Here is a 60,764-nt window from a genome sequence, read left to right as displayed (position 1 = left end):
GCACATCATCTAAACTTTCACCCTTTTCTACATTAGTAATTTTCCGTTTCTTAGCATTCCAAATACTATTCTCTGATTCTAAAAATTCATAATTATTATTGTCATGTACAAATGTACCACCATCTGTTCGTATTAAAGTCTGTTGTAAAGTGGGCACATCATCTAAACTTTCACCCTTTTCTACATTAGTAATTTTCCGTTTCTTAGCATTCCAATTTTTATTTTTAGATTCTAAAAACTCATATTTAGTTTTACCTTGTAAGAAGACATCACCTTTTCTAGTTAATGTCTGTCCCAAAGTTGATACATCATCTACAAACTCCCCATCTTTAACATTACCAATTTTACGGTTTAAACCATTCCAACTATCGTCTTGTAAATTTAAAGTAGGTTCACTACTAGCCCTGGGTTCTGCAGGCTTATTATATGGATTATATAAACGATAAAATTTATCTATAAACATATTTTTATTTAATAAATAATTCCACTTTCTCTCAATTCCTCAATAATGGAATCTATTTCATTATCCACTCCTGAGTTACCGGCTTGGTGACTTAGCCAAAGAAGTCTTAACCTATCTACAAGCTCATTAGGATCATCCCAATAAATATAGTCTATTTTATTACCAGTCACTTGTCTCAAACCTTCACCAACAGATTTAAATAGAGGTTTAATTATATTAAGATATTTAGTATGTCTATTACTTGAAATTGGTGCACCATCTTTGTAACTCTTTAAATGTCCATTTGTAGCTTCTAAAATCTCTTTATAATTTTGCAAATCAGCCGGAGTATAATCCTCAGGTTCTTTTAAAGTTAACAATTGCCACAAACCTTTTGTCCCCTTGTAGGTTTTATTTGCAATTGTAACATCATCATTGGCAATATTAACTTCCTTATTTTCAATAAAAAATTTATTTGCTTCTCGTCTAATACCATATGTAGTGTCTGTCATACTACTTTTACTGAGGTAATTTCCTAAATAGTCTGATGCTAAAAGACCAAAATCTAATTTCTGTGGGGTGGATTGCTGTAATGGTTGCAATCTTGGTATCACTGGTATTCTAGATGGAGTCATTGGGAGAATCTCCATTCGAGGCCTCTCTGTTTTGGCGATTTTTTTAATTCTTGTAATGGCTCTATTAAAGGTTGGAATGTTTGAAACCTCTCTTCAGCCTCTAGAAACTTGCCACGTTTTAAAGCTCTATATTTCTCTCGTATTTGATTTGCAGAGTCAACCAATTCTTGTTGAATATTTTTAATCTTTTATTTACATTTTATTTATCTCATTTGACAAAGGATTGTACTCAAACAATTTATCATGTATTATCAAATAATATGCAGATGTATTTGCTGGTACATTTTCTGCAGTTTCAATCTCTAATTTAATATCAACAATTCCTTCCTTCACTGTTTCGTTCTGTCTAGAACAGTCTATTACAATTAGTGGATATTTCTTCATAAACTCAGCCCTACTAATCATAGGATCTGGGATAGTATTATAGTAAGTCTCTCTAAACCTCATAAACATCTCATAAGCTTTAGAGACATCTCCATTTTCAAAGTCGAGATTTAAATCACTATAAGGATAATATTCAGAGTTTAGAAATACTTTGAGATTTTTTAACTTACAGTGATCAAATTCATCAGTTCTTTTTCGTGCACTATTATCCCTAGCTGTTTGGAAACCAAATATAATATACCTAGGCTTCTCCAAACTTGAAGAAGTCTTTACTGACCATGTATGTCTTGTAGTATTGGGATATGATGGAAGTTCATGCAGCTCTAAACTTCTAAATGCAATTTGCAAATTTTTATTTTGCAATAACATCTTTTGTAATTGTAACTTCTCCCCATCTGATGGTATCACATGTGGCATCACCCATTGAATTGAGTTAAGTGTAATTTTAGGAATCACATCAGCAGTGCCACTGGCTGGAGCACTAGTGGTTGTTAATATACAATTCAAATCATTTTTGGATCTTTTCATCACCAATTCTTGTTTGACATTTACTAATACCTTATTAAAGTCCTCGAATACACCCATTAACAGCTCTAATGGCAAACATGTACTAAACTTGCCACCTTTATGGAACTCTTTTAAATTTGTGTCAGAATCAAATGCTACATTTGACAATTTAGTAGTTTTATTGTAAGAGCTCAATATTTTCATAAGACTAGAAATTCCTGGGTTTCTTACAATGTCTATTTCTTTACCTGCAACTTCGTATCTAATTTCATCAAATAAGAACGCAAATGCATTATTTATAAAATGACCTTTATCATGATTTTCAATTTCTCCCTTAATATACAGATAACTCCTACATGGGAGAGTTAGCAAATCTTGATTATTAATACATATTCGAATTTCATCAGAATTATTTATTGCCAAAGTGTTGTGGGGAACATAGGAGTGATTTGTAATTTTAACCACACTATCGTCGAATTGGGATTTCCCTGTAACGTCTAGAAAATCTTCCATTTTTATTAATAGAAAATTTTAACTTTAGTCCTATTGATCGTAGGAACCTAGCATTTTGTACACTTATAGATAGCTGCCCACTCTTATAAATTCTCATATCTTTTTTATATGACAAGTAATTGTAGTTTCTTCTCCGTTAAAGTCAATTGCCTTATCGTGCTGATCGGCAAATGTAATACTGACAACATCTAAGCTTCTCTTATTTACAGGAAAATATATAGTATTTCTTGGAACTTCAATAATTTTGTAGCCAGGAGGAGCTTCTGGATAAAAGCTATGTATGGTGTGTGATTTGTTTCCATTTAAATAGGACCCGTTTGCAATATTACATTTTACTCTAATCACATTTACATTATTAATGTTTATTTTATTTGTAGATTCAAACTGAACACCAGGAGTAGAAACACCTTTAAATCCCAATAAAAAAGACCCTAAACATGGTTTTGTAAAATCAAACACGTGGCTAGAAAGTAATGTCGCTTTCATAGTTTTATTATTAGCTGTAAGGAAAAAGTTTGGAATTTGCTTTTGAATTTCCTTTGCAAGCTCAACCACCTCATATGTTCCTTCAGAAATTTCTATTGTAACTGGAGCATTGTGGTCATAATAGAAAACATCATCACCTTCTCCAATGGTTAATTTGTTGCCTTTAAGTTGATTTAATTTTGGAATAAGCCCTTTAAATAAAAGTTTGGATTTAGTATTAATTAATGCTTCTCCATTTTTATCTATTATAACTTTAAGTTTACCATTTAATAATTGGTTTAAATCATCAACTAAGATCTCTCCCTTTGGTAATGTTATTTTCTCTACTTTGTAATATGTTAAAGTATTTAGTGGTTTTTTAACATTAAATATAGAATTATAACTTTGAAAATCTACTAATCCAATTACATAATCATCATTTAATTCAATGGGAGGAAAGAACACTGACTTTAGCTCTGGCTCTGTACCCGAAAATGCTATAGTAAATGAATCCATTTTTATAAACAAAAATTTTTTATGAATGATAAACATAAAATTCCACAAATGGAACTATTTAAATCTTGTATTTGATCAGTAGTATAGAAGATTTTATGTCCCTCAAAATTTTTAATTGCTTCTTTTGGAGGTTGGATTCCAAATGGGTCAAAATAAATTACAATATCTTTATTTTTACGATATGCTGTCCAATGTGTGCCAGATGAACTGTCTAAATTAACTATTCCGCACTCTTTTACTCTTGGTGTTAGATTTTTTAGCTCGTTTTTTAGATACACCCCCCGGAAGTGAGGCACGTCTTTTGCGGCCTCTAACAGCTGGTAGTTGTCCATATTTTTTATTAAATTTTAATCCCATTCCCATCTTTGCTTTTGCCTTCATCAAATTTGTCACGGCATAAGCAGCTGCTCTTTCAGCAAGATTTGCATCCTTGGCCGTTACTCTAGTCCAAGCTAAGTCTGCTAATCTCATGTCTGCTTTGTTCCGAGCAGCGGTATCGGGATTATTCATGTAGAATATGTCATGCTCTTTACAATAAGAGTCTAGTTTATTTTTTGGAGGTACATTTTTAGCTAAATTCTCATGTATATTCGTTCCAGGTCCACAGTACCGATATGATGGTATGTGAAGTGGAAATGGAAGGTTATTTATAAGAGTATTCAATAACCCTCGACCCCTGTAAGGCTTTAGGAATAAACCTTTGCCTTTTTTACATGTTTTCTTATGATTTTTTACCATTTTTTTATATAAAAAATGTCTTTTATTCAACAAAAACACAAATTTAAAATAGTACATACTAAGGAAAATATACCAAAGAAGTTGGGCCTATTTCCTACCAATATTCGATGTGTTATTTGTGGTCCAAGTGGAAGTGGGAAGACGGTTGTAATTTACAATTTAATTGTAAAAAAGGAAGGATTAAAATTTAGAAACTTGTATTTAATATCTAAATCTTTAGAACAAGAAAAATATAAAAAAATAATTGAAATATTTAGTTTGTGTGATGAAGTGAAATTACACACGTTTACTGACTGTGAAATCACACCAAATGATGTCGAATCACAGTCAGTTGTTGTATTTGATTACATAAATAGTCCAAATATTACACAATTTTTCTCAATGGGTCGACATAAAAATATTAACTGTTTTTACTTGTGTCAATCTTACAGCAAAGTACACAAACATTTACGTGATAATGTAAATTTCCTAATATTATTCAAACAAGACGATTTAAATTTAAAACATGTATATCACAATCATGTTGGAAATGACTTTTCATTTGACCAATTTAAAAATCTCTGTCATCAATGTTGGGATAAAACTAAATATGGCTTTTTTGTAATAGACAAAGAAAGGTCAAAGAATAATGGCAAATATAGATTTATGTTTGATCAATTTTATAATGACCAAGCGCAAGAGTATTGATGCCATCTTCCAGAATAAACCTCTTGTCATCGTCAAACGATAGTACTTTCTTATTCATAGTTAAGGTTTGAAGATGATGATTTGTAGATTTAATTCTTGTCACATTCTCATAGTAATCTTGCCCAGTTGCAAGACAGTTTAAATAATGTTGATGTCTGAGGAGATGTTTAACTGTAGCACCATCAGCTCCTTTAGCTTTCTTCACCTCTAAAGCTTGCTTGTCTTCTTCATATAACCATTTTAGAGGAATATAAGAATATAACTTTGGTCTTAAACCACAATATTCATACATAATATGACCATCTAATTCGTCTTTAAACTTTCCAGTAACATTTTTATTTTTATCAGAGTATAAGAAATGGTCTCTACTATATCCAGAGGTATCAAAATAGTGCAAGTCACATTCTATTTCCTTGTAAAAGTCCTCTGTAACTATAGAATACATTAAAGAATCAGTGTCTGTCATTAGAAATCTTTTATTCTTAAATTTTGACATATAATTATAGTAGAAATCATACATTATTACTTTACTAATATCTAAAATGGTCATTCCCAAATATATCGGTTTATTAAACTTTACAACTAATTTATTTAAATGTATAGCATGTAAATTGTAATCAAACTTTTTACTACAATCAAACCTTGGATTAGTAACATATTTAGTTAATAGTGACTCATCCTTGAGATATATATCACGAAACTTGCGTTGGTTCATAATTGTTCGACCAAAGAGACTATTATTTAACAATTTGTAAAAGTCTTTTTCGAAATCATTTTTAGCACATTTGCGTTTTTCAATATTAAAATTAATATAGGGTGCAAGCCATTTGGACTGTCTAAATTTTAAAATTCTATGGTATTTTATAACAACCAAACCCAATTCCTCATATTTTTGTAATGCTTTATAATGTAAAATATATTTAGTTTTGTCATTTAAATTAGGTATTAATTTGCCATTCATTTTCTCAGGTGCTAATGGATAATCATTATGTAAATCATTTAAGCTTTTATCATATTTTAAATCAACTTCTAAAATATATCCAAACTCATAATTTTGATTGTTTTTGTATATTTTGTAGTCTATCTCATTCGTCCAACGAAATCCATCCACGGGTAGTGTCTCACACATAGCTGTGGAGTATAGCGAGTTACAATCTAAATATATTAAATACACACTTTCTTGATAGGGATCATAATGTTCGCCCATATATCTATTATTGGCTTTAGCGTAACGTGTGGAAATCATACTGACTCCTCCTCTGATTGCACTTTCTATGAACAAATGCATGTCAATATCTTGAAATAATTGTAATTTTATGCCAGTCATTCTAAGACAGGCCTCCCATGTTAATCCAGGAAGTGAATACATATGTACGGGGTCAAGTTTGTAATCTTTTAAACACAGGTCTCTAAATGTCTCAAACACATCAGCCAGTAGCAATACATCTGTTTTAAGATATAAATCATGATATTCTTGTAAATTGTTGATATTAAAATGGGTCCAGACATTTTTAGCATGTTCATATTCGATGGGAGAAATATGTTCTTTAGTGAGACTCTGCAAACTTATCTGGTCCTGTCATATATTCATAGGGAAATACGCCTTTGCGTTGTAGTAGTGGATTGTCTATGAATCTAAATGTATTTAAATTGGAAGCTAATTTGTATAATGGAAGGGACAGAAAGTTATAGGAATCAAAAAATACTAAATCATCAACAGAGAATGAAATGTACTTTTCCATATCTTTGGCTATGCAATTTAATTTACGATTAAACTTTCCCAAGTGTTGCATTATTAAATGTCCATCGTAATTTTTCAAGTTATGGAAGAATACTGGTATTTTCTTTGTTACTTTATAGTTTAAATTACAATCATTGTGGGCAGCTCCACGGTATTGGCCATTTGAATGACAATGTTCTCGTACCCTATCAAAATATAGAGGCTTTTCACAAATATGACAATGTGTTGAGTTTTGGAAAGATGCCTCTTGCTCAGGAGTCATTACAAGGGGAATATATATTGCCATTTGACTTTTAATGAAGTCATAAGTCTCAAACAACCTTTCAAAAAACACATCCATAACATTTGTGCCACTATATAACACTTCAGAAATAATCTTAGACTCTTTCACTACAACGAATGCAAATCCCGATGGAATATGTATATTGGAGTTTATAAAGCACTCAAAATCAGCATAAATCACAAATGGGGCTTTAAGTTGATATTTATAATTTTTAAATTGTAATGTATCTTGTTTAGACATTTCCACTCGTTGGGCATCAAAGTTTTTACAATATGTTGCATGACGTTCTAATATATCATTAGTGTAAAAATGTTGCAAACACAACTTGCAAAAATGCTTTTTACGGTTATCTTTTGTAGACCGCAGCATTAACCTATTAAAATCACGAATTAAACAGTAATGTGATTTACGACCTTGTTGTAATAATAATAGATCTATATGAGTATTACTATTCAGTTTGGTTCTTCTTAATGGATATATAAATTTTCGGTCTTCAACTCCAAATACATTAACACTTATATTATTTTGTCTTTCAAATTTATCTATATCAGATATTTTAACAGGATACTTTATGTTTGTCATATTTAACTGATTTTCATAGGGTGCATATTTCGATACCCTTTCAGCATGTTCATTGGAGTTCCTTGGATGTAAAGCTGCTAAAATTGACCAAAGAAAGCATTTATTATCAGCATTCTTTATATTTAAAACTGCTTTTGTCAATTTAATACTTTTTGGTGTGGGGATATATGACTTTGGAGTTAGGGGCTTATACTTGTAAACGTGCAACTGCCAATATTTAGTATAGTCATATATCCATCCACTACCTTCGGCTTGGTATTTGTGCATGGAAGTGTCAATCTTTAAAAGAGCATTTTCAATTTGATGCTTTAAATCTCTCTTCTCAATGGTTAGGATAGTAAGGCTTCTAAAATCTGCAATACATTCTTTCTCATTAACTAATTTTCCGTTTTGATCCATTGAATATTTTATAAATTTGATTCTCCTTACTAAAGTCCATTTTATCGGTAGAGGACAAGACTGAAGAGTACTTTTAAGTTCAGTTTTAATCGATTCGCCGACAAATTTAATCATTGTATATGGACATTTGTTACAAGAATTGATGTGTCTTCTAAAATGTCCAACAACATTTCTTTTACAGAAATTACAAGTCTTATGAGTTTGTAATATATGAGATTTTAGAGCTATGTTACTATCACAGATTAAATCACATAGTTTACATACCTTCATTTGATGTATCAATTTGTAATGGCGAATAAGGTTGCTTTTTTTGGAGAGCGATGCAAAACAATGTTGACATGTGGTCTTCATTTTTATATATGAAATTAAAAAATAGGTTGGCATCTTCTATATAGTAGAAATTACATTTTTACAATTTAAATTAATGAGAAGTAATAATTCAAATCATAATTCTAAATTTTAATATTCAAAACAATTTTATACAATAACTAGCTGACCCGGCGAACTTCGTATCGCCTAAGTTATAGGTTTCCCCTAAGACAGACCGATGGAAAGAAAGTACCGTTACGTTTAATTTTCAAGATGATCTCGTTCGTATCGCTCAATCACGTCCTGGTTGAAGTTCGTTCGCTACGCTCACTCACCTTTGGGTTGGAGCTCGTTCGCTGCGCTCACTTGCCTTTAGGTTGGAGCTCGTTCGCTACGCTAACTCGCCTCCAGGTTAGCTCGTTCGCTACGCTCACTCGCCTCCAGGTTGAAGTTCGTTCGCTACGCTCACTCACCTTTTGGTTGCAAATTAGCTGTTGTCATAAATGTAAAAGAAATAATAGTGCTGCACCCTGTTGGTAATCCTTGTAACTTTAATGCTATTGAACATCATAGAACAGAACCAACTTGTTTAATTGAAACAGCTGGTAAGGATCATTAATTACATTTCTCATAAGGTTAACATGGGAAACTCCAGAGCCACTGGGGCGGAGCCCTTTTAAGAATTTCGAAACGGGAAATAGTTTACGTCCGATTCGCATACCTACAGAATTTACACACCAAATTTCATTACGATGGGTGAAGTCGTTCCGGAGGAGTTTGCAGACAAACACTGTGACACGAGAATTTTATATATTAGAAGATATTTGGCAATTAAAATTTTCTAAATCAAAACTAAATTCTAAATCTTAAATAAAAACTCTTTTTAGCAGAATGCTGAGTCTACATTTATACAGAGTTAGTGTTAGTTATATAGAGAAGACTACCTATGAAAAAATTATATAGAGATTGAGATTCGGCTAAGTTTAAAAAAAATAACTTGTATATATTTTTGACTCAAAGTCCCCAGTGATTGAGATTCGGCTAAGTTTTAAAAAAAATAACTTGTACACACTTTTGACTCAAAGTCCCCAGTGATTGGTATTCGGCTAAGTTTTAAAAAAATAACTTGTACACACTTTTGACTCAAAGTCCCCAGTGAATGAGATTCGGCTAAGTTTTAAAAAAATAACTTGTACATATTTTTGACTCAAAGTCCCCAGTGATTGAGATTCGGCTAAGTTTTAAAAAAATAACTTGTACACACTTTTGACTCAAAGTCCCCAGTGATTGAGATTCGGCTAAGTTTTAAAAAAATAACTTGTACACACTTTTGACTCAAAGTCCCCAGTGATTGGGATTCGGCTAAGTTTTAAAAAAATAACTTGTACACACTTTTAACTCAAAGTCCCCAGTGATTGAGATTCGGCTAAGTTTTAAAAAAATAACTTGTACACACTTTTGACTCGCTTAAAAATAGTAATAACAAAATAAGGTTACATTTTGGATAGAGAAGCAGCAAACAATTGACATATAACTAAAAAACTAGGTTGACATCTTCTATATATAGTAGAAATTACATTTTAAAAACTTCATTTAATAAGAATAATAATTTTGAATATTAATTTTATATTTTTAATATTCAAAATTATTTCACACAATTAGATTTGGCAATTATAATTTTCTAAATCAAAACTAAATTCAACTAAAAGAACTAAAAGAAACTAAGCTTCAAACTAAAAGAAATACAGAGTATGAATACAAGCATCAATTGGTCACAACCAATTGATCCCATGACCCGACACGCGACAATATATTAGGCCTACACTAGTCTAGCTTACATGTTAAAACAAGAAGATTCAGGTGATGATCAAAGTGGTCCAGGCGGGCGAGGTAGTCCAGGCGGGCGAGGTAGTCCAGGCGGGTGAGGTGGTCCAGGCGGGCGAGGTGGTCCAGGCGGGCGAGGTGGTCCAGGCGGGTGAGGTAGTCCAGGCGGGCGAGGTAGTCCAGGCGGGTGAGGTGGTCCAGGCGGGCGAGGTGGTCCAGGCGGGTGAGGTGGTCCAGGCGGGTGAGGTGGTCCAGGCGGGCGAGGTGGTCCAGGCGGGCGAGGTGGTCCAGGCGGGTGAGGTAGTCCAGGCGGGCGAGGTAGTCCAGGCGGGCGAGGTAGTCCAGGCGGGTGAGGTGGTCCAGGCGAGCGAGGTGGTCCAGGCGGGCGAGGTGGTCCAGGCGGACGAGATAGTCCAGGCGGGCGAGGTAGTCCAGGCGGGTGAGGTGGTCCAGGCGGGTGAGGTAGTCCAGGCGGGCGAGGTAGTCCAGGCGGGCGAGGTAGTCCAGGCGGGTGAGGTGGTCCAGGCGGGCGAGGTAGTCCAGGCGAGCGAGGTGGTCCAGGCGGGTGAGGTGGTCCAGGCGGGCGAGGTGGTCCAGGCGGGCGAGGTGGTCCAGGCGGGCGAGGTAGTCCAGGCGAGCGAGGTGGTCCAGGCGGGCGAGGTAGTCCAGGTGGGCGAGGTGGTCCAGGCGGGCGAGGTGGTCCAGGCGGGCGAGGTGGTCCAGGCGGGTGAGGTAGTCCAGGCGGGCGAGGTAGTCCAGGCGGGTGAGGTGGTCCAGGCGGGCGAGGTAGTCCAGGCGAGCGAGGTGGTCCAGGCGGGCGAGGTAGTCCAGGTGGGCGAGGTGGTCCAAGTGAGTGAGGATACGATAGAATCTCCCCCTTTTATACCCAAAAATTGTCAAAAAAACCTGCCCCAGACAGACTGGCGCCAGACAGGCAGAGACAATTAACAATTAGTTTTGATTTGGGTCATTGGGTTACACTCAGTCATTCATTAGAGTCAGGAGCGGGAGCATGGGGCAGGAGCCCGACCATAGCATGGAGCACGCCATGGGTCAAGAGCATGCCAAGAGCACGCCCGCGACCGGGAGCACGCCATGGGTCGAGAGCATGCCTAGAGCACACCTGCGACCAGGAGCGCGCCCGAGTTCGCGTGCCGAGAGCCGGGTCTTTAAAAAAGTGGCCAAAAAAATGAGCCATATTCCAGACGTGTTTTTCAGTATTAAAAAAGTATAATATTTATATAGAGGTGTATAGGTCGAGAGCTGGGTCTTTAAAAAAGTGGCCAAAAAATGAGCCACTCATTTTTCTCATTTTTCCCCTATAAAAAGTGCCGTAAAAGTGCCTCTAAAACGCCGAAAGTGGGGTCATATTCTGGGTACACCACTACTTCGCTAAAATTAGAGTTTTGTCTGTACATGGCTTAGAATGATAAATGTTTCGGTTAGTTTCATCGTATGGAACGAGTCATACGATAGGAAAGCAGAAACGCGTGCTTACTCAATTTCTGCCTGTCTGTCTGTGACGCACAAGATGTTATTTTACGCTCTCTTCGACGGGAAAACGAACAAACAGATCACGATGAAACTATTTTGATGTATTCTCTACAAGCTTGAGAAGGCTTTTAATTACTTGAAACGTGCCTATGTCCATTGGAAATCAAAAATACGAACACTCAAAACCCCAGTTTTGCGCGTAAGCCTATTTTGTTCTAGGTGAAACCATTGACTAACCAACCACTAGTAGACTTATTATCCCATTTAAATTTTGAAGCTCGTCTTTCGTGTCTAGTTCATGTTCGGCGACACTGCGTGCGTTAGTGTCGACGGATTTTTTTATTATTTTAGGGTTAATTTAAGGATTTGTGCTTTACTGTTTGGTTATGCACCGGCTTCAGCTGTTCCATACGGGATGAGAAATCTACTAGGGGAGTATGTTTGATCTATGGCTTTACTTTAATCAAGTCAAGTGATCTATAAATTAAATAATACTAGTGGTCGTCCGGTGGTCGAAAACTCGACCAAAACATGTAATGTACACCGTATTCACTATTGGGTACTGAAGGAAACATCCCATCTATATGGACCAGCTGTCGCCATTTTTTAACTAAAAAAACATGTAGATGTGTGAGCCAATCACCGAATGTTTGTCTTAAATTCTATTTTCTACCTTATTTTTGGTTGGATTCCACAGCGTTTTAGAGTTTCATGATTTGTCTAACCCTTCTAAAATGTTAACATTTAAAATTTTGACGGCCACGGGGAGTAACCAGAGGTGAATAGGCCTACATGTTACTGTAATTGGGTTATTATAAATCTACTAGGTGAAACCCGTCGAAATCTACGGTTACTTTCTTCAAGGCTTACCTTAATTCATCTAACTGCAATAAATTGGGTGAAATATACACATTTTGAGCATTTAGCATTGTTTTAAGAGTAATAAGTGTAACAACAATAATGATATTAATTGCGTTAGTTGCCAAATTTTGTTGATGAATAACATATTCCCCATACCGTACGTCATCGGTGTTATTATTAGTATGTTATATTGTATCTCTTTCTTAGGAAGAACTTTTAAACAGTATTAAAATCGTATTGGTGGATCTTTTGTAGTTAAACACTTCCGTGATTTGTAACATGGTTTTATTTCAAAAGAAAATAATGTTTGGGAAGGCATATTCTAACTTCAAAGGGGTATATCCGTTACAGTGTAAGTTTCATTTTTCCTTCGTCACGTCGCGTCAGTTCATATCGTACTTCTGTGCTAATGAATGAACCCTCTAGCATATTTTTGAGAAATTGATTGTGGTTTACTGCTGGAATTCCTTGACATGGGGGATGTCAGTTAGTTGTCTCAGCCTTATCCATAAAGTTGTCAATATATTCTCTCTACGGAATGTTAGGTGTAGTGGAATACTTGAAGTGAAGTTGGCTTTTATTCTTGAACTGTTAGGGGCCTTCTAGTTCATATGGTCATGCGGTTACATTGACAACAAATAATGCAAATGACATAGCAATGGGACATTTCCAAAAAGCAAAAATACTGTAAATTGGCTGTTACGTATATATTGACGTTTACATATTGTTAATCAACGTATCTTATAAAGGATTATGTGATCTAGTTTAAAAGGAATATGGCCTTTTTGTCATGAGAGTAGCTGCTTAAATAGTATTTTCTCTTTGTGCCATATTTTACAGCCAAAACGTCGTGTTATGTTCAATAATGTTACCAAACCAGTGTGCCAAAGTCCGTAACAAAGGCAGGTGCAAATATTTTTTTCAAGATGGGTACCATTTTAGGCAAGGTTTCTATGTTTGGATTTTATTAGACACGATAAGAGCAGATATTTCCACATAAATATTTGATATGTGTAGAATAATATGATAAAATGTAATGTAGGCAAAAATGGTGAAAAAGCAGACACCTACCCGTACAATAGATATAAGATAGTTCAATAAGAAATAATTTAAGAATTGCTGTGATAAAAGGATTTTCCACTGATTTCGTAATGGAACGTTGCAAAACATGACATGATAAAGAAGAAAATCAATTTTTCCTACAGTCACCCGACAAAGTTGGCTTCCTTGTACTGTTTATAGTACAGAAAGCTGCTAATTGCTGCATATTTATACTTTGCCGTACGGTTTATACTTTGCCGTACGGTTTATACTTTGCCGCACATCAGGATTCCAACGAAACAACACAAAACAGCGTGGTTCTATTATGCACGTAATCCGTGTAAGCTTGGAAATAGGTTGGCAACACTTAAAGATAATAATACTATGAGCAGCTGATTGACTATTATAACTACGATTTAACCTGTCATTTCGTGTTTATAGTTTCGGTATTTCTGAACTTTCTGGACTTTTCTTTTAAACGTTTTTAAAACGTTCCTACGATCTTAATAAACAAGAAAATACCTTTAAAGCATTTTTTTAGGCGCGGAAACCACTTCAAATTACAAAAACATACGGAACTATATTCTCAAAACGTGGAGCACATTTCTTGCCGAGGAAAAATAGCGGAGTGATACGGACCGCGGGTACTACATTCTCTAGGGCACCATTTGTGTTGCCAGCTGAACCTAAAAACGTGTTGTATAGTGTTTGAAAGACTAATTATTTATATGCTTTATAGTGACTGTAGGAAAAATATAATGTGTAACACGAGTGAAAAAGGCCTTTGCTGCACTCGAGATCATTCCGCACTCGCCTGCAGCTCGTGCGTAAACATTGCTCTCGTGTGCAGCAAAGTGCCACTTTCACCACTAGTTACACAAATAACTATTTGTTTAATCAGAAAATAACATTGCAAATAATTATTTGGTAGAATTCAGTAACTCCCAATAAATGTGTGTTGTTTGAAATACAATTTAAAAATGAACAGCTGTTTCATTAAAAAGTATTATTCACATGGCCAAAATGTAAACAGCTCTGTGGAGGGATCTTTAAAGGCTTCTGGGGCAGAGTCCTAAGGGAGTTTGCTTAGTTTTTCTTTTGATAACTCATCTACAGACCAAGACCTTTCTTTGGACACCTCTACCAAGTTTCTACGCCGAGCCGTTCTCTCAAATTAGTGGGGACAAAGTTTCCAATTAAATATTTAGATTCACCCATGTTAATCTTATGGGAGAAACTCCAACATTGATGGCCTGTGGGGAAAAGCCAGGGGACTTTTATTACAGGTATTGGTGAACGGGGTGTCTACACAAAAAATACTTTATTTTGACACGTCGTTTGTAAAAATCCGTCCATTATTAACGGAGGAGTAGTGTTTCGTAGAAATTGCCTTCACGTATTATACATACAAGGATATATACTATTATATAGATGAGGTGGTGTCTGTGTGTTTGTATGAGATAATCTCAAAAACTACTGAACCGACTGGGCTCAAATTGCACACAACTGTAGCTACAGCTCCGAGGATACATATAGAACTATTCCCGCTTCGATATTGTCCTAGGGCTCTGCCCCGTGGGCTTTCAAAAATTTGAGGTGAGAGATTTAAAAGTAAATATTGATTGATGGTATCCACGGTAACAAAGAACAAACCTACAAAGCTCAAAAATGTAAACAAGCAGAACTAACAAACTGTCAAATGAATTTTGATTTCACAATGCCACACAGCTGGTTCAAACAAATTAAATACTGCACGAATGTTAGAACAGAGAGGGTAAGGATTATAAATTTAAAATAATGATGTCACTAGCCCTATTGTAAACATTATTTAACATTACTTAAATGGAGCTGTCAAACCATAATATGTTAATGTGATTTCATAAGTATATGATTCTTTCAGTTACTTCATTTGTTTATGTTTATGATCTATTATGAGTCTGTTCTAATATTTGTGAAATGCTGTAATAATGTTTTACTGGGAAAAATTTGTTGTAAAAAAATCATTTAGATACCGGTATAGGAACTAATTAATATTCTATAATCATTGCCGTATCAACCTAGGCCCTTATCGTGAGTTTTATGAGGTTAATTTCTTTGAATTATTTTTGTGTAAACCAGTAATATATAATCCCCTGCCGCAGCAAATCTATAGGCTGAGCGAATTTCCATTTGCCTGATTATAATTTCACAAAAATATGTTAGAAAATTACCCATAATTTTCCATATTTATTTATATTTTCCCTTTTTTCTATTTTTTGGTTTCTTTTATTATACCTTTAAATCCATCATTGGTTTTGTATCGTAGGTAGGCCGAGCCTAAATAAGTATTAACAGTATGAGTTAACAAAAACGTACTATTATCAAGTTAAGTAATACAGTTAAATTTTGTTTCTAAATTAAATGGTAGGAGTGAAACCATTTGGCATTTTCAAAGAACCTATGTGTATCTTTTGCATACTGACCCCGTTGCAAGGCACGGGTATAGCTGCTAGCAAATACGAATAGTAGCGCTGATTTGCAGTAGTAGTTCAGTAAAATAACAAGCGACCGGCTGACCGGCACAACTAATTGTGACCAACGGGATTGATTTATTTAGTATCTTATATGCATTAGAAATCATGTACTACCACAAAGTCTTCTTTCTACATAAATTACAATTCCATAATACCCCCACCGCAGCAAACCTTCAGCCAAAGCAAATTTCCATTTGTGTGGCTTTATTTTCAATTCAATCTAATTCAATAACGTTAGGTTTAACGAGTACCTAGGTTTGCTGCCTACAGGGAGGGTAACGAAGTGTGATTTTTAGAAAAATATTATTAGCTTAGTATGAAATAAATAAATTTGCCAAGTTTAAAGAAAATCTATTCATAAACGAGCAATATTACAAAAGTTTACTTATCCGACTAAATATTATAAGTAAGAAAGTTTGGATGTATATGGATGTATGGATGGATGGATGTTTGTGACAAGTAAACGCGAAGAATACTAAACCGACAAGGTTGAAATTTGGTATGACGATAGCTGACATTCCCGATTAACATATAGACATATTCTTACCTCAAAAATCCTTTCAGGCTCCGCCCCAATGGCTCTGGCCATGGAGTGTCTCATGTTAACCTTATGAGTATTCATATTTAAAGAAATTAAAGAATTTTGTCAGCCTTTTCAACTGCACAAGTTGGTTCTTTGATATTAAATAGCATTAAAAAGTTATAAGGCTTGCCAATAGGGTACAGCACTATTATGCTTTTTGCATTTATGACCACAGCTAATTTGAACCAACTAGCAACAAAAAGTTGTGGTACACAATGAGAACTTTACTTTTTTCCATGGTTTAGGTGCAGTGGTAGAACATTATGGCTATGGTAGATGTGTGTTACACTATAGGATACAGTATAAATTAAAAGACCAAATTGTCTCAAACCGCGTCTTCTCCCATAACTGCAATAAACATTTATACTTATATGCAAACCCCGTACGAAGGACGGGTACTCTGCTAGTTATAGATAAAACTTAGTCTCTTAGCTATTAACCTACAAAATCAGAGCTATATTGCTTCGGTAGTTTAGGTGTGGTTGAAAGAACTGGGCGCTAGGAGGCAAAACGCGATAATTCCTCGGACGATTCGGTAACGGGGATATTCCCCGCGAGCCGGGTAGATGCAGGGAGACGTCCGTTCAATTACCCACCCGAACCAGTTTTGTCCGGCTCACGCACTGTCCGCCTCACGCACGTCCGGGGGAAACACGGCACCAAGAACATGTACTTTACCCCACTTTGCTTGAAATTTACTCAAGGAGAAGATGAATCGTTGCAGCATCTATTTTGGGGCTGCCCAAATTATAATTATTTCAGAGAAAAACTCCTAAAGAAACATTTAGAAAGTATGGAAACAACCTACAATAAGCCCTAAAATCTGGAAATGATAACATTTACAAGGAAATAAACAATTATTTGAAGGAAATAGGAAAAGCGATTTAAAAGAACAATGAAACACAAACACACAGAATCACATTTATGCTGTCCACTCTTGGGTTTCTTAATCCGTGGCCCTCCTCCCCTCTTTCTGGGTGGTTAGGTATGCCTGATGGGCCCCTCGCAAAGAAGATCACCTATCTCTGCCATCCTTAAGAATCCCTTGAACCTTTTAGATCATCCTATCTTTAATAACATAATTAGGTACATTAACAAAAACAATGACAAAATATCAACATAAATCATTCATTGATTGTGCACATTCATGTTCAATAACAATTTGTAAACTAACAAATAACCTAAATTTGCAGGATGACTATTGGAAGCAACCACAACTCAGTGTACATCGACGCTGTCTGGTCTCCCTGTCTGGTCTAGTTTGCCTGCTAAGCAAACTAGAAAAAAAAAACAAAAAAAACATGAGTCGTTGTGACGTCACGTCGTGGTCACGTGGTCGTTGATGTGAATGTCAAATAAATGTTATTGTTAACCTAAAACAAACACTTTATACTATACTTGTTTTAATTTTACCAACCAAAGAATTCGCTTTTTCATTTACAAAAATGTATTGTTAATTTACTTAAGATCATATCTGGTCCACTGTAATAATGTATTAGGGTCTAATTCATTTTAGTTGGGTTTGAAAGAGGAACTCTTAACTTAGGCATACAAGCAAAGCAAAATGTATCTTACCAACTTTTTACTTACCACAAGGCCTATGATTAATTATCAGTTTTTGGGTAAGTGTGTTGTCTCTTCTTTGAAATCTGTCTCCAAATTTACTTACTTTGTTTTGGAACTAGGCCTAACTTAAGTTAGGCCTAAGATGGAATCTTCAGTTTTCCAGTATAAAAGGAAGGCAAGAATAAGTTACCTATTTCAAATCCAATCACACTAGAATGTATACTGATAAGTTATACCGTTCACATTGAACATTTTCGGCAGCCTATTGCTCGCGGACGTATTTTTCCGCAATACAGCCAGCAATAGATTTTATCGGGCGCGCGCTCAACTTATTGTTGGTTTTACCCCCCTTAAATTACTCCCCAGGTACATGATGTTGATACTGTCGTGTCCGTTAAAGTGTCCTCTATCTGTTTGCATCATCGTTAATATTGCTCGCGGACATATTTTTCCGCAATACGGCCGGCAATAGATTTTATCGGGCGCGCGCACTACTTATTGCTGAGTTTACCCCCCCTAACTTACTCCCCAGGTACATAATGTTGAAACTGTCGTGTCCGTTAAAGTGTCCTCTATCTGTTGGCATCATCGTTAATATTGCTCGCGGACGTATTTTTCCGCAATACGGCCGGCAATAGATTTTATCGGGCGCGCGCACTACTTATTGCTGAGTTTACCCCCCCTAACTTACTCCCCAGGTAACGGATACTGTCGTGTCCGTTAAAGTGTCCTCTATCTGTTGACATTATCGGTAATAAGTTTTGTGGCCGTATTTTTCCGCAAAACGGCCAGCAATAGATTTTACCGGGCGCGTGCACTAGTTATTGCCAGGTTCACACAAGTGGCCTAACTTAAGTTACATGGTTATTGAACTAATTTGTTTTACCCAGGAAACATTTTTTCCATACTAGCCTATTAAAATGCACAACATGCACATGGGTCTCCTTGTTGATATTAATTGTAGGCTAAGATTATTTCAGTCCTTAAGTAGGCTATAGCCCAAATGCCTAGTGAGGTGAGTGGTGAGTCATCATTAAATCCTTTGCTGTTAGGCCAAAACTTAAGTTAAGTTATACTTATTGTCCGCGAGAGTAAAGAAGTCTCTTGAGCCAGAGCGATACGCAGCTATCGCGAACTATTTGCAGGCGCTAAGCATCTGGGCGCCTCGCCTCGATGTCTGTCTGTAAACAACTGTTGTAAACATAATTACTCATATCTTTGTTTTGGTAAGTGGATTATCATCATGCGGTCACGTCATTTGATTCAGTGCAGTCTCGTATGTTTGCGTATTGGAGTTCTGTTTTGTTTTGGACAGTCCTTGCAGCTATGGATTTAACAAAATGTGGTGCTACTATATATACGAGAGTGGAGAGAGGGATTTAATTAGACGGGTGATCGAGTGTTGTGACAATGAATGTAAAGACAAAAAGTGATCAGTGCCGATAGAAAAGGCAACAGAACGTGCCGCAAACTATTGTATAATGTCAGAAAAAACTATTAAACGAATTAGAAAAACCTGCAAACAAACTCAGAATGAAAAACTCTGTACACTCGGGAAAAAACGCAAGAAGGCTGATCATTATTTATAGACCCACTTTCACTCGTGTTTTGAACGTTACTTTTCAGAAAATTTAAACAGTTGATAAAGCAATACCAAATATTTGTTTACGTCGGCAAAATCTAAAAAAGATAGTTAACATTCTTGTGCCATAGTAAATAATGTAATGATGGATTTTCGCAGGTGATAAACATGGAACGAAAACAGGTTATTTCACAGTAGTGTAGCGAAAAAAACTATTATCTGTTCTGAGAGAAAGGATTAATTTTAAATGGATCGAATGGGCACTTCGGCGTCTTTTCAAAGACATGGGGTTAAAGTGGAAGAAATGCAATTCCAAAAGAAAATGTTTGATTGAAAGGCCTGACATTATTTGGAGGTTTAAGTATTTGCAATAGATGAGGAAGCTAAGGGAACAAAATAAGAAAATTTTCTATCTGGACGAAACTTGGATGGGCAATAATTTAACGTTCCAGAAATGTTGGCAAAGTGTAGACGTCGATGGTGTGTTACCTGATATGAACGCGTCATACCGCGTGAAGAGTGAAGACGGCTCTAATTGTCGCGCAAAACGTTCAAGCGTAACACCTTCAAACTACGAATAGGCAGGAGCTCAGGGGACTTCTTTACTCTCGCGGACAATAATGTTGTCACTGGTAAGTTACGCAGACGCAACATAACTTAACTTATGTTAGGTAATTTCTCACCTTAAGTAAGTAGGCTATTATGGGTAGAATGAGCCTCGTATTGTCAGCACACAAATCTTTGACATGTAGGTTCAAAGAGGGCACAGGGGTACACTTTCATATCTGTTAGCACAAACAACCGAATGAGAAATATTGATTATTCGATTGTTTAATTCGATATATTGTTTGGTTGGTTAGGTTAGGTTAACCTTACCTAACTAACCAAACGATATATAGAACAATCGATATATCGATCAATATTTTCATTCGGTTGTTTGTGCCAACAGATATGGAAGTGTACCCGGGCATAGTCAGCTGTCCAACAGACTTGGGTGATATTTATGGTAAAACTCAATCTCCCCACACACAAGCAGACATTTGCATTTGACATTAGGTTCTGCCAGCTTTCAGGGCCGATTCACTGAATACGTGCCTAGGGCGCGAGGCAATTGGCTTTTTTAGTTTTTTGGGGGCGCCAAAAAATTGGAAACTAAAAAAAGAATGGTGATTGTATTTGCATGTGATTGCGGTAAACTTCTGATAACCCCTTGAGGCTGTGTAGACATCATTATCATCGTCCTCGCAGCCTTGTAGACATTGTAAACGTCTCCCGCAATAGCGGCAAAATTCAGACTGTTTCCCGCGGTCGTGTAGACATAATTATTGTCTTCCATGATCGCGTCAATATATGAATATATCTTGCGGTCGAGAGGAGATTATCGTCGTCTACTGCGAATGAAACAAAATTCTGATCTTTTCCTTCTGTCGTGTGCAAGATTGTGGTAAAATTCTGATCATCCCTATCAGCCGTGTAGACATCATAGGCTAATTACTTGTATCTGTCGCAGTTCTGAAGACATCGTAATAATCTCCCGAAGTCGTGAAGACATCGTAATCGTCTCCCGTGATTACGGAAAAATGTTAATCATATTCCACAGTCGTGTGTAGATCATCATCGTCTTCCACAATCGCTGCAAAATTCTGCCTGTTTCCTGAGGTTGTGTGGACATTATCATCGTCTTCCAGGATTGCGGCAAAATTCTGATCATCCCTCGCGGCTGTGTGTAGACATAAATTATCATCTCTCGTGATTACTGTGGTTATATGCGATCGTCGTTAATTGAAAATTCCAGGTAGGGATACAAAATTCACGCATAATTTCCGGCTTTCCCGGTTGGTGGACACCCTGTTTTATATACCGTATTGCAAAGGGGCGCTACTATTAGTTGTGCCTAGGGCGCTGACAGGGTCAAAGACAGGCCTGCCAGCTTCTCATTTAAGAAGGGTATGCTTGAAAAACGTTACTAGGCCTATAGCCTACCCTAAACTACAAAATATAGGTTCAAATAGGTCTTAGAACTTAATAAATTATTTTTGTGTAACCTCTTTTCTCTTTGTGATTCTTGTATTTTCTCTTTCAGTTAAACAATCTTCAGTCCTTATACAAATTGCAGGGTTGAAAAATTTCCGTCCTCCTCCAGATTTTTCTCGTAAGTATGGAATACCAAATTATGTTATTGATGATATTTTTAAAGGCCTTGGCCTATATAACACAAATGAGTTTGAAACAGTTCCATAGGCTATAGCATTAATTAATACCATAGGCATAACTTACATTGATAATTTTATTGTAGCAAGGCAGATTTAGGCTTTGGGTTTTAAGGTTTCATCTTAGCGTCTTAAGTGCAGGCAATCTCATAACAAATTTTTGTCAACCATCTCCTTTGAAATATACCGATTCAACGCTTTTGAGTTATAAAACGTACTTTTTAACTTTAAAGTTACTTGGCTAGAGAATAAAACAAGCCACCCAACAAACCCCTCTCAATTGCTGAGATAACTTTACTTACCGGTAACAAAATTAATAGTAAATTTTGATAGGTGTAAGCCTAACTATAAACAATTACCTATGAAACTTCACTAGAACTTCAACTAAAATAGATTTTAATCACATAGGCTACATCTATGTTGCATTAAAATTTTGTATTAAGTTGTGAATCGTTGTTTTGGTTCATAAGACCACTTTTGGTCTATAAGAATGGTTGAACTGTACAAAATTCAAAATCACTTAGTCACATAGAAAACAACAAAAATTAGGGTTTTTTTCATTCCAATCTTAATAAAATATAATACAAATCAAATGTTTACCTACCTTTATACGCCTAAACGTAGGATAAGTTAAAGTAAGGACAATCTTTTGCAAGTTGTTATTTCCTGTGTTACATGGTTTGTTTTATGTGAAGCTTTTAACTCGAGTAGGATATAATTTTATTCTCCAACATTCGGCCGGGTCCCCATGGGTTGCACACTAGACATTATCAATACAGGATTTTGGAACTCTTAATCTAAGGTGATATCTCCTGGCCAAGAAAATTATGTATTAAACTGTTCGGCCAGTACTGTAACTAGGGACATATTTCCGAATAGGCGGACTAGGCGCCCGCCTAGGGCGGCAAAAGTTTAGGGGTTGAAAAATAAAAAGGAGGTTTTAATCTAAAAAAAAGTTTAGCAAATAATTTTGGGAACGGCTTTAAGAAACAGCCATTTGAAATATTTTGATTAAGTGTAAAATTATTTCAGAACGCATTAAAGTCAAACAAAAGTCAATAGCTTATTACACAGCTGTGCTGAGTTTTCCGTGCTGTTCTATTGGTCTGACGTTGCAAAGTGGCGAACAAAGAAAACACTTCCCCCTGTTTACTTCATACGCCACTACGCGGCAGCGCTAGCTGAAAGGTAGAAAGACTTGACCAGAGACTGAACCTCATTTTTTTCACTGGGTAGCAGACAAGTTAGTAGGCCTACCATTGTCTGCCGCTTGCCACGCTCCTCTGTGTCTGGCTGTTTGCTGACACTGGAGAGATGAGAGCGTTTAACTTCAATATTAAAGTGAAGAAGAAAGCGACGAGTCTTCATCAGTGGTAGCCATATTGGATTTTAGTCCCATAAGAGAAATGTTAAATTTGACAGAACATACCATCATTTGAAGCAGTATGCCGGTGTTATTTATAAAGATAAAGATATAGTTTTGAAAATTCATAATTAGGTCTATAACATAGAGTACTATGGAATAAGGAAATGATATTTCAAATATTTGTTGTTGTCTTTTCTTAATAAATTATTTAATTAAAGGCTTAATTAATGACCATTAACTTATTTAGTGGAGGGAAAATGGCAAAACTAAAATCTTCACTCACTAGAGGACCACTAAACCTTAATTTTAACACGTCAATCATTATTTTATCACTACACGTTTTTTTAGAAATTCTGTTGCAAAGTTAACATTGCTCTTATGGGACTAAAATCCAATATGGCTATCACTGATGAAGACTCTTAAGAAAGTCGGATGTTCACTTTTTGAGGTTAATAATAGACAAGAGGATTTTCTTTTGTGTAAACCTCACGCAGAAATTATCTAACCTTAATAGTAAAAAATTATACTTGTGTGTAGGTGTGCCATAGTGGTAGGTAGTAAACATATTAATTTGTTTCATTTCAAAGCCAATAGCACATCTCTCAAGTGGATCTGACTAAAAGTGTTTAATGAAAAGCGTTATAAGAACCCTTGTATACAGACGGTTTTGTGTGCCATTTCACACCGCAAAACGTGATTATAATTACTGATTGGATAAAAAAATGTTGCATTCCGTGTACCCAAGTCAGAATCAAGTTTTGCATAAAAACTGTGCAGAAAATAAACCCCCCTTAAAAGGGCTCAAAAAGTTATTAAATTTGTTGATCCAGCATGCAATATTGCCGATTATTTTTCTACAAAATCAGCTGACAGTGCATGTATTGGCCATTGGGGTGATATTAGTGAGGTCGGGGAGTGCGCTGACAAGTTGTGGAGGGGGCGGGTGGCAAACTTCGTTGCCTAGAGGCGGCAGATACTTAAATACGTCCCTGACTGTAACTGTACCTGCTATAGCCCCTAAACATTAAACAACACTGGTCAACCAAAAGCCCAAGCATTGTAATTCTATACTTGACTCCCAGGCTGCAGCACTTATGTCAGGTTTAGCTTTCAGCCGTTTTTGTTGATTTATATTTGCATGATTTGGTTTTACTTTTGCACTCCTTTTATGTCTGTTTTCTCAGATATATGTATAGGCCTATCCTATAGGTGTACATTTTAAACTGTGTTACAGATATTGAAATCCCAGAAAGACAGAGATTAACTGTAGTACCCAAAGTACCCACCTTTCCACCAGGCTTAAGACCTCCAAAGATGCAAAAAAACCTAAAATTTATGAAGGGACCAGAGGAAGTTCATAATAAACTTATACACAAACAATATGGAATAATTGTAAGTATCATCTCTAATAATCAGTTAATTGTACATTCACATTCTATTCCAAAAATATTACCTTTAAAGTGTCTATAACATTACTCAAAGCACTTACTTTATGTAACTTTGAGGCGAGCTATCCGGAGTGCGGGAACTGTTTATGACGATTAGATTAAAGTATCTGCAATCCTAAAATGCTATGGGGAGGGAAGGAAACAGGTCCGGGACGTAGGAAGTGGTAAAGGAAGTCAAGGTGAGCAGTCCGGACTGTGGGAACTGTTTATGATGATTAGATTAAGGTATCTGCAATCCTAAAATGCTATGGGAAGAGAAGAAAACATGTCCGCGACGTAGGGTGTGGTGAAGGAAGTATAGTAAAGAAGGCGAGCAGTCCGGAGTGTGGGAACTGTTAATGACGAATTTTTTTACATACAAACTCTACATGCACATTCCAGGATAATTTAGGGTCTAAGTGAATACAAAGCAACTTAACTTGACACTATGACATGTTTTAGATGTTGTAGATTTGGTTCATGTTCTAGAGTTTCCGTTCAATCATTATCGGCTGATAATACAAAACTAAATGTCGTACAGGGGCTGGCTGGGACTGGCTAAAATGAGGAAAGTAAAAAACACGGTGCTGGTGTCAGATGTAAACTAACTCGCGTGGCTGCAACTGGAGCTTGTGTTATGGACCTTAATTTGCCATGTACTCCCAATTAAAGTCACTAGATAACCTGTTGCTCGAAATCGAGCAAAATTGGAACTTGTAATAAAATAATGAAGAACAAAAAACATAAACAGCAAAACCTCAATCATAGAGTCACTCTAAAGTAATTTCTATGACTGATTAAGGAAATGTGAAAAATATTATGTTGTAAAAAGTTATAAAAGGTACAATATTTAAATATAGACCCGGTCTCGTACTGGTTATCTCTTATGTACTGTAGGCGGGTGCCCTCTATTAGAACGTAGATGTAAACCACACACTGTAAAGTGAGATTTTCAGACCTAATGCAGCAAGCTAAATCCCTCTCTTGACGCCAACCAGTACGACACGTAGGCCTACTATTGCATTGTTAAATTATTTCTACGATATGTCCTGTTTTAGGGCGTCTTTAAATTAGGTGCCTCAACCAAAGTCTCGGGTTGGGATCATAAGAGTGAATTTAACGACGTATCTTGAACGGATTCACATTTAACACTATTAGTTTAAAAAGCCAAGTTTTATTTGGCCAGGTGGTGCTTTGTTTTCAGCTTTAAAATAGCTGCGACATTTATACAGGTAGCATCATTGTAGCGAGGGATGTCACTTCTTTTGTCTCTTACTATGCACATAAGAATCTAACTTGACTCCTCAGAGCTCACGTCCCAACAAATTTCTGCCACAGTTTTAAAAGATTGAGCAAATGGGTTGGCATTGTGAACCTATTCCCCGCATATTTTTTCATTGCATTTTTTGTTTGAGTTTGAATTGTTTTACATGTGCTGTTGGGTTCCAGTGTAAACGTCGTACTTATAGATCTGTGCCTATTCAGGATCATGACCTTCTTGAGGATTTAGGTTAGAGATAGGTAAGACAAGTCATGGATCTTGAAAATGTAGATCCCCTGTGTGACCCTCTCGTCAAAATTAGCTTAAGAGGTGACCATGGCAAAGGCGGAATCGAATCGAAGAATTTTATCCAGATAATCTCTGGATCCAAGCCTCACAGTCCTTTTTTCAGATTGGGAGTTTCCAATAAGTTCCTGAATGTATGGTGAATTCCACAAATGGGGTAAACGAACTGATTGTATGTATCACCACGGCGGTACTGCCACTCTGTATCCGTCAAATTGGGAGGTTCATGCAAGCGGTCACGTTTGCATTTCATCCAGCCAATGACAGTTCTTTGTCTTACTGGTGGCATTTAATGTTAAATTTAGATAAAATACGAAAGTTAACCAATCAACAGAAAACACTACAAAGGAATTTTGATACATATTAAAATTACATGATAATATGGTAATGTAATGGATAACTGCACTGTAAATAATCACTTTCAAACATTCTCTTAATCACACCGAACTGTAACCAAACCTACATGATAATTCTAATTCAGTAAAATACGATGTTAGGTAAACAAATTCAACTACATATTACAAATAGTTTCAACTACATATTACAAATAAAATGTGTTGTCAGGTGATTTGAATGTTTAATGTTTAATGGGAATTTGTTGATGTTTAAATAAAAATGTAAAATTCCGGCTTTGCTCTAGAAGTAATAAGTCCTGCAGTCTGTGAACTTGAAAACTATTTCAAACTTCGTCCATGTGTTTAGTTGTAAACAAAGGGAATTGAGTTTGATGGTTTGATCTAGTGTTAAAAGATAGCACCGCCGTTCCCAAACTTTAGCCCTTGACTGTACTTAAGTGATGCCCTTTCCCAATATTCTGAGACGTATTTGCATTTACATCTACGTGAAAATATCTTTAATTTGACACCTCAAACGTTAAAATCCGTCAAGCCGTTACCGAGTTATGACTGTGAAAAGAAAACTGCTTGCGTATTAATATATAGATAATGTTTAAATGCCGAATTTTAAAAGTTTTACTCTAGATTGAAGATTGGTGAAGTATATTTATTGTATAGCCTAAATTGTGCTTGTGTGCTGCTTGAGAAAGCTTGTAAACTAAACTCATTCTTATTGAGTAAAAAATTCTTGAATGTATGTATATAATTTTGAAAAATATTATAAATAAGTTCATTCAATGATTTTGTCTATCTTATATTTTAGAAAATTTCTAATTTGAATAATTTTGGTAAGATTTTTATTGAATTTGACTGGAATGTGTAGAGCTGGTTATACTTGATTGAGTTCGCAAACCAGCAAGATCAGTTCATGAGAACTGGGTGTTATGGAGTTTTGAAGTTTATTTAAATTTTTACCCATAAAACATGATAATGCCAAATTTTCTTTACAACCGTCTTGTAGAGCTTATGAAACAAACAATATAATTGTGCATATTGAATGAAGCATTGTTTTGAAACTAAAGGCTACGGAGATAATTTCAAATAACTACAGTTGGGACCACGTAAGTTTGCAGTTGAGGGAGGAGCCTATTTACCATATGGTTTTAAATGAACCAATGAGAACCGTGCGGTGTTTCCAAATCCAGCTGATTTGAAAATATTGCTTAGTATATTTTAATTAGTGTTGTCAAGGGGTGATGTGGCAACCTCACACTAGCCTTGTCTTGTGATTGGCTGCCACCAACTGCAAACTTACGTGGTCCCGACTTTAGGTACATTTAAATTTTCCAATTTGTTTCTTATGGAGAAAAAGAAAACAGTTGTAGTTTGCTTGTTTATGTATATATTTTGATCAAATTTGGATAGTTTGCTTATTCCAACCTATACCGGTACTATTAAAATGTTATCTAAAAAAACCTTTTCTCCCTCCCCTTGGCAGCAAACCTAAGTACTCATTAAATCTAATGAGTTATTTAACCCTTTGAGTGCTAGGCCAATAATTTGTATTTCATAAGACTTTTTTGTTTGCCTTTTAATTCCATTATGTGTTGTTTAATTGTAACTGTATTGTTTTCACTATTTTATTAATTAGGCTAATTTGGATTGATAAGAATATAACAAATAACAAAGAAAAATATGGGTATTTGTAGTAAACATTATATAAAACTGTGTTTTCATTGCAAATTTCCAAGTTTACTTATAGCCTAAATTGTAATGTTCTGATAGCATTACCAAAATCTCATAGAATCTAAAGACATCTAGTTTACAATGTAATATTGTATTTAACCTTGATTTAGTTTGATAAGGTTATTATAATATAGCCTTTTTAGGAAAAAAAAACCTTTTTGCAGCAAAGACTCAGTAACACCATTTTTGGTCACTGTTGTGGTTCAGCTGAAAAATATAATCTAAATAGTCCGTGACTAACTAGTGCTGCTACCTAGTACAGTAACGCATTGAACTTAACTTGCTGTAGCACTATCTGTAAGCAATCGTCGGCATCACCTTAAATATAGGTTTTTGACTCCTCAGTCTCCAAGCACAGATAGCTGAGGTGGCTAGGGCGTGTCATTTGACCAGTGGCATTCGTCTGCTCGGGATCGAATCCCGTCCTGAGTGACAAGCAATTGGTGTCCTGTGTGTTTGTAGCGATGTAGTCATAGTCATAGTCATATAATCTTTATTCAAGAGTACAACATGTTGCACCAGAATGGCGTTACCATCACAGAAAACATACTACAGTAACCCAGAATGCTAACCGCATGGTAAAAAGCGTTAAGTACTCGGAGAGAGCTGTGCCTGTCAATTCGTAGGCAGCGCCACCAGCACACAACGCACCAGCATGTTTTCTGTGTTACCGTATACAATTAAATTAAATTGTACCGATTTGCGCGTTTTTTATAATAAGTCAATATGAGTAAATACGAAACAGATAGTCAGCTGATTGGGAACCCACAATGCACTACGAGAAGTGGGGGTAAATCGGGCAGCAGCCATGGTCACAGTCTTAGTCGTTCTTGTGTCCTCCTACCTTTCCGACGCGCATTAGCTGAGCTATCAAAAAATCGATCGTGCAAATTAAATTCAATCCGCGGTGTTTGTCCGGACAAAATTATTTCCATCAATCGTTAAGCCTATATCCCGCAGGGATATATTTGCCGCGCGTGGTGAAAATAAAATCAGTTTTTGAACAAGAAAGTGTTAACGTAACTTTACCAGCAAACACAGACCGCCATTGAAAATTCACGTTCGTTTGACCAAATTGTTCAATTGCGTCTTTTGGAAAAAGAAGCTCAGCTAATTCCGTATTCCTCTCCCTCACCTAGTGTTTGTGTCTTTGTAGGACGTCCGAAATTGTAAGTAGTTTATTGTTATTTATTGTTATATATTAGTTTTCAGTGAGTCGCACATGTGTACAATTTTCCTGTCATAGTTTGTCATTTCCTGTTATATTAGCACATGTTTTCAGGTTCAAGTCTTCACTAGTATTTTTAATATCCATTTCTGATAAATCAATCTGCATTGTTTAGTATACTGTGATTTTTTCATTATATACGACTAATTAAATTGTATAGGGTTTTGTACTTATAGTGAATGTAACTTGTAAATTATTCTACTGAAATGATTTACGGTAATTCATGACAGAGTCATTGTTTAATTTTGCTGAGATATTAAATCAAAGATCATTTAAGAGTGCCACAGTCATTATTTTATTTGTGGAAAATAAAATAATATTGAAAGTGGAGGTAGGCAGCTGGTTCGGCTAGATACGGAGGTGTTAATTGGGGTAGTGTGAGTTTGTGAATAGATGAACCGCCAAAGTACCTTTTTAGCCATAAAATAATAAGCAATATTCTAGCACATATTACTGCGGTTAAACAGAACACTGTTTAATCAGTTGGACTACGAGACTCGACCTTCATTTTTAATTCGTTGGCCAACGAACAGGATTTGCTGGTACTGGTCATCTCAAATTTTAAAGTAAATATCACACCTTATTTGGCATATTCGGGATCAGTGTGTAACCGCGCCACAACTTCCCTTTTGATAGGTCCATTCATCATCTTTGAATTATAGGTTTTAATTGACTGTTGCACTCTAAGTCGGGGTTCAGTTATTATTTAACCTTGGGAAATAAAATACAGACACACAAATAATTGATAAGTAGTTGTCATAAACCAAATTAAAGTGTAAACATTATTTCAATACTGTACAATAAATTGAATTGTTAGATATTTCCCCATAGTTATCAGTATCCTGGGTATTTCTCTTAGCATTAACAGTCATTCAATTGAAATTTGGTAATATATAGTGAGTAAGAAGGGCCACTGCAAAAGATTCACATTTAAAGTACAACACTAGGTTTAGTGTGACAGTGTGCAGAGTAAATTCAGTGTACTTTAAGATTTATTAAAGATATTTCAGTCTGGAAGAACTTAAAACAGTGCCAGGGACGTCCCATAAGGATCTCTGGGAAGTATTTTTTATTTTACAGGGCCCCCTCAAATATTTTTATCAAGCTTCCACTGCCAAAAGCTCTGTCTTATATTATTACTTTCCAAGTTCTTCCAACCCAGGGGCAACTAAGATTTGTAAAGAATTCACTATTGAGAGCACTGCAAGGAGTTAAATATATTTAAATACAATATTTAAATATATAAGTAATATTTTTTTTTCTTTTTCTTTACAAATTTGTTAAAAAACGGCATGAACCCAAGGTCTTGAATTTTGGTAAATTATTCTTTACAAACAATATCAAGTCAAAGATGTATTGGGCAAAAACAGTAAGAATGCTAAGTTTTGAAATTTGTTCTTTAACTAAAGTTGTTTAATCTTGAATGTTTAACATGATGCTAAGTGCTTGTTTTTGAAATTATAATATTTTGCAAAATATTCTTGAGAGGTAGCTCCATATAAAATTATACCAAAGGAGATGTGGGAGTGAATAAAAGCAAAGTAAATTATTTTTTATGTTTCCAAAGGACATAATTTTGACATTTTTCTCAGAGCAAAAATCCCTGATGAAATTTTACGGCCAAGATGTTCAATATGAAGGTTCCAATTTAAATTGTTGTCCAATACAAGTCAAGTCCTAGGAATTTAAAATTTGGCAGTTCTTCTAGACATTTTCCTTTCATCAACATTCTGTGTTGAGCTTGTTTATTACTCTGATATGTTGAGAAAGATATGCACTTTGTCTTCATTATATTAACTAAAAGGTTTAAATTGTTTATAAATTATTTACATATGAAAATTGGTTATTCGCTATTGACTCTACTTTCTGACGGGTATTACCAGATACAAGTAAGCTAATGTTATCAGCATATAGACAGACTTCAGCATCATCTAATACATCTGGTAAACCCTTTGTATAAAATATGAACAACAGTGGTCCCAGGATTGATCCTTGTGGCACTCCATATTTTAAAACTTCCAACGATGAAGTAAATTTACCATATTGTTGTTTGTGATATTAGTTATTTCTAAATATTGCTGTCTTTATTTAAATATGATTTAAACCAATCTAAAGCTCTCCCCTTGAGACTCAAACAAAACAAGTTATTTATCAGCTTGGAGTGTGACACACTATCAAAAAGCCTTGCTGAGGTCTATAAAGACCCCAGTAACATTATTTCTCTTATCCACTGAATCTATTAATGATTCAATGACCTGAACACTAGCACTAATCACAGACTTGCCGGATTGAAACCCATGTTGTTCTTTATCTATCAAGTTGTTGGTTTCCAGAAATTCTGTTAATTTTATACATATAGTTTTTTCATAGATCTTATAAAAGGATGGTAACAAAGATATAGGTCTATAGTTTGAAGGTATAGCGGGGTCTCCCTTAAAAAAAAAAAAGGTTTAATCTTAGAAATTTTTATTTATCAGGGAAAATACCTGTAATAAAAGAAGATTTTACAAGATGACATAACAGATATTTTAAACAAATATTTTTGTTGGACTGAAGCATGTCTCACCTGAGTGGTGAGCGGCGTTTTTGTGAAAATCGGTTTTGACTTGGAACCGCTCGCTGCTCAGACTTATCGTGGCCCCTCTTGACAAATTTACATTCAACTTAAAGAGACCCAGTGTCAGAGCGGCGCCGCTCACACCGCTCGTATCGTACCCGGGGACCTTATCCAGGTCAAAAAGTAAGAAAAACAACAAATTACGGAAGTGAATTAGTAAATTACTGGCTTTGGTTGCAGTAGTCTCTGTCATGATAGTGACCCTAAGATGTTGCATATCACTTGTATTTACCATTTTATTGTTTTCAATTTTAGTCAATGTTTTTAATTAATTGTTAAATTCACAGGCACTGACAGGTGGTCGTTTGAAGCATGGACACTTTGAAATGATTCGAAACACCCTGGGTCGAAAGATTGATACCAAGAGAATGTTTTTGATTTGGAGAGTTGATCCACCTTGGCAACCAGTTACAAAAAAGGTACTGTACTGTTGAGTCATACGATGTTATTATTGACTGTTAAGGGCAGTTGGAGTGATGATGAGCGATACATTTTAGCTGCTGCTGTTGCCCCACCAAGCTAATAGCCTACTACTAGTATGTAACAGTTGAACTCTCTGATTCATGATTTTAACTGTGGCTCATTTCTAGCTTGTACACTGTATACTGTAGTGAATGTAAAAACAAAATACCCCCGCCACAGCATACTTGCCGACTAAGCGAATTTCCATTTGTCTGAACTGATTTTCAATTTAAATCTATTTAAATAACATTAGGTTTAACAAGTACCTAGGTTTGCTGCTACAAGAAAACTAATTAAGCGAGTTTTTTAGTAAAATATTAATAGCTTAGTATAAAATAAATAAATTGGCCAAGTTTAATCCAAATATATCAATAAACAAGCAAACTACATCATTTTACAATATTCTCCATAAGAATAACATGGGAATTTTAAATTTACAATTTTTGGAATTTTCTCCGTTACCAATAACCGTACAAAAACACTTTGATATACTAAATTATTTGCTTTTTTAAGCCCTTTAACAAGGTCTAGAGAGAAATTAAGAAATTTTGTGTTTTGAGGGTCAAAAATGAGAAAAACCATTTTTTACCCCTTAAAACACTGTTCCCATGGTCCGATCATGCTGGTTCGCGAATTCATTCAAGTTTATACCGCCTTACACCTTCAAACCAAATTTCATCAAAATCGGACAAAAATTACTCAAGTTATCGCGTTCACGGACATATATATATATAAATCTATATGAAAAATAGAAAAATAGGGCTACTATATATAAATAAAGATTAAACATTAATAAACTTAGTACCCAAGTAAAATTATTTATTAAAATTTTCAATATTCATATATAATTACTAGCTGACCCGGCGAACTTCGTATCGCCTAAGTTATAGGTTTCCCCTAAGACAGACCGATGGAAAGAAAGTACCGTTACGTTTAATTTTCAAGATGATCTCGTTCGCATCGCTCAATCACGTCCTGGTTGAAGTTCGTTCGCTACGCTCACTCACCTTTGGGTTGGAGCTCGTTCGCTACGCTCACTCACCTTTAGGTTGGAGCTATATATATAATATACTAGCTGACCCGGCGAACTTCGTATCGCCTAAGTTATAGGTTTCCCCTAAGACAGACCGATGGAAAGAATGTACCGTTACGTTTAATTTTCAAGATGATCTCGTTCGCATCGCTCAATCACGTCCTGGTTGAAGTTCGTTCGCTACGCTCACTCACCTTTGGGTTGGAGCTCGTTCGCTACGCTCACTCACCTTTAGGTTGGAGCTCGTTCGCTGCGCTCACTTGCCTTCAGGTTAGCTCGTTCGCTACGCTCACTCGCCTCCAGGTTGAAGTTCGTTCGCTACGCTCACTCACCTTTTGGTTGCAAATTAGCTGTTGTCATAAATGTAAAAGAAATAATAGTGCTGCACCCTGTTGGTAATCCTTGTAACTTTAATGCTATTGAACATCATAGAACAGAACCAACTTGTTTAATTGAAACAGCTGTTAAGATTCATTAATTCCATTTCTCATAAGGTTAACATGGGAAACTCCAGAGCCACTGGGGCGGAACCCTTTTAAGAATTTCGAAACGGGAAATAGTTTACGTCCGATTCGCATACCTACAGAATTTACACACCAAATTTCATAACGATCGGTGAAGTCGTTCCGGAGGAGTTTGCAGACAAACACTGTGACACGAGAATTTTATATATTAGATATATACAGGGTGGTAAAAAAGTCCCTGGACAGTTGAATATTTTAAAAAATAATGCAGATAGAGCTATAATACTTGGTACAAAGTTACAGGGCATAAAACTCTATTTTAACACATATTCAGTGATCCAATAACCCTTCAGGGGGACGGCCCACAAGGAGTCAGAAGAAAATCTTAAACGGAAGCATAGGTCAATATGCACATCAAATTAAAGGTCTTTTTTTGTAGAATACAATGCCGCAAACCGCACTTCAAAAGGTTGATCCTGCGCAAAATGGCAGATGTTCAAAGATTTCTTGAATCCGCCATTTTGAATCTTTGAACGACTGCCATTTTTTACTCAGGCATTCTTTTGAGCTTGAATTTACAGCATCGTAATCTACTAGTGAAGACCTTTAATTTGATGTGCATATCGACCTATGCTTACGTTAACAATTTTCTTCCGATTCTTAGGGCTGTGCCCCTGAGGAGTAAGCGTATAATAGCAATGTAAATTAAATGAATCTTTGAACAACTGTCATTTTGCGCAGGATCAACCTTTTGAAGTGCGGTTTGCGGCATTGTATTCTACAAAAAAATACCTTTAATTTGATGTGCATATTGACCTATGCTTCCGTTTAAGATTTTCTTCTGACTCCTTGTGGGCCGTCCCCCTGAAGGGTTATTGGATCACTGAATATGTGTTAAAATAGAGTTTTATGCCCTGTAACTTTGTACCAAGTATTATAGCTCTATCTGCATTATTTTTTTAAAATATTCAACTGTCCAGGGACTTTTTTAGCACCCTGTATACAATATATACATATATAAAAATTTTAACGAATAGTGTTTTTGTCCTCTGGGGACATCAAAATAAAAAAGTAAATCGGTCCCGGGCCTAGGTCTTACCGTGCCACCTACGGTAATAGCTACTTCCCTATAGGGAAATTCGCTAAAAAAACAGACACATTCCTTTGCAAGTAGATTTCCACTCCTTTACAAGGTATACTAGGATTGCTTTCAGAGAGGTGAAACCCAGTTGAGTGGAGCAAACGTGATTTGATACTGTATAAGTAACTAAATTTTAAAAAAAGTCAATAGATGTACTAATGCTTGTTTTATTGATTAAAATTATAATAATTCAAATTTAGTTTTTTTACTACATCTTGTGATTCAGATACCTCTTCAAAAAGTGGATTATGGTAGTTTTGACCAGGAAAATATTACAGTAGTTGAAATCTGATATTAACATGCAAAAAGGGCATTAAAGTATAAAAAAGAGAAAGGAAATTTAACATTCAAATTCAACTGTAGCCTAAAACAAAACATTGGACTTCATTTTTCACCCTTACAATCGGTTAAAAGTATTTAAGTATAAAAAACAGTAACTATTTTAAAAAAAACAAGTATTTAAGTATAAAAACAGGAGGGGAAATTTGACATTTAAATTCATCTGTGCAACATAAACATTTGTCTTCATTTCAATTCAACCCTTGCAATCGGTTAAACTCAGCTTTCATTGCTGGAAATAATTTATAATTGTTAATACCAAGTATTCTTGATGGAGGATATGATTGTAATGTAACTGGAATGTAGGCCTTCTACCAATATTAGACGATTTAGAGACGGCATTTTAATACCCGCCTTAATAAACAGCCTTGAGACCAACTCCAATCGATTTTTTGTGGCCAAATACCTCATAATAAACAAAACAATCTAATATCCTCGGACGAAACCCGTTTTTGGGTCCTTAGAAGAAGCTGCACACTTGTGAAAAAAAAATTGTTTTGGATTTCACATAATTTGTGCTCAAAGTCAGCTTGTTTTTTACGAGCCCGAAGAAACCTACATATAATCTGACAGTTTTAACTTATCAATTTGAAAATTATACGTAATTGTAGCGTGATTTACATTAGTTGAGTAAAGTTTGGTTTGTTATAAAATACTATTGTTACAATACAAGTTAAATAGAATGAAAATGAAAAGAATAGGTAGTTTACTGGAAGAAACTTTTATGATGTACTATAATATTGGTCAAACTTATTTACAGAATAAGTACCTGGGGACCAAGCTTTGCTCGGGGAAAATCATTAGTTTACTCTGAAAGCAGTTTAGTATTGCAGATACAATAATCCACTCCCAAACTCCACACTGCTCACCTTTACTACTTCCTTCACCACTCCCTACGTCGTAGATCTGTTTGCCCTCCTTCCCTATACCATTTTAGAATTGAAGATACATAAACGCCACAGACAGTTCCCACACTCTGCACTGCTAGCCTTACTACTTCCTTCACCATTTCCTATGTCATGTACCTGTTTTCCTCCCTTCTCATAGTATTTTAGTATTGTAGATACCTTAATCTAATCCCCATCAACAGTTCACACACTCCAAACTGCTCACCTTTACTACTTCCTTCACCACTTCCTACGTCGCGGACCTGTTTCCCTCCCTTCCAACGGCATTTTAGGATTGCAGATACCCTAATCTAATCATCATTAACAGTTCCCACACACAGGACTGCTTGCCTTTAGTACTTCCTTCACCACTTCCTACTTCGTAGACCTGTTTCCCTCCCTTCCCATAGCATTTTAGGATTGTAGAAACCTTAATGTAATGGGGTGAATAGAAACACTTTTTGACTTTTAAGCTTCTGTAAAACCGATATTTTTAATTTTTAAATTTTCAACACTAGCTCATATTTTCGGTCTTGAACTCCTCTACTCAAACCAGTTATCAATTTCTTTTTCTTTTTAATCATTAAGCAGAAAAAAAATAATATATGGCTGTTTCTATTCACCCCGCACTTTGGGGTGAATAGAAACACTGTGTTAAATTGATGATTGTTGCTTTTCCTCACTTACCAGGGGCAATAGAAACATGAAATTTATGCTTGTTAGCTTAGGTTGTTGTAAATAAAAATATTTAAAGTTAATTAACACATTTATTTATAAGTACGAAGTATAAAAACGTCGTTTTCATAAACCCTTATCCAAACAAATCGGAGAACATAAATGACAATGGGTGAAATCAGAGTAACAAAATGTTACATAGAAACCAACTAAATGAAGAGTAAAATCAGACAAATCTTCCTCAAAATACAACGCTCCATTAAATATACAAGTTGTACACGGCTTGGGAGTTGGAAGCCGATCGTACTACGTCATCGACTTTGAAGAGGGCCTCTTAATCTGTCTCTCAGAACTTGTTGGTTTGCGCAATTTTCTTGATGAATTTTCCTATTTATCCTTCCTCGTCAAATTCAATAACTTTTGCAACATAAAAACGATAGCAAGTTTTGTTTTCCCCCATTACTTTGACAATTACATGATCATGAAGGGACAACTTTGAAGACTCACTGATGTCTTGAGCTAGGTATGCTGGTTCTTCTTCATCAAATTGTTCGTCTTTGTCACTTTCTTCCAGTGTGACTGATATAGAATCATCTTCATCTCTGGTATTTTTTTTTTCTTTTTTAGGGGGTTTTCTGGGCACCACTGGTTAAAAAAAAGTGTTTCTATTCACCCTGGTTTTGCAAAATCATGACATAACCTAAATTAAAAATAAAGTAAAAAAATATAGTTTATTCTAAGGCTAATCTATTAATACACTTGGTTTTAAGATACCTAAGACAATATAAAAAATGGTTATTAACATAAATACATGTAATAGGTTCATACTTAGAGAGAAAGTTTTGAAAAGAATGTTTTTCGCCAAAATTTTCAAATGATGTTTCGCATCATCCAACATCCGAAGCAGTGATACCAATATGCTAAACTAATTTTTCCTAGGTAGATAGGATATGGTTATAATGGGGGAAATTAATTCCCTTATATAAAGTCAATGTATAACAAAGTTATAAAAATGTGAATCATTCATTGAAGTTTTGTTTCTATTCACCCTGTTGTTTCTATTCACCCCATTTTACGGTAATCGTCATAAACAGTCCTCACACTCCGGACTGCTCGCATTTACTACTTCCTTCACCACTTCCTACGTCGCGGACCTGTTTCCCTCCCTTCCCATAGCATTTTAGGATTGCAGATACCTTAATCTATTCGTCATAAACAGTTCCCACACTCCGGACTACCGTACTTGAATTTACTACTTCCTTCACCACTTCCTACGTCACGGACCTGTTTCCCTCCCTTCCCATAGCATTTTTGGAATGCAGATACCGTAATCTAATCGTCATAAACAGATCCCACACTCCACACTGCTACCCTTGACTACAATGTATCGAGTAATCTTCAGTAATCTTTGCTCAATAGTAACAACTGATGTTTTTCCTTTTGTACTGTATTTTGTTTTGCTAGTATACTGTGGATAGACAATTTACAAGTCTTTTGTTTACTTTTTCCTTGTTATTTAATTCAGCCAAGATGGTTACTTAGCAACCCATAAGACTAATGTTAAAAAAATGTGACTTTCAGTTTCATTTTTCTACGTAATTAGATTTTTGTTGGCAGTTCTAACTGCAGTTAACTCGTTTTTAGGCCAGGAATAAACTATTTACAACATTTGAAGAAAATCGTCGGAGCCGTTTTCGAGATCTTGGTACATACATACATACATACATACATACATACATACATACATACATACATACATACATACATACATACATACATACAAGCAAACATTGCTCGTATTAGAGTATAGGATTAATGAACAACAGAAAACCATATGTAAAACAAAAAACATTTGAATTTATTCATGTTGAAGCCTTCCGGAATTGGTAATCAATTATAACAGGTTACGTACCTTGACGTCCACAATTCCTCAGGGACATATTTCCGAATAGGCGGGCAAATTTTAGGGGCGGCAAAATTTTGAGGGTAAAAAATAAAATTAAAGAGGGTTTAATCCAAAAAAAATTTAGCAAATAATTCTGGGAACGGCAAAACAGCCATTTCAAATATTTTGACCAAGTATAAAACTATTTCAGAACGCATTTAAGTCAAACAAACGTCAATAGTTTATTACACAGCTGTGTAGAGTTGTCCGTGCTGCCCTATTGGTCTGGCGGACACGCTCGCCGGAGGAGAGGGCCGCTATATAGTGACAAACGAAGAAAACACTCCCCTTTGTTTACTTCATACACCACTACGCAGCGGCAGCGCTAGCTGCAAGTTTCTTTTGCTATATAGGTTAAAATCAAGAAGGAAAGTGTGAACAAAATACTTACTACTGTACCAAACTTAACTAGCTTAAAATTGTATATTCTTTCTGTAAAAGTACGTAATTTTTTCTTTGCGATTCATGTGTTTTAGTAAACATATTTCTTTCATTTCAAATCAAAGCCAATAGCACGACTCTCAAGTGGATCTGACTAAAAGTGTTCAATGAAAAGCGTTTTAAGAACCATTGTATACAGACAATTCGTGTGCCGTTTCAAGCAAGGCCCCTCTATAAAAACAGGCCATGCTGCAGGATCTATGACGTCACACGTGACGTTAATTATCCTATCAACGATGGAACTTCTATAACCATTTGCGACAGCGATATATTTGATTATATTTATTTCCTTTTGGTAATCCTCGTCAGATAGTGGCATAGATAGTAGACGATGAACCATACCGTTATAAGCAGCGATTTTGTGGGTTTCAGGGTGGTATGAAGTATAGTGGATAGTATGGTCGGTTGCTGTAGGCTTTCTGTAAATATTGTAGTGGAGTTTGCCAGAGTTTTTGGTAATAGTTGTATCTAAAAAATTAATACTACTGTTTTCTTCAATTTCCAGAGTAAATTTGAGGTTTTTTGTTATGTTGTTCAAATAATTTTTAAGGAGTTCTAACTGTCTTTTGTTTCCAGCGAAAATTAAAAAAGTGTCGTCAACATATCGGAAGTAGGCTTTTATCTTCTTTCTTTCACCAAAGTCTGAATCACTGTAGCAATTAAGAACGCCACTTCCAACGTGCTTCTTGTACACGATTCCACAATCTTTAGTACCCTGAAGATATCTGAGTATTCTCTTCACTCGACACCAATCATTTATTGTAGGATTTTCTAGGCTTCTGGAGACTACACTCACTGCGTACGCTATGTCCGATCTGGTACTAACCATGAGGTACATAAGAGCTCCAACAGCTTCTCGATACGGGAAAGACGTCTCATCTGTTCTTTTGTCTTCCTGTTCAGATTTTACTATAGGTGTTGGTGCTGATCTGCAGTTTTCCATGTTGAATCTTTCCAAAATTCTTGAAACATATCCTCCTTGACTTAATTTGATATTTTCACCAGATTTGGAAATCTCCAATCCTAAAAAATAATCTGCTGGTTTTGACTTGATTTTAAATTCTTTTTTCAATTCTACTAGGAATGAATTTAAGTCTTCATCATGAGTTGAAGCAATGAGTCCATCATCAACATATAGAACAACGATTAACTTATGTCCATTGTTGTTATGGATAAAAAGACATGGATCATCACCACTCTTTTTCAGTCCCAGTTTTGTTAGGACCATTCCAACTCTCTCGTTCCAGCATCTTGGTGCTTGTTTCAAACCATACAAACTTCTATTAAGCTTGCAGACGTGATTACTGTTATCACTGAATCCTTCCGGTTGATGCATATAAATTTCTTCATTTATTTTGCCGTACAAAAAGGCAGTAGACACATCAAATTGTGTAAGTTTCGTGCCTTCATTAGCAGCTACTGCGATAACACTTCTGATTGTTGGCATTTTTGCTACTGGACTAAAGATTTGATTATAATCAATTCCTTTCTTCTGTGCAAATCCCTTTACTACTAGACGGGCTTTGTATCTCTCTATGGATCCATCGGCATTTGTTTTTACTTTGTATACCCATTTACAAGGTATGGCTTTGTGACCTTTGGGTAGTTCAGTAAGTGTCCACACTTCATTCATGTGAAGTGAGTTAATCTCATCTTCCATTGCTTTTTGCCATTGCAGATGATCTTCAAAACGAATGGGCTGCCTTACCATAGCTCTATCTCGGAGTTGGCGAGTTTGCACAACGTTTTCTTCATGTTGTTCTGCTTCCTCGTCTGTCAATTTATCTTCTTCCGATTCATCTTCAGGAAAGAAAATGGGGACATTTTCTACTACAGGGGCTGAACAGTTCTTATCTTTTGCTTCATTGGGGGCTTTTTCTTCTGAAGATATAGGCTAATACTATGGATTCACTAATAGGCTCTTTCAAAAATTTTACATCCCTGGACCGAATGACAGTACATTTCCATGAATTCCAGAGACGATATCTATCATTACCCTCATATCCAATAAGTTTGCATTTCATCGCTTTCTTGTCAAACTTATGTCTTCTCTGCTTTGGAACATGGACAAAACAATCTGTCCCGATAACTTGTAAGTGTTCTATTGCAGGTATTTTTCTAAACCATAATTCATATGGAGTCTTTCCGGCAACTGATGACTTAGCAGTTCTGTTCAAAATATAGGCTGCGGTGTTTATCAATTCAGCCCACAAGCCTTGAGGCAGATCACCGTGAGCTTGCATCATTGACCTTGCACATTCAACTATGGTCCGATTTTCTCTCTCTGCAGATCCATTCTGTTGTGGTGTGTATGGCATTGTGATCAACTGTTGTATTCCATTCACTTGAAGGACTTGTCTAATACTTTCATTGTCGAATTCACCTCCTTCATCACATCTCAACTCACATGGCCTGTGACTTTGACTTCTGCAAGAAACTGCTTCAGCTTCTCTACAACTTGAGATTTTGTCTTCATAAAATAAACACTGCGGTAGCGAGTAAAGTCATCCTTGAACAATACAAAGTACTTTGAACCTCCAATTGACTCAAAGAAAGGTCCACAAACATCAGAGTGAACGATTTCACCAGGTACTGAAGCTCTGTGTTCATCTCTGCTTCTGAATTGTGTCCTGTGCATTTTCCCATAAGCGCATCCTTCACATACCTCATTGTCAAGCTTGAGATTAAGGTTCAGTTCTCTTCTTGCAAACTCTTGTACATGAGTTTTGCTTTGATGTCCTAGTCGTTCATGAAGTAACTGCAACTGATTAACAGCTGGAACTCCTTCCATAACAGCCATGAGGTCTACTGATCTTCATACTGCTAATTTAAACAAGCCTCCGCCTTGACTTCGATGTCCTTTGATGAGTGGTTTACCATTTCTATCAAACAAAGTGCAATTCTTGGATGTCGATACAAATTTACTATTTACATTTAAATCTTGAGCAGCGGTTACTGAAAATAGGTTTGCAAAAATACCAGGTACATACCATACATTGGTTAGCTTTACTGTATTCCAAATACCATCCAAATTTGTTTCCATGCAAATTGTTCCTCTACCAATAGCACTTGTCTGTTGTCCATTTGCCATTGTAACTGCATGAGGTAACTCAAATTGTTCAAAGTCAGTAAACATTTGCCTACAATGTGTAACATGGTTGGTAGCACCACTGTCCACGTACCAATCATGTGATACAGTAGTATTCTGGGTTTGAAAAACACAATTGCTTAATATGGTTAGTGCTGCTTGTTTGGATTCTTTTTCCAAGCTTTTCTTTTCAGGTTTTCTTTCAGGTTTTCCATCCGCTATCCATCTCTGACACTCTTGCAACCAATGTCCTTTCTTGTGACAATAGTGGCATGGAAACTTTTTCTTTTTATCATTGTTCTTGCTGTTTTTCTGTAGACCTACTAAGTTACCTTTGGCTTCTTTAGATCTATTGACCGCCACTACAGCTGTATCCTCTTTTTCTTTTTCCTTTGAAGTCAGCTTTCTTGCTTCTGTACACAGCCAATTTGTAAGATTGTCAAGGTTTCTCGCTTTATCCTTGTGAATCATTAACCAAGTTGTCTGAAAGTTGGAATATTTTGCTGGTAGGGTTTCAAAAATCTTGCAAATCAACAATATCTGAGGTAAACTATCTTCTTTCTTGTCTTGAATTTTCTTAATTTCTTCTTGAAGCTTAACCCATAACAACTTGATTGCAGATAGGTTCCCAGCCATATCCAAGTTTTGATCCCATTTGTAGGTGAAGAACGGAGAGCATATATCATAGGCTTTATTTTCCTCTATTTCCGCAAATAGATTATACAGCTCCTTCCAAACCTCATCTGGTTTTTCTAGGTTTCTTACCTGAGCTCTTACTTCCTTACTTAATGAAGATGCTAACATAAACATTACCTCTGACTGTGTTTTGTTATACTTATCCATCTTCATTTTGTATTCTTTCATTTCTGCAGCTTGTGTTTCATCTTTAGGTTTCTCTGGCAATTTCATTTTACCAGAAATGGCTTCGTATGCATTTGGGATTCCTTTAAGCCTAATTTGCATGAGATATTTCCAATCATCCCCGTTGTCTTTTCCATGCAGCAATTCCATTTTCTGCATAACGAATTCCATACTTAAGATTTTATCTCAAGCAATAAATTATTCTATTTAAAACCTGCAACACACAATATAAGGGTGTCTGGGCCCATAACCTGTTATAAAATACTATTGTTACAATACAAGTTAAATAGAATGAAAATGAAAAGAATAGGTACTTTACTGGAAGAAACTTTTATGATGTACTAGCTGTAACCCGCGGGCTTTGCCCCGTTTAACTTCTTAATTTTCAAGATGATCTCGTTCGCATGGCTCAATCACGTCCTGGTTGAAGTTCGTTCGCTACGCTCACTCACCTTTAGGTTGGAGCTCGTTCGCTACGCTCACTTGCCTTCAGGTTAGCTCGTTCACTACGCTAACTCGCCTCCAGGTTGAAGTTCGTTCGCTATGCTCACTCACCTTTTGGTTGCAAATTAGCTGTTGTCATAAATGTAAAAGAAATAATAGTGCTGCACCCTGTTGGTAATCCTTGTAACTTTAATTCTATTGAACATCATAGAACAGAACCAACTTGTTAAATTGAAACAGCTGTTAAGATTCATTAATTCCATTTCTCATAAGGTTTACATGGGAAACTCCAGAGCCACTGGGGCGGAGCCGATTGGACGGATCACGAAATTGATGGTGTATAAACCTATTCCATGAAATTCTACACGTATGTACCAAGTTTCGTGGCAATCGGTTCAGCGGTGTCTGAGTTTATCAAACTGCCAAATATACAAACATCCTCTTTTATACTTATAGACTATAATATTGGTCAAATTTATTGACAGAATAATTAATGAACAACAGAAAACCATATGTAAAAAAAAAATTGAATTTTCATAAGGAAGTCAAAGAGTACTAAATATAATAAACATAGTCCAATAGTTATTATATGCAACATGGTTTAGCTATGTGAGTTAGGGACGTTGTGGTTCATGTACCTTTAAAGCCTTGTAAAACGCTCGGAAGATCAGGCACGCACAATAAGATAGTTTTATAAGCGCTCGCACTCGCACGCACCAGCATCTCCCTACCCCCTTGCCTTGCCCGGCAGACTCCTCATATCGGCAGTGATGATGTGACACCGCATCACTCAACTCATGATTAAAGTATTTTAGAGTTGTCAGATTTGTTTAACTTTGACAACTGTTTATCAACAAATGTAGGAAAAGTTGTGTATATTAAAACAGTATAGTTAATTTTGTTATTACAATAAAGACAATCACTTAAAATCACGTTTCTTTTTTAAAGACATTAAAAAGTTAGTTAGCTAACAAATCACGTACTGGTATCTATCTATTAATGAGAAGGTGACCAGGGAGAAAGATGTGGGTAAAGAGTAAACAATGTCACTAACAAGACTACAAGATCGCGCCACTCCTACACTCATCCTTCACCCATATTTGGGTTAAAATACGCACATAGTGGCGTCCCCATCTTAAATAATTGTTATTGATAATTTGTCATAAATATGTACGAGATTAATCTATCTCATTTAGAGCATCAGGGGTTTATGTACCTACTGCCGTACACTCGCGCTGACTCCCACAGCGCTTAGAGGATAGTAATGATATCTTTAATTTATTAATACATTCCAAGTAACTTAACATAATTCAGGTAACACAAAATGCAAACGAAGTACAACATCACATAAATAATAACAATGTGTTGTTGTAGAGAATATTGTAAACTGTTTTACTGTTTTGCTTGTTTATGGATAGGCTATATTTTGATCAAACTAGGAAAATTTATTTATTTTATACTGAGCTATTAATATTCTACTAAAAACACACTTTATTAGCCTCCCTAGCAGCAAACCCAGGTAGTCTTTAAACATAATGTTATTTAAGTAGAATTAATTGAAAATCAAATCAGGCGAATGGAAATTTGCTTAGTCTGCAGGTTTGCTGAGGCGGGGGTATTTTGTACATAATGCAGTACTGGTAGGTGTGACGTAGCTGATGAACTAATAAGCATTCACATCTGTAAAACAATCTGTCGGTGGTGCGTGGTGGTAGCGCGCGAGCAAGTCTCCCCCCCCCCTCCCATGTCAGGCAAACACTTCCAAGGTCGTCGCACCCCAGGTCACTTGCTCTGTTTTTATCCCAGCTGCTTCTGAATCTAGGTCAGCCATATCAAGTGGTGGTATACTGTCACAATGTCACTTCAGTTTCACTTGATTGTATTTACGCCTTTACGATCACATAAGTCCAGTAGATGGAGTACACATTCTAGCAGCTGAAGCATAGTCGGTCATCTTGTAGTATAGAAGCGCTAGATGTTGATGAAAACTGCGCAAAAACGTAATGTTCTGCTTCCAAATAACTCGGCATCTAGCCTACTTAGGCTGAAGGGAAATGGTTGAAACTTCGTATCAGTGTCGTGTTGCCTAATAACTGCTCACTTAAAAAGTTTCTTTAATTTCTAATTCCGATGATAACAAAGGATAGGATTCTTGGCTACAAAATCACAATAGCTTGCTTTTAAATACAACTCGAACAACAGAAGTACAGTAACTAAATTGATGTGAACAGTTTCTTCTAAAATACTATTGAATGGGTAAAGCACACTGTTTAAATTTATGTAAAATGTATCTCAGGATCGGTTAATGGGAGCGTGGTGAGGCTTGAGGTGAGGTGTGTAGAAACAGCAGGGTTAGCTACTAGAGGTTAAGCTACTTCCGGTTCTTACATATTGATTTCCACTCTAGACTACACTCAGAAGAATCTTAAACTCCAATCTTAGACTCCCATCTATAATATTAAAACGAAACAGTGTTATTTTATTTCACGATTCTGAATCAACCACTCGACGGATTTTCATGATTTTTGTGTTGAAAGAAAGATAATTTTGAGAACTAGGGAATGTCGAAGCCATAATTTTAGTTTAGGGTCCCAGTTTTTTAGAAATTAAGTTTTAATTTTTAAAAAGTCTAGCAGCCGACGCTAAGATTTTAAACTATAGCTTTTGGCATAAAATAATTTGCTTAACATAACAGCTGTAAACATTCAGCTTTTGTGTCACAAATTCAGCATTTGGATAAAAATGTAAAGACATACTTAGGGTTGACTTATTTATACTATGTGTAATGCTAATCATTGATACGTTCAATTCTTCTGTAAGAGGATGACAGATTAATTAAATATACATAGTAAAATACTAGGATGTTCAAATTATTTTTAAAGCAATTTTTGTAATCTTCGATTTGTTTTAGAGCAATATAAGTTGTTTTAACTAACAGCTGGTTAAATGTAAACTATGGAACTATGAGGTTATTTTATTTACTCTTAATTTGTCATTGATTATAGGAAATAAGTAAGATTAGTAGAGATAATTAGACCACAGTTTAAAATAGTTTAGACCAAAATTAATTAAACCTCAGTACAAATCGAGGCTCTGTACACGAGTCTTAATAAAAAAAGGATAAATGCAAATTATTTTACTGCTCCACTTTTCAAGGAAAGATTAGAAAAATAGCAATGTTTACATGTTTTAATTCTTCATGGTAGCTTTTTGTTTACAATTAATGTTTGTCTGCTTTAACTTTGTTTGGATTAGGCCCGGAAATATTGATGTCATAAAACAAGATCAAGAATAATAAGGAATCACAATTTTAAATTACCACCACAACCTCAGCCGGGTTTTATACAAAGATAAACAGATGGATGACATAGATTGAACACAACGTCAACATTGACCTAGAATACTGCAATTAGACAAACCATCCTTTTATGAAATCGTGTTCAGTTGTGGTTACGTTTGGGGGTGCCTATATCAGCGCCCCCAAACGTGAAAATATCACTTTTATTTCAACTATGAATATATTGTAGTTTAAATTAACTAATATGGGAAATTACGATGTACATTTATTCAATGAGGATGGGTAATTATCAAGGATAGAACTGATAACGGTATGGATAATAAACATTGACAATTATTGTCCTTAGCTTTACTAGCGTGTTTACTTTTTATATTCCAGCTACATGTGACCAGTTCTTTTTTTCAAATGAATGTTATTTGAACCAAACAGCTGTTCCAAAACATGAAACTTATTGAGTGTTATTGTTTTTACTTTTCTTTGTTTACACTTATTTATTTAGCAATTAATGCAGTGAAATTGATATAAAGGATAGGTGTGACGATTAGTTTTGATGTTAGGACACCAAAGTTAAATTATGTGTACTGTGAATTTTATTAGATATTATCGTTTTATTTTAGGTCGTTTCTATTCAGACCTACTGGCAATTGTGTATAGTAGTTGTATTGTGGTGATAATAATTATGAAAGAGGCAGGTATGCGATGGAAGGTGGTATCGTTGACTAGGTCTATACACTTTTTAATTGACTATTACCATAGATGAAGTAATATTAATTCATCTATGCTATTACTCTCTCTACTGTAGGCTACTTATAATCAGTGCGCGTCTGTGCGAATCGGCTGCAAATCTCACTTCAACGCTTTTCACATCGTAAAAATTGCAGAATTGCTGTTTTATTGTAAAATTATCAGATTTAAAATGCATATCGTATAGGCCTATGATGGAATAAAAACATATTTGGTCACACAACATTTGTTTACAAGATGATTTTTCACATTAAAACTGCAAGAAACTTTGTCTTTAGCCTATATGTGTAAACTAGCTGATTTGAATTGTACACGGTTTTAACTGACTACTGAATTCCTGTACGTAGGACGGGCTAACACCTCGTATTCTCTTAAAATAATTTATAAATAAAATACTTTTTTTAAACAAAACGTTTTTAAACCCACTAAAAAGTAGAAAATAATTTATAAATATGTGGAGAGTATAAATACTTGTAAGATTTAAAACGAAAAACGTGGGGTGCATGCAATAGATAATTTACAATTACCTTCACCTATTGAACTAATGTATTATGATCAATTGCATGCACCCAACGTTTTTCGTTTTAAATCTTACAAGTATTTATACATTCCACATATTTATAAATTATTTTCTACTTTTTAGTGCGTTTAAAAACGTTTTGTTTAAAAAAAGTATTTTATTTATTAATTATTTTCTACTTTTTAGTTTTTAATGTGTGTGGATGTTAAATCTATTTAAAGCATCTATATCAGATCTTCTTTATAATAGTATAGATTAAGACAGAGGCATGTAGGAAATCTAAGGTTTATTAAATTATGTATTAGATTGTGACGCAAAATTCTAGGGGGGGGGGGAATAAACTAGTATTCACCTAAGTCAGGCTAGGCCTACCCTAGAACCGGCCACACTCAAATTTCTTCCCCGGAGTGCTCAGAAGGAGCCGAGAAAAATCCAGGGGTCGATACGAAGTTGTCACGGCTTTGACTGATCAATTTATTACAATTTAATCGAAGGCTCAGAGCTCAGGAAATCCTGCAGACGCTCAGTTGGAGCTATATATCATCCTTACCTTCGTTAAAGTGTTTTGTTAAATTTTGCCTAACCTTTGGAATGACTCTGTAGGGCCGACGAGTATTCAATCTTAGCCAATGTGATGTAAATACTCGTATTAAACTGCAACTAATTAGTTAAAGACGTTGATAATTGATATAATATCGAATAAAAGGTAAAAACAATTCCTACAGAGCCGTCGGGGCCTAATTAATATGACTGAACGGATAATTTATCGTGATATGATTTAAAATAAATTTAGTATTAATTTTTGTAGCTGATTATTCAACTCAGCCTGCTCCCAAGACTTGATTCTTTCACCCGCCAAAGACGGGGTTTAGAACTCAGACGACAAGTCTCGGGTTATTAAGCGACGAATTGACTAGAATAATTTAAGTAATAACTAAGTAATTGTTAAACGAACAGAATAAACGTAATTTCGTAGCAAATTAATTTAAACGAACCGAAAGATATCCACCGCTAGTCACTGACAGGCAGGAACTGGCGGGTTTTATGCAAGTCGGCAAAAACGAAGTTTTTAGAATTTATATAATTTGAATCGGGATGTAAAGAAAGCGAAAAGGTACAATAGATTAAAATGAAAATAACATAACGTGAAAAGGTCCTAACTAAGTATGTTAGCTAACCTTCGTAACAAAATCGTACAGTCGTGTCGATTATCGTGCGAGCGTAGATGTAACGACGAAGTTAATTCCAAGACGGCGTACGAACGAATAATCCTGTCTTTGAGTAAAATCCTTCAGTCCTGCCCGCTCGAGGCTTACGCGGCGAACTTTAGTACTACTAGATAACAGCTGATCGAATTCACTTGATGAGCTGGTCTAGTTTCGTCTGTCGTCTGCCAACAAATAAACACCAGTTTGGGGTTATATCGTCGGCGGCGTTAAATATCTGTAAAATCGGTCGGTTTAACTTTATTATGTGAAACGAAGTGCTATTATGAATAAATATGTAGTTGTGGATGTGTTTGTGTACTTCACTGTGAATAAAAATAGGCCTACGTTCTTTGGCCCATAGCCCAAGCTATGGCCAACACATAGGCCTCTGAGTAGGCTGTTGTGGATAAAAATCGGGTAAGTTATGGTGTTTGTTGACTAGCAATACGTTTTTACCCCCCTTAAAATTTGGCACCTCACAAGATTGAATGTATGGCCTACCTACTAACTATAAATACATCAATCTATTTAATTTATAATTTATTGTTTACTTTATAGAACACTAAATAAATAACAAATGACATTATTAACAAACACCTTTATATCTGCAATCAGATTGTTTACCTTTATTTTGAAATGTTTGTTTGTATAAAGAATCTCTTGGGAGCAAAACCTGTACGTCTTAACCTTTGCTCTTCTAACTGTCAAATTTAAGTATTTACAGCTGACTTAAATTAATTGATATATTTACATTCTTTCAAAATATAAACATGAAAAATTTCGAAGGCCATGGGGCGTTGCCCAAGGGAAATATGAACATTAAATAATATAATATTGCATTGTCATCCATTTGTGAGCTGTGTTTCAAATTTCAAGTCTCTAGCTCATTGGGAACTTTGTTTAAAATTTATATCAAAATTTGTAGGAAAGCGGCTAGCGAGCTAATAAAAACAACCCCATGGGGTGTAGCCCAAGGGAAATATGAAAATTAAATTATATAATATTGCATTGCCATCCATTTGTGAGCTATGTTTCGAGTTTCAAGTCTCTAGCTCATCGGGAAGTATCAAAATTTGCAAGAAAGCGAGTTAATAAAAACAAGCCCATGGGGCACTAGCCCAAGGGAAATATGAAAATTAAATTGTATAATATTGCATTGTCATCCATTTGTAAGATATGTTTTAAGTTTCAAGTCTCTAGCTCATCGGGAACTTAGTATAAAACTGATTGCAAAATTTGTACCGGACAAGAAAGTGAGCTAATAAAAACGTTTTAAAAAAAGTAAGAAGGCAAAATAGAGCCAGCGCCTTCATTGTGTAAAACAAGTGATATTATACTATATTTCCGATCATTACTTTATTTAAATTATGCATCATTTATATTTTTAGCAAATTTCCCATATAGGGAATAAGCTATTACCCATACTTGGGAATAACGAATAGAAATTCTATCGAATAGCACTATTCATTAGTTTTTTTGGCTAACTTCTATTTTATTCGTTTGTTTTTAAATTAACTAACTAATAACTTCTATCAGTTACTTTTTACGGACTAACTAATAACTTCTAACTAGTTAGAATTTTCAACTAACTTTCCCAATTATGCGGAAGCATCTCAAATACTGGTTATTTATTTCACGTGATCAGTGAGAGTTGCGTGCGGCCGTGAGAGGTCAGTGCCCTTGTAGACAAACAACGCGGGGGGTGGGGAAAGAGAAAGTCAAAGTCCAGTTGCTTTGGAATGCAGTGGGCCTGTGGAAGGGTAGTGACGGCCATTATCAACACCCCAAGCACTGGGTGGGAAGCGGAAATGTTTGTTTGGTGATTGATATATCATCTCAAGTGTCAAAACATTGTCTTTAGTTAATGTTCATTATCTGACAAGTTTTATGTCATTTGTTTATGTTGTAGTAATGTAAAATATGACAATATTTGATTAAAACACAAGTACCAGGGGACCGATCTTGCTCGAGGTGTTTGATTTGTTCAAGAGGTAAAAAATAGAGCTTATAAGCCTACAAATATTTTCAGTCTTACTACGATTAATTAAGTAGTAAAGTCAATTCGTTTTTGTTAGACATCCACTTATCCTCAATTTAGTCTACAAAACTTTTTAATTTGGACGATCAATCTATAAAATGTCCACAATAAGCTTCAATCAATATAAAACTCATGATACATAACATCTGTTATCTGACGACCGTTATTGCATTAAGTCACTGGGATCGTGGAACGTTGCAACTATAATTACGGGATGGTGTAATAACGCATCAATTCGTGCGGTGCATCATCGAAAAATACAAATCTCCTTGGCCTTTCCTTTAGATTTTTAGTTCAATGTCAGTGTAAATTGTTTTGCAGTAAAACACTTAATGTTTTTAAACAGTCGTAATTATCCCTTTGGTTAGTAAGACATCATACAATGAAAATGTATTATACAAGAAATTTTCAATAGCATTGAAATTGGAGGAAATCGTAGGAGCCATTTTTAAAATCATATCTTGCGCAATCTTTACTCATATTATAGTATATATTAGTAACCAAGATGTGACATTAAAAAATACTTTAAAACAACTGCCCAACGAACAACTAATTTCTACTAAAACTAACGTTATTTTCTATCAGTTAGTTTTTCAACTAACTAATAACTTCTATCAGTTACTTTTTAAACTAACTAACTTATAACTTCTATCAGTTACTTTTTACGGGACTAACTTATAACTTCTAACTAGTTAGAATTTTTTACTAACTTTCCCAACTATGCTATTACCGTAGTACTCGTGGTAAGACCTGGACCCGGGACCGATTTACTTTTTCGTTTTGAGGTCCCTAGAGACCAAAAACACCATCCGTTCAAATTCATATATATATATATTATTTTCTTGCATGTTTAGAGCTATTATAGTTAACAAAGTTACCCTTTTAATAATTATTTTATTTTTAATGACGACATGTTTCGGAGACTAAGTCCATTATCATTTATCAAGTCATATTTACCATAACCTCATTCTTAAAACTAACAAAATTAAAAATATAATCATATGTAAAAATAATAAAATATGTTAAATAAATCTTAATAAATTTTGGTATTAATTTTTTCATTATACTAAATTAATGTTTTTCTTTCTTTCCTTAGTTTTTCAATTTTATCATAGATAGGTTGGTTTAATTTTGGAATCATTGTGTTAAGTATGTTCTTGGGGTCCTTTTTATTGTGTAGATAAATATTTAGCTTTTCTTTTACATTAAGTTTCTCAAGTTCTTTTTCATATTCTAAAATTGTTATATTTTCTTTTTATAAATGTGGTCTGAGTTCATTATATGGTCGGCGAAGTTCGACTTCATTGATGTTAGCTTTTTGATTTCAATGCTTGTAGATGTTCTTTGAATCTTGTTTTAAAACTTCGAGATGTTTGACCTGTATAATAATTGCTACAGTCATATACATAAATCTATAATATTAAAACGAAACAGGGTTTTTTTATTTCACGATTCTGAATCAACCACTTGACCGATTTTCATGATTTTTGTGTTGAAAGAAAGATAATTTTGAGAACTAGGGAATGTCGAAGCCATAATTTTAGTTTAGGGTTTCAGTTTTTTATAAATTAAGTTTCAATTTTTAAAAAGTCTAGCAGCCGACGCTAGCAATTCAAAGTATTTTCAGTGCTGGTTAAACCAACAGCTGGTTATAAACTATAATTGAAATGTTTATGTTACAAGTTGTTTGTATACAAAAATATTGTTCTTCGGTATTGGCTTGCATACTATTTCACTTTAAAATTTAGTTTTTTTCTACCGTGAAGGATCTGCTTTATCAGGAAATGTGTTATTTTGATCTATACATCTCAAACAGTTTAATCAAGTTTTGTCGTAAATGCAAACTGTGTAAGTAAGTTATTTAGTTTATGCCATGGAAATTTCATCTCATATTTGGGAAATCTTTTTTCAGAAATTTATGGCTTAATCGTTTAAGATATAAGTGGTTTACGTGTTGATACTTCTTTTTCTGTATGTTCGAATATATGTGAGTCATACTATAATTTTGGTTAGTAATGAAAGCGTCAATTAATTGGTGTAGTAGGTCTCTGGCCAGAATCCTCATAAAGTGTCAGTCAGTGGTCACGGAGGTAAAGGTGCGGTAAGTACATATATAAGTGGTATATGCAATTGTAGCAACTCTACTCAATACCAGTGTGTGTGAATTGGTCTCCAATCTCACTTCAAGTCTTTTCAGATCGACGCAACTGCTATTTTATGGTAAAATTATCGAATTTAAAATTCACATCGCTATATTTTACGTCTATAATCGGATGGAAGATATAGGTAGTCACTTGAATTTGTTAATAAGGTCAACAACTAAAAAATAACAATTAATTGTTAATTAGGTTGTTTTGGGGGCAGTTGGCCACCATTAAAACTGCCAGAATTTTTCACTGTGCAAGTAAACTAGATGTTCTGAACTATTCAGTTTTAATTGACTACTCGATTCCCGTACGTAGGACGGGCCAACAGCTCGTATATATTTATTTATATTTATATATGTGTCCATTAGCGCGATAACTCAAGCAAAAATCATCCAATTTTGATTAAATTTGGTACAAACGTGTAAACCTATGTTTATTCGAACGAGTTCCCGAACCAGCATGATCGGACTATGGGAACAGGGGTCTATGGGGGGTTTTATGGGGTAAAAATTGGTTTTTCCCATGTTTGACCCTAAAAACTTAAATTTAGCAACTTCTTTCTAAACCATTTTGTAGAGCTTAAAAAAACAAATTATTTAGTATATTGAAGCGTTATTATGTGCCTAATGGTTACGGAGAAATTTAAAAAAAAAACTGTAAATTTAAAATTCTCCTGTTATTCTTATGGAGAATAAATAAATTGTTGTAGTTTGCTTGTTTATGATCATATTTTGATCAAATTTGAATGCATTCATTTCATACTAAACTATTAACATTTTACAAAAAAAACTTTGTACTCTCCCTGTTGCAGCAAACATAAGTACTCGTTAAACTAATGCTATTTAAATAGGGAATAAATGTGATATTTTTAAGGAGACATTTTAGTGTAAATCCAATCAGGCAAATGGAAATTCGCTTAGTCTGCTGGTTTGCTGTGGAGGGGTTATTGAGATAATGTATACCTTTTATGATATTTTAAACTACAGTACAACCCCGCTAATCCGTCATCTACAAGACCTGGACCATGGTTAGAACTGTGAAAAGGTTAGACAAGGAGCACATTAATTAATTGGGCAAATTAATTGCTTAACTGGCATTTATTGATAGGTTGCGATCGCAGAAGATGATGATAATGTCCCTATGACCGCGGAAGACGTTTGGTATTTTGCTATAATCTCGCAAGATGTTAACACAATCGCGGAAGACAGAGTGGTTATCATACAAGCTTGGCAAATGATAGGCGATGGCACGGTCGGATTAAAGGAGGAGTCAGACTAACTGAAGTGGAGTTCTACTGTATTGGATATTTTTTTAGAACATTAATTTTGCAATGTATTGAGGAGAAGTTTTATTGGTTGATTTGTTGTTAACCTTTTGGAAATCACTAACAAAATTCAATCTTGGAGGACAACATCAAAGATGACTGAAAATCTAGATGAATCATTGTGAGTCATAGATTTAACCAATATTTTTTGTAAATGTTTCAGGGTCAAGGTATGAGGATGGGTGGTGGAAAGGGACCTATAGACCATTACGTGACACCAGTTAAAGCCAGGAGAGTCATTGTGGAGTTGGGCGGAAGATGCGAGTTTGCAGAGGTATAAAACATGCTAAGTTCTGTATGAAATTTGAAATTATTAGTTTTCAATCCGGAATATGTTTCGATTTTTTGACCTTTATGCTAGCTCATTCAAACAGCAATAGTTGCATATTCAAATTATATGAGAATTTTCCATTTGCATCAATCACCAGGAATTTTATATAATTTTTTATACCTTAGGCCCACAGTGGCAACAGTAACCCTCACTAAAAACAGTTGGCTACAAAACATTTCAATATCAAACAAGGTAGGGGAAGTCAGTGCTGAAGTAAGGCTGAAAAAATCAATAAGAATAGGTATAAAAATGGTTACAAGTTTAAAGTCGTGGACTTAAATGTTTTAACCTAATAAAAACAATGTCTGACTGAAAACATTGCTATATTTACAATATACCTATTTTACAAGAGAAGGCCAATCAGTAAATATGAAGTTTTTTTTTGTTTTTTTTTTTTTTTACTTGTTTATTTTAGTCTTAAGAGTTGGACTTATGTTTCATTAAAATAAACATTGTTACAAAGTAAATAAAGTACAGTGAATGGAAAATATATTATTGTTTTGTATTTTTTACAGTTTTAAACAAATTTTTCCCTTTGTTATTATATTGTAAGTTTGTAGTGTACTGCATCTAATTTATTTGTAACTTTGTCCATGCAGTAGGCCCGCAAAACCTTATACTTGTGTTTAGCCTCAATTATGCTAAACAGTATCATAAATACTTTACTGTTTTAATTTCCTTGTTAATGGATATATGAGCTTTGCTTGGGGAAAATCATAAGTTTACTCTGAAAGCAGTTTAGTATTGCAGATAGATTAATCCATTCCCAAACTCCACAATGCTTGCCTTTACTACTTCCTTCACCACTTCCACCCTACGTCGTTGATCTGTTTGCCCTCCTTCCCTATACCATTTTAGAATTGCAGATACATAATTGCCACAGACAGTTCCCACAATCTGCACTGGTGGCCTTACTACTTCTTTCACCATTTCCTACGTCATGGACCTGTTTCCTTCCCTTCTCATAGCATTTTAGGCTGGAAGATACATTAATCTATCTGCCACACACGGTTGCCACACTCTGCGATGCTAAACTTTACTACTTCCTACGCGACTTCCTACGTCGTGGACCTGTTTTCATCTCTTTATGTAGCATTTTAGTATTTTAGATAAATTAATATAATTGCCACAAACGTTCCCCAGACTCCGCAATGCTAGCCTTTACTACTTCTTTCACCATTTCCTATGTCGTGGAACGTTTCCTTCCCTTCTCATAGCATTTCAGTATTGCAGATACATTAATCTAACTGCTACAAACAGTTTCCAGTTCCAACTATCCACACTGCTTTCCTTTACTACTTCCTTCACCACTTCCTATGTCTCGGACCTGTTTTCCTCCCTTCCCATAGCATTTTAGGTTTGCAGATACCTTAATCTAATCGTCATAAATAGTTCCCACACTCCGGACTGCACGCCTTTACTACTTCCTTCATCACTTCCTACGTCGCGGACCTGTTTTCCTCCCTTCCCATAGCATTTTGGGATTGCAGATACCTTAATCTAATCGTCATAAACAGCTCCCACACTCCGGACTGCTCGCCTTAACTACTTCCTTCATCACTTCCTACGTCGCGGACCTGTTTCCTTCCCTTCCCATAGCATTTAAGGATTGCAGATACCGTAATCTAATCATCATAAACAGATCCCACACTCCACACTGCTACCCTTGACTACAATGTATCGAGTAATCTTCAGTATAATCTTTGCTCAATAGTAACAACTGATGTTTTTCCTTTTGTACTATATTTGTAATTTGGTAGTATATTGTGGATAGACAACTAACTTACAAGTCTTTTATTTACTTTTCCCTTGTTATTTAATTCAGCCAAGATGGTTACTTAGCAACCCATTACAAGGGCGGTCCTAGACATATATTTTGGGGGGGTCACTGGGGGGTATGGAATACCCCCCAGCAAAGGGTGGGGGTCCGGGGAAAAATTTGGAAATAACGTGCTAAAACGAGTGGTTTTGAAGCTATTTTGAGGGCCTAGTTTAATGTGTTCAAGCTTCCCAGTTTATTTAAAGGTCAAAGAAATGTCTAAAAATAAACTTGTATAATGTCATGTTTTTGCATTATTGAGACTTGGGGTTTTAATATCAAAGGAATACCGCAACATTACAACACATTCAAGCATTATTGATTTACGAAAACACCCTTCAACTCATGGTGGATTTATTTTCCTTCCACCATGCTTTCAACTGGTGCCAATGTGCATGCTAAACGGAAAATGTCCAAAATCAGACCAAGATTTCGAACCAGAGAACTTATTTTATCTAAGAAGTGTTTAAGAACTTGGACCCAAAACTACTGCATTATACCTGCCTAGTAAGCAACAGTTAACCTACACAAAGTACACTACCCAACTAACGTTGCCGTCGGCGTCCCGTCACTGGTACCTCCTGGAGAATTGGTTCTCAGTGTTCTCATTTTTTCTACGCCAGTGCCAGTGGCATTTTACAAGGGGTCAACGTGAGAATAAAGTTTTTGTGCAACGATTTTGTGGTTGTGCTGGGAATTAAATATGTCCCTTCCACATCTAAGTCTGAGACACTACCGTTTTGTTGTTGTTTTATGGCTAGCAACATGCCAATTGGGTTGTGGTATTCTTAAATATGATATCAGGTGCTCTAAATATGAATACTATTTAATATTGAAAGTTTTGAAATTTGCTACGGTAATCATTGAATTACATTACTGTAATTACAAATTCCTAACGCTCAACTCAGATAAATTAATATTCAACTACCTTTCAAGCTTTGACTATTGATACAACTTCTTTTCTTTATCCAATACCCAAACCCAATTCAAGTTTTCAATCATCTTGGTTAAAATGAATGACAACATTAAATCCCGAAAAATTAAATAAGAAGAAGAATGCGGCCGAACGTCGAATGTCAGCATCGGGCAGTGGGCACTGCCGTTGCTGTATATGGCTGAAAGCGTCTGCCGATCTTCCCTACTTTTCATAACGTACAAAAAAACAGTCAGACTCGAACGATGAGTTTAAGGTTAGAGTTTGTAATTAGTCCTTTCATTCGCCACAAGTGTAAAGACTACAATGAATTCCAATTTGGCAGAAAGATTTGCAATAAAAATTATTAAAGTTCCCCTGGTATAATAGTTTATGTATATAAAAAATATTTTGGGGGGGTCATGACCCCCCCCCCCCTGGGACCGCCCTTGAACCCATAAGACTAATGTTAAAAAAATTTGACTTTCAGTTTCATTTTTCTACGTAATTAGATTTTTGTTGGCAAATCTAACTGCTGGCAGTAAGCTCGTTTTTAGGTCAGGAATAAACTATTTACAACATTTGAAGAAAATCGTCGGAGCCGTTTTCGAGATCTTAGTGCAAGCATACATACATACATACATACATACATTGCTCATATAAGAGTATAGGATTTGTCATTGATTATCGGAAATAAGTAATTTGATTATATAACAATTGCTGTATACGAATCGAAGCTCACAAGTCTTTAAAGGAAAGCTTATGAAAATTATTTTACTACCAGACTTTTTAAGGAAAGGTTGGGAAATAACAATGATCACATGTTTTAATTCATCTTAACAGCTTTTTCTTTACAATAAATTTTGAACTGCTTAAACTATGCTTGAAAGAATAGACATATTGACATAACTACGCACTGTATAATACAGTTTTAAACTACTGTACTCAATTCCCCGGTAGGACGGGCCAACAGCTCGTCATAGTTAGTTTGAAAATGTTTACTTATTCATGAAAAATAAATGGGGAAATGGGAGATTTTGCACACAGTTCTAGATGTTAAAAATGGCTTGAGAAAGTCTCCAAACGGCTTTTAGGAGGATATGGCCATAGTCTAAAAAATTTCTTAAAATTCATGAATGCAATCGTCAGAGTTTAATTTTTTTCATGTCTATTTGCTCATGACAAACAACAGGTGAAATGGCAGTTTATGGACAATTGGGCACAGTTTTTGGTGTTAAAAATTGCTTTAGAAAGTCACCAATTTTCTTGGGGAAGGACCCCCCCCCAAACCCCCTGCTTTATTGGGAGGGCCAAGCCCCCCTCCTTGACAAGGTCCTAGAACCGCCAACCGCCACTGTGTATGTACATACATGAATAGTGTCAAATGTCAATGTCAGACTATACAACTAATTTTTTTACATTTTTATTTCACTTTGCAGAAAAGTATAAATTGTTTACACTTTTATTACGTTTACTTTTTCCAGCAGAACACCTCAACCTTTTTTAGTCTTTTTTTACATTGAAAAAACTCTTCAAATGAATAATAACTCTTTTGCAGCAGATGATTCTTTACTAGTTTTTTTTTTTAATTTTAGCGTTTGATTAGCCAGTTTTGTTAGTAGAAAACTATCTATACTTACTACTATTTTAATGTTGCAGGTACAAAAATATCTTCATCAGGTGGCTCACATTCTGCCATTCAAAGCAATGGCTGTTAGCCATGAAATGTTGGAGGAAATGGAAGCTAAAGAGAAGTTAGATGAAGCTAGGAACCTTAACGAGTACACAATGGAATATATCATAAAAAACAATCTTGGACATGCAAAGTTATGGTGCAGGAGAAACGACTATAAGTATTTTGGAAAGTTCATCTAGTTTAGACTACAGTTTATACTTCACTTGTATTTGCATTTTCTATTAAAACTTTAATTATTGTTGTCTCCTTTTTATTGCCTAGATTGATTTATTATACTATTCCATGTCTATAGTTTATGTTTTTTTATCAATTTAGCTGAAAATATTCTTTAATGTCAATAAAAAAAATTAAAATACCCGCCATATTTTTAAAGCCAGAGCCCAATGACATTTTTTTTTTTAATTAAGACACATACTAAATTTAATTTTAATAATAAATACCCCTGCCGCAGCAAACATGCCGACTAAGCGAATTTCCATTTGTCTGAATTGGTTTGCAATTAAATCTATTTCAATAACATTAGGTTTAATGAGTACCTAGGTTTGCTGCTACAAGGAAACTAATAAAATACATTTTTTTTTTTTAAATATTAATAGCTTAGTATAAAATACATAAATTTGCCAAGTTTGTTCAAAATATATCCATAAACAAGCAAAACACAACATTTTACAATATCTTCCATAAGAATAACATGGGAATTTTAAATTTTTTAAATTTTCTCCGTTACCAATAACCGTACAAAAACACTTTGATATACTAAATTATTTGTTTTAAGCTCTTTAAAA

General features: G+C 35.3%; 1 protein-coding gene across 1 annotated transcript; it reads left to right on the top strand.

The window, feature by feature from the left end:
- The first annotated feature begins 17,854 nt into the window (after nucleotides 1-17,854).
- Nucleotides 17,855-60,217, top strand: LOC128982216 (39S ribosomal protein L16, mitochondrial). The gene is made up of 6 exons (XM_054401283.1): nucleotides 17,855-18,139; nucleotides 21,749-21,817; nucleotides 24,476-24,633; nucleotides 32,449-32,580; nucleotides 55,384-55,494; nucleotides 59,943-60,217. Exons 1-6 carry the CDS (start codon nucleotides 18,082-18,084, stop codon nucleotides 60,156-60,158), a joined length of 744 nt encoding a protein of 247 aa, XP_054257258.1. The 5' UTR covers nucleotides 17,855-18,081; the 3' UTR covers nucleotides 60,159-60,217.
- The last annotated feature ends 547 nt before the right edge of the window (nucleotides 60,218-60,764 follow it).

This window comes from Macrosteles quadrilineatus, unplaced genomic scaffold, assembly GCF_028750875.1.
Source record: "Macrosteles quadrilineatus isolate MER2022 unplaced genomic scaffold, UCM_ALF_1.0 Scaffold_1__1_contigs__length_201487025, whole genome shotgun sequence".
Lineage (NCBI taxonomy): Eukaryota > Metazoa > Arthropoda > Insecta > Hemiptera > Cicadellidae > Macrosteles > Macrosteles quadrilineatus.
The sequence above is the reverse complement of the archived record's forward strand: the minus strand, read 5'-3'. Positions and strand labels throughout refer to the sequence as shown.

Bases quoted from the DNA above. Each gene is read 5' to 3' on its own strand.
- LOC128982216 (XM_054401283.1), top strand. From the start codon at position 18,082: ATGTATCTTACCAACTTTTTACTTACCACAAGGCCTATGATTAATTAT. The intron at 21,818-24,475 runs GTAAGTATGGAA...ACTGTGTTACAG, and splicing joins TCCTCCTCCAGATTTTTCTC to ATATTGAAATCCCAGAAAGA. The intron at 24,634-32,448 runs GTAAGTATCATC...TTAAATTCACAG, and splicing joins ACAAACAATATGGAATAATT to GCACTGACAGGTGGTCGTTT.